The 71,642-nt window shown below is 45.6% G+C and overlaps 1 protein-coding gene across 2 annotated transcripts; it reads right to left on the reverse strand.

Moving 5' to 3' along the window:
- Window positions 1-10,543: 10,543 nt before the first annotated feature.
- PITX2 (paired like homeodomain 2) lies at window positions 10,544-29,782 on the reverse strand. Of its 2 annotated transcripts, XM_070408718.1 has the most exons (4): window positions 29,740-29,782; window positions 25,915-25,970; window positions 14,294-14,499; window positions 10,544-11,829 (listed from the first exon to the last, which is right to left on the reverse strand). In XM_070408718.1, exons 2-4 carry the CDS (start codon window positions 25,958-25,960, stop codon window positions 11,266-11,268), a joined length of 816 nt encoding a protein of 271 aa, XP_070264819.1. In that variant the 5' UTR covers window positions 25,961-25,970; window positions 29,740-29,782; the 3' UTR covers window positions 10,544-11,265. The 2 variants fall into 2 exon arrangements, with proteins under 2 accessions (XP_070264819.1, XP_070264814.1); XM_070408713.1 differs by lacking the exons at window positions 25,915-25,970; window positions 29,740-29,782 and adding an exon at window positions 15,356-15,816.
- Between the last annotated feature and the right edge of the window lie 41,860 nt (window positions 29,783-71,642).

Raw genomic sequence — 71,642 nt, forward strand, 5'->3', positions numbered from 1 at the left:
AACTTTGCCCATAGTATATTGTGATGTACTATATTTTACTGTATATTGTGAATCGTAACATTTTTCAAAGTGTAAAAGATTTGTGAGGATCTTTAACTAGTAAAATGATTCTTGGTTCTGGTCATTGTAAGCTGGAAACTTCTGTCTTACATGTGGCTCTCCCTGCCTCTGCCCCCTTACACACACACATAGCTCCTTTCTCTGTCTCCCTCACCACACACAGTCCCCAGGCTATAGTCAAGGCCAGGCAAAAGTAGGTTTACAGCTGTTAGTACTTGAAACACAGTTTATTCCTGTATTCTTATTTCTTTATTACTGTACTATTTTCCATGGGAACAACTGTAAACCTACATTTGCCCCACCTGTACTTTTTAAATCTTAATTTTAATATGTATATTAAGAAACGTTAAAATTTGTCCAGTATCTTATGAACCCTGATCATCATCTTAGAAATTATAAGTGAGTACAATTCATCACCCTAAAAGTACTCTGACATAGTAAAGATGATGGTAGTTATAATAAATGGTTAAGATAAAATTTCTGCCACAGAATTCTTTTGCATGTTTGATTTGTTGGGGAAAACATTGAAAATTAATTAGAATTAATCTGAGATTTAATTCATGCCAATTCATTTCAGTATCTTTGAAATTTGATTTTTCTCTGTGAAGGTTTTTACTGTTTTTATTGATTTTTAGAGAGCAAGGAAGGGAGAGGATAGAAACATTAATGAGAGAGAAACATCATCGGTCAGCTGCTTCCTGCGCACCTCCTACTGCAACCAGGGCATTTGCCCTGACCAGGAATCAAACCAGTGACCTTTTGGTTCATGGATCAATGCTCAACCATTGAGCCACATCAACCAGGTATGAGCAAAGTTTTCAATTATACTGTTTGATCAATAGGCATGTATTAAACATCTACTATTTCCTAGCTATTGTGCCAGGCTCCTACAAAATCTTAAAAGAAAATGACCTCTAAAACCTTAACTCATATTAAAACACCCACATGATAGTTGACAAAGGAGTAGTATGGACAAAGGTAGTTTTCAGGAATGAGAACAATGAGTGCCCAGAAATGAAAATTTAAACCCAAAAAAGGGAGAGAGTTGTGAGATTTAGAATTACCTCTAAAAAGAGACATTGAAAGAAGTTAGAAAGGAAAAAGGATCCAAAGAGGGTGGGAATCGGGCAGCTCTTCTGTGGAAGAAGACATCTTTCTCCCGTGTTCTAATTTGAAAGAGTTGCAGGATGACAATGATGGTGTTTTCCAACTGTAAGAGGAGGAAAAATCACCATAAAATCCTGTTGAGCCAATCACAACTGGGTAGAGTCCAAGGTCGCGACCCCTGAAAATATATCCTACATATCAGATATTTACATTACGATTCATAACAGTAGCAAAATTACAGTTATGAAGTAGCAACAAAAATAATTTTATGGTTGGGGGTCACCACAACATGAGGAACTGTATTAAAGCGTCGCAGCATTAGGAAGGTTGAGAACCACTGCTTTACACGGAAGATGTGGCATATTATCTCTACAGAGCTCTGTATCTGTGTTCTCTTGGGACACAACGTTTTGACAATGTGTATAAGTCCACAGATGGTAGTTTCATGTGGAAGAAGAGCTTCCAAATTGAGAATAGTAAACTGAACTGAGATTACTACTTTGGTGGTCATAACACTAGGGGTAGTGCTGCCTTACCCATGGAAGGAGTGTGTTCACTGACACGTCCAGAATGCCCACTGTGCAGTGGAACTTTATCAAAGAATTGCACAGTCTCTCTGTTGCTATGAAAAGACGGGCTCCAATATTGCATGTTTTACTTATTGGCCTTATCACCGTTATGATTCATTCAATACTCCATATTTATTAATACAGGTAGTTTACAGGTAGACCCTTGATTGGATAAAAGAGCATTTCATATCTCGAAACACTAAAAATAACCTGAAACCTTAATTCAAAGTGGAGACAGCCCTAGCTGGTTTGGCTCAGTGGATAGAGCCTCGATCTGCAGACTGAAGGATCCCAGGTTCAACTCCAGTCAAGGGCACGTGCCAGGTTGTGGGCTCAGTCCCCAGTAGGGGGCATGCAGGAGGCAGCCAATCAAAGATTCTCTCTCATTATTGATGTTTCTATCTCTCTCTCCCTCTCTAAAATAAAAAATAAAAATAAATTTTTTTTTAAAGAAGAGGAAACAAGCAGAGAATAATCCAGGAGCAGGCAGAATTTGGGGGAGAGCCTACTGAGGTGGCAGAAGGATAAAAAGAAAAAAAGGAAATAAAAGAGGCAGGAAATAAAGGAAGAGAAAGAAAAGGGATGTGGGGAGAGGTAATCTCTCCTAGCTGTGTTGACAGCTCTTCCCAGTCCCCTGCTCTCTGACAAGGCATTGCTTGTGGATGAGTGGATGGGGGTCCAGCAGAAACTGGGGATTGCCAGGTTGCTCCAGCCACTGTGGCCTCATCCACCTCCATGGTGGCACCCCACCCAGATTCCTTTCTTGTCAAACTTGTTTGCAGTCACCCAAGCCCTCTAATCCATGACCTCTTGGTCAAACTGTCTGTAAACCAGGACACAAATAGATTGAGGGTGTCAGGTAACATGGTAATTTGGTGGAGAGAAGACAGAATGAGTACTGCAATCCCCTTTATAATACCCCCTTCCCCACCCCCCAACACCTTTACAAGTAACTGCCCTTTCCCCACCAATGTTTCTCTGTGTCTCTAAGTCACTGGAGGGCAACTGAGTGTGATTCATAGATTTGCATTTATTTAGTTGCTTTGATATATTGATTTCTCTCAGGAGGGAAATGGTAGACCATTTAAGTCAATTCTGTTTTCTTTCTTGGGGAAGGGGGTTAACACAAAGATGTGTGATGACAAATGGGCTGTATTGGTTTATGGGAATAACACTGAGTATTGTGTGTGCATTGAAGTTAGAGCAGTAACACTACATGAAGAGATGAACGTGCTGTAACCACATCTTAAATTCAAAGCCATTTCTACTGGAACTGATTAATGTCCCACTAATACACATGCATGGTACTCACCACATGCTTGATGCCTGCTGAGTCTCTGAAGAACCTGGTTGTCCACATGTTTCTGAGGACACCCTCCAACCCCTGCCAGAAATTCTCACCATCACCATATAGGCTGTGAAGGACAAGCTGTGGGCTTTGGAGAAGCCAAGACATGACAGAGTAATGGAATGATTCAGAGTTCATACTAGATGTGTACACTACTACAGCCACCCACTCACACCCCTAAGTGCAAAGATTTGGGTGAATCCTTTCAGTAAAAATTATGCTGCTTTAATGAACAGGTCAGAGGTAGGGCCCAAGGGGGCGTCTAGGGGGGAGGAGCTCTTCAAGAATATTTCCTGAGAAGTTATTATGGGCAGGCAATGCATGTTGAGGAAAGCAGCTATTTTGCATAGACTAAACCAATCTTCTCAAGAAGTACAATTGTTCTCTACGTTGGTTGGAAATTCCTGATGTAACAGCACATCTTTCTCTGGCTTAAATGCACTTTATCTCTCTCTCTCTCTCTCTCTCTCTCTCTCTCTTGATTGGGGGAGAGGGGAACGAGGTTGGTCAGACAGAGAGAGAAAGACAGAGAAACAGAAGCAGAATCACCTTTCTATTCAGGGATTTGCTGAGCACCCCGAGTTGCTGTTTCCAGGTAAAGAGCACAAGAATCAGGGGGTGCACTGCCTTGAATTCTTTCTCCAGCTCTGTAATTTTTTTGCAAGTTCTGTATATTTGACACTGGGCACGTGGGTCTAGCACTTAAGTCAGTGCTGAGGTATCATTGTTACTCTGTTACATAAGTTTAAAGAAACAAATAGGCCGGTGTCGGAAAGAAGCAGGGCCCAGGCGAGTGGGGGGTGGGGTGCGAGCGGAGACAGGGCTGGCTCGAAACCTCCGCGTCTCCAAGACAGGCCCAGGGGCATTGCGCCGCCCACCGCGTGCCTCCCTCCGGCCCCGCTCCCTCCCCTCTGCCCCCAGTCCTGCCTGCCAGTGTCCATCCAGAGCTCGAGCCACGGGGCTGATGGCCCATCCCTGGAGTCCTAAGCGTCAGCCCTGCTGGCAGCCTCTCTTAGACCTTCGGCTGCTAACCTTTGTGAGAGACGAAAGCTGTTGCAGACCTTTCTGGGTGCCTCAAGTGTGAAAGAAAAGGAACCCCGCTTGTACTAGAAGGCCTTAACCTCAGGCTGCTCCAAGAGGAAGGCTGGATGGATGACCCATCGCTCCCGCCCCATCCGACCTCAGCGGCCCCGGCCCACGGTCCATGGGAAGCGGCCACCAGAAGGGTCGGGGACGTGGCCGGGGCCGCTCTGGGCGCAGAGCTCGCTATAGGGCCGCTCTCCCAGGAGCGGATAGATGATTCATTTTTATATGTAACGTTTTACCCCTCTCTATAGCTCCGGCTGGTTAATGTTCAACCCCAGGGCTTCGAGAGGCAGTTCGGTGGAAGCCAGGCAGGGGTGACCCATTCAAGGTATATGGCCGCCGCGGAGTGAAGGCGCAGAAGGTAGAGGGTGCGGAGGGACGGGAGGGAGACTCCTGCGCCGCGGCCAGGGCCCAGCACGCGTCCGGGCAGGCTCAGCCCCGAGGCCGCGCCCCGTGGGGCCCGACCACCCACGACGAAGCCGCCCGGGCGAGGAGCGGCGCGTGCGGAGGCCGCGGGAGGGCGCGGAGGCGGCGCTTCGCCCCAGCCGGACCCAGGGCCCTAGGGGCGCTCGGGCCCAGGGGCTTCCAGCCGCTGGAATGCGGGGGGTGGGGGTGGGGGGAGGGGATCTGGGGTTGGGAGCACCCGCCCTGCCGATTAGATCCCGGTTTTGTTGTCCGGAGCGACGTGTCCACACCAGTGCCCGAGCCCAGGAGGTCTCCGGAGGTGCGCGGGTGGCCCTGTGCAAACAGGCCGGGGCGGTGCAAGGTGGCAGATCTCGCCACCACCCTCATCCCAGGCCGCCGGCCAAAACGTGCGCGTTATCCTAAAGCAGTGGTTCTGGTTCACAGCCCGCAGCTGGATCCGCTGTGCCCCGGCCACGGGTGAGGCCGCCCGCGAGGCCCTGGGCGAGAGCGCCCTCGGGGCGCGTTCGGGGGGAGCGGCGGCCCCTGGGTCCTCCGAAGAGCGGGGCCACGTGGCCCTGCGGACCCACAGGGCCTGGCCGGCCTGCCGACGGCTACGCCCCGGGACTGGGCGGTTGCGGGCCGCCGGCTGCGCCTGGACAGGAGACTCCGAGCTGGGCAGGGGAGCTTCGCGCCAGGAGCGGTAGCCCAGCATTTGCAGGCGGGGTGTTTTGTGTTTCTTTTCTTTCCTTTTCTTTTCCTTCTCCCCGCCTTCTTTCTTTCTTTCTTTCTTTCTTTCTTTCTTTCTTTCTTTCTTTCTTTCTTTCTTTCTTTCTTTCTTTCTTTCTTTCTTTCTTTCTTTCTTTCTTTCTTTCTTTCTTTCTTTCCTTCCTTCCTTCCTTCCTTCCTTCCTTCCTTCCTTCCTTCCTTCCTTCCTTCTTTCTTTCTTTCTTTCTTTCTTTCTTTCTTTCTTTCTTTCTTTCTTTCTTTCTTTCTTTCTTTCTCTCTTTCTCTCTTTCTCTCTTTCTCTCTTTCTCTCTTTCTCTCTTTCTTTCTTTCTCTTTTTTCTTTCGGAAACAAGACCCTGCCTCATCAGATAAGAGTGGCTCCTACCATTTCCCAGGTTTTAAGAGGGGGCTGAAGGCGCTGAGGTCAGTAAGTATCTCCCTCTCCTGAGGCCTGGAACCCGCAGCCTTATTTTACTTCCTATTGTTTGATGTCATATTATTTTCTAAGAACATGCCTTGGGCTCTGACAAGCCAAGCCCCCTCCTTGGCACTGGGGAATGAATACCTGCCAGGTCTCCACCTCTGTGCAGAGCAGCGGGCACGCGCGAATGGACACACACACACACACACACACACACACACACGCACGCGCGCGCACACTCGCGCACGCACACCCTACAGGACCCACCGCCTGCAAGAAGCCTTGTGAAGTGGCACGAAAAGTCCCGGAAGGACCGAGAAGATGCCATCAGATTTCAACTGGGGGCAGCAACCCCACTCACTCTCCACGCAGAGAAGCAGTGTTGGGGCTGCTGACACAAGCAGAACAGCGCCCAAGAACTGGGCTGCCACTAGTCTGGGTTCCAAGTCTCATTCACATGCTGCCCCACCCCCTTTTCAGGGACAGCAGAGATGGCTCAAGGTCTCATCTTCCTGGAGCAACATGGATAAAGTTTCCTGCCCAGGACTGCGTGCCAGGGGGTCCCGCGAAGCTTCAAACTGTCAGGCGGAGGCAGAAAGGCGTTGCTAATTGTGGACGGGAAAAGCCTTGGTAGAGGGCGTTTGGGGCTGTAAGGGGCCACCCAAAGCCGTAGTAGGGGTACCTCAGGTTCCAGCAGCAGCGGGCTGGGCCATTTGCGCCGTCAGTAGAATTGGGGTAGGGAGAAGGGGTGGACAACTTTGGTGTGAATAAAGAAAATGGAACAGGGAGAAGATAGAGGAAGAGTCAGGGGAGAAGGGGGGAGAATCAGAGAACTAAATCTGAAAGATCCATCAAAGTCAGGGAGTGTAGACACGCCCTGCTCAGGGAAGGCCCGGTGAGTCTGAACTTCTCTTAGCCCTTCTGAGAGAATAAAAACATTGCAATTTCCTCACGCACCACCTCCCCAAAAGCAAACACCTTTACTATATATTCATTAAAAATTTTGTTGTTTTTTTTTAAAAAAGGAATTTAGATGTTTCTTTTAGCCATTCTTTGGCTGAGTAACTTAAGCCTCAGATTCTGTTTTCCCCAGCCGGCACTGAACTGTTATCACATTCTTTTTACAAGAATAGCCATAATTTTCTTTTTAAAAAAGTGATTAACTAGAATTAAATATATCTTCAATAGGATATTTTGTTTCTTGCAGGCCTTCTGTAACCCACAAACAAAATCTAAAATCAACAGTTACATAAAATACTTAGCACAGAAGCGCATGGAGTTATGCACCCCCAAATAAGTGCTGGTTTCTGTCTCTTCAGATGGAAAGGCAAGGATGAGAAGGGGGTGGGCGGGACAAGTGTGATAAACTGTGAAGATTAGAGTAAAATTTCTCTGGTTTTCTCTGCTAAAACCAGAGAGGGTAAATTAGTTGTGTGTTTACAATCAGATTTCTACTTAACCCATTGGTTTTATTGTTTTATTTATTTATTTATTTATTTATTTATTTATTTATTTATTTATGTGTTTTTACTTTAAATCTCCAATTATTGTTTTCTCAGGTTCAGTTAAAATGCAATCCTCAGCTGAGGAGGGCTGCGGAGAGAGAATAGTTTTTCAAACAATTCTTTCTGGAAAATCTGCAACAAGAAGTCTTTCCTGTTTACTTGGAGACGGGTCTCTGCTTCCCTGTGTGCTCAGATCCACCGCAGCCGGCGGGGTTTGGTGTCAATCAGGAGGGACTCTATATTCATAAAGACCTCTGATCTGATTACGCCCTCCCTCCCCCAAATCTGGGGACTCCCTGGGCTGTCTGCGTACACTGTGGGCCACCAGAGGCGGAGGGGCCCGCGACAGCGACGAGGGCACCGTGGATTAGGATGTGGATTGCAGGACAGACCTTTGTTTGGGCGCATTCGCCGCGCCGGCGAGGGTTTGGAGGGGGTGGGGGAGGGTGTCCTCCTCCCAGATCGCTCCAGGTTTTTATAGACTCGCCTTCGAAGAGCGCGCCCTCTTTACAGGGTTAATTTATGGGGCTTTCGAGGAGTATTGGGACTTTTAAGACGCACTTTATTTCTCCCCATTAATTTTGTGATTGTTGTTACACTCCTACAGGGACTCCCGGGTTTCAGCACCTCTCAGGAAGGGGGGTGGTGACCGGGGAGGTGGGGGGGGGGGGAGAGGACGACAGAAATGCAGGGCAGGGAGGCAAAGGGGAGGACTTGCCTCCTGATCAAGCCAGCCGCTCAGCTCAGGCTGCCCCATTTTTTGAATTAAATTTCTAACCAAGTGTGGACAGTAAGCTCAAATTTAGGAATTGGGAGGCAATCGAGACAGATGTGAGCTCTAGACAGCTTTCCCCGGGTCTCCACCGATGTAAATTAGTGGAAGGAAGCGTGTGGGGCCTTAGACGTGTTTAAAAGCTTAAAACACCAAGGCCCGGCCGGAGACAGGGTGAGAGAGTCACAGGTGGTGGGGAGACAGGAGCCCCTAGGCCTCGGTCGAGACTTGCCTGGCGGCTCCTGCCCCAGCCCCGGGCTCCGGGCGCTCGGAGGCGGCCGCGGGGGGCGGGGGCCAGCGGTGCCCGGGCTCCCCTTCGGCCTCAGGCTCGCCCCCTTCGATCTCCAGCGCAGGAGGTCGGTGTTCATACTATAGATTACCTAAAGATTCCTTTAAGCGCTTTAATACACAACTAGCTCAGAAATCATTAAGAGACCTAGAGAAGGAGAAAAATTACCCTCACACTCACCGGTAATAAGTGTTGACATGCAGCAAAAATCGATTGAGTGGAACCGAGCTGGTGGCAGTGGCGCTGGCTGGAGGGGGGACGTGGTGGGCGCGGGAGGAGCGAGGGGACCCGCTCCGCTGGCCGGGGAGCCAGGCTGTCCTCCCTGCGAGGGGAGAGGGGCGAAGGGGGGCGGGCGGGCGGCGGGGATGGGTGAGGAGGGCCATGCCTGCTGCTGGAAGTCCAGGGGAAGGAGCTGAGGTGGGAGAAAGGGCTTCCCGGCGGGGCCGAGTCTCCGCCCCCAGCCCGCACCCCTCCAGCCGGGCAAGTGACAACTCTTCCCAGACCTCGACTTCCATTTGTTGTTGTTGTTGTTTGTTTGTTTGTTTCCCGCAGATGGATGGATTCCCTCGAAATAAAGTTCTACTTCGGCAAGCAAACTAGGCCGAGACCCACCTCCTGTGCTCAGCGCTCCCGAGTCACTCTAGCACCAGCAGGAGACGCCAATCCGTCCCGCGGGTCTCGTTAGCGCCTCCAGCCCCCGACCCCCAATCGCCGCCCCGGGCCCCCGCCGCCCCTCCCCCGCCGCCCCTCCCCCACACCAGGCCGAGCCCCGGCGGCCCGGACCCGGGCCCCCGCCGCTCCAGAAGCCAAAGTCCGCCGGTGGGGACCGCTTTCCTCTCCAGTGCTCGCCAGTGCACAACAAGGACGGAGGTGGCCCTCGTTCAAAGGGCTTTTATCTGCCCCCCACCACCGCGTGATGCCTCCACAGGTCGCAGGCAGAGCTTAAAAGGGAAAGAAAGTTAATGTGCATTGAGCACTGATCTTACATCGGGGACATTACCTGCGGTCTCTTGAAATGGCAGCAGGAGTTCCTCGCAGAACAAAGACTCAGTGTCTGCGCTTCAAACGCTTGTAGGTAAAGCTTCAGATAAAAGAAACCTAAGCGCAAAAAAACACAGGTTTTCTCTGCTCCTCAAAACTGGCAGCTTCTTTTCGCTCCAGGTTCCCCTGATGGTGTCTGTCCTCGCCCACTTGGGGTTCGGGGCGGCTCTGACCACACTCTTTTCTCCCCCTCGCAGCGCCGCGGTGATGAGTTCTTCCGAACTCAGTGGTAGTTGCTACTATTCGCTACTAAATCAAATTCCACATTAAAAAAAAAAAAAAGGCCGAAAACCACCGACAAAGGAAGAGGGGGTGTTTCAAGTTCTTTCAAACACTCACACAGACCCTCATTCCCCCTTTAGAAGTCAGAGGATGGGAGGGAGGGCAAGGGCTGTAATTCATCTTGATTTGAATCATTGTCCTGCAGTTTGCAAACTATAATCCTGTATAATTTCAGGAACAAGCAGGTTTAGAATTAATGGGTCAATATTATTTAAAACAAAACACGGGGATCACGACCTTTGTCTCAACTACATATTGCTCGACAAGACTCAGGAAACTCCACTCTAACCTCTCACCCCCTGGGCTCTTTGAGAAACGAAGGGGCTGTAGTTATTAGAACCTGTCTTTGTTTCTTTTAATGTCTCTAAAGGATTTGGAAATAGTAATGCAATATAACATGAAGAATCTCTCTACTTAAGCCTGAAAGATAAACGTGGAGGCCTAAATATTTTGAACTGGAGGTGTTTCCTTATAACTTATAGACATATTCCTCTTGAGAGGAATGTATATAAACTGTACAGGTATACGTACACATGTACTTCGCCAGAACAATTTCCTGGAGGCACAGGTTCCCCACCCCTCTCCTCCAGGAGTCAATGAGAAATTCCAAGCTGGTGTACTTTCTACATTTCTTTCTCCTCTCTCTCTCTTAGATTATTTTTTTGTCTAGCAATAATGGAATCCTCGGGGTTTAAGCCAAATACAAATCTGGGAGACAAGATCAGACTTTGCAGATCTTTTTCTTTTTTTCTTTTCTGGGAGTGCTTTTTTGTTGTTGTTTCTGATGGATGATTATAATTTATTTCTACCAGATTTAAATAAGTACTCCCGCCTTGTGTCTTTGACTACGCAGGCAGAGGGAACTGGTTTAGTAGGTCGTGACTGAGAAACCCTGGCCAGGCGACAGAGCAGGGCAGAAAGAATCCAGACCAATTTGTATGCAGTATATTTTACTCCCATGAAATAAAACACTTTTTTTCATATTTGCTGAAAAGTAAAACAATAATATTGTACGAAATGTTATACACAGGGTAGGTTGTACATAGCAGTTTCAGAAACATCATTGCATCCACCAGAGAAACTATTCTAAAACTGATATTCACACATTTTTTAATAATAATAATATGTTAGAAACATACAGTGTGGTATTTAATATATACATTCCTTTGCTCGAAAGCGAAAAATCCTAGTCGCTTCTGCAGAACATGCTTTATTTTAAAGCCTAACCTTTAAAAACACTGTTGTGATATTACTAACAACTGCTTTTTATAAAATTAATTTGACATTTCGATATATATACATCCTTTCAGTAATTTTAATGTTAACAATGCTAAACTTAAAAAATAACAAGCTTATAGTAATGTTAAAATGTCCTATCCAGTCAAACATTTGTGTGTGTGTGTGTGTGTGTGTGTGTGTGTGTGTCCTTGCAACTTTTGGAAATACTTTTAGTGAAAGATGTCAGGCATTGAGGCAATTCCTTTGAAATCAAGGGAGCTCCCTCTCTTTAATTCAGTGGTTTCCTTTTCTCTGTCTTCTCTTTCTGTCCCTTTCTTTAGTGCCCACGACCTTCTAGCGTCATCCCCAGTCTTTCCAGGGCAGAGCTGCCCCGTCCGCCCGGCACGGTGCTAGGATCCCGGCGCTGTGGGCGCGGCTCACACCGGCCGGTCCACGGCGTACTGGCAAGCGCTCAGGTTGGACGCCGGGTTCTGCACGCTGGCGTAGCCGAAGCTGGAGTGCTGCTTCGCTTTCAGTCTCAGGCTGGCCAGGCTCGAGTTACACGTGTCCCTGTAAACGTACGGGGGAGTCGGCGGCGCGTAAGGGCAGGCGGGCGTCGGCACGGCGGAATTCAGCGACGGGCTGCTCAGGTTGTTCAAGTTATTCAGGCTGTTGAGGCTGGAGCCCGGGACGCCGGTCACCGCGGAGGGCACCATGCTGGACGACATGCTCATGGAGGAGATGGAGTTGGGCGGGGAGAACATGCTCTGCGACGACAGGGGGTTGACGTTCATCGAGTTGAAGAAAGGGAAGCTCTTGGTGGACAGGGAGGCCGACGTGAGGCCCTTGGCGGCCCAGTTGTTGTACGAATAGCCCGGGTACATGTCGTCGTAGGGCTGCATGAGCCCGTTAAACTGCGGGCCGAAGCCGTTCTTGCACAGCTCGGCCTGCTGGTTGCGCTCCCGCTTTCTCCATTTGGCCCGGCGATTCTTGAACCAAACCTGGGGTGGGGGGCAGGGAGCAAATAGACGCCACAGATCGGATAAGTCAAACCTGGATCCCGCAGAGCACCAGAGGCCGCCTCTTCTCTGACACACAAGCCCTCGTTTTCCCCTCCCCCCGCGCGCCCCGCGCCCCCTGGTCCGGAGCCCAGACCAAACGAGGAAGGAAGCCCTGGCGGCTCGGGCCTGCGAGGCAGGACTCTGAGCTTCGCCACAAACCCCAGCCGAATGCTTGGTGGCCTGTGGCAGCTCCTTCTCTAACCCAGGCCCTGCTCAGGATCCAAAAACACTCACTGCGAAAACAAACGCGGGTCAGCAGGCTCCACCGCGCCCCCCCCTCCCCGCCCCCCATTCTTCCCTGGCCACCTTGCAGACTTGCTTCCATTCCAAAGCCACACACTCCATGAAGAGTACCCGGGACGGAGAGGGCACCAGCCCCGCTCTCCCACACAGCTCCTCCCTGCCCTCTGGGGTCGCCACTGTCGCCTTCCACCCAGGGGAAGCTGCACCTTCCCCTCAACAATGCCGAGCCGCAACCCCTTCCTCGCCTAGCAAAACCACCAAGTAAAAAGCCAAAGGCCCCTCCCCGACTGCTCAGTAAACTCCTCGAACTCAGCGCGTAAACTCCCGACCCCAGAAAGGGTCGCTCTGCAGCCCCCGCTCGCTCCGCGCTCTCTCTTACTCCGCCAATCTCAGGCCAGGCCTGCGCCCCCATGCTCTCCCCCTGGGCCCAGTCGGGTCTGGGCTTTGCAGGCGGCCCCGCAGCCCAGCCGACCCCCACCCGCGGCCGGTGGCCCCGCCACAACCCCGCTCTCAATCCACATTGGGCCCGCCAGTGGCCCCAGACGGCGGCTTTTGTGTATTGGAGAGAGGCCTGGTCGGAGATTTCGGAGTTGACACCAGTGATGTTTCACATTACACGTCTCAGCCGGGCCCAGACGACTAATCCGCCTTTTCCCCCCTTTCCCCCTTTCCTTCTTGATTTCCTTTGTATCCCCCTTCCTCTTCTGCACCCGACTGCTATAAAAAGCACGCCTCACTCCCACTTGGCTGGACCAGCCTTGGGCTTGGACGGAGGGAGCCGGAGGGAGCGAGAGCCCGGCCTGGCGGCAGCAGGGCACTTGGGAGGGACTGCAGAGTAGCCAGAGGACGGGGGGAGGGCTTTTCTGAAGGATTCCGCAGTATCCACAGATTGCGCTTTTATTTTAACTACTTGCCATTTCTACCCTACGCCGTCTAAACTTTGCCCAGGCAAGAAGAGTACGTGAGAGGCCCGTTCCCCTGCTGCTCAGGAGAGCTAATGAAAGACTGACCTTTCGCAAAACCAGGCAGGCCTGCCGAGCGCTAGCTCCATGCAGTTAAACTAAAACCATTTCCAACTTCATTCCGGCTCTTCTACCACCAGCCTCACCTCATGTCTTACACAATGCCACCCAGACAGTGTCTTCTTCCTTCCCTCTGCTCTGGCAGTGCATTTTGGCCTTAAATCTTTTCATCATTATTGTTACATGCTTTCTTCTTTCTGCTTTCTCTGTTCTAGCTGGGGGCTCTGTTTTTCTATCCAGGGCATTTTTTTTTTTTTTTTTTTTTTTTTTTTTTTACAGTAAAGCCTCTGGATCCTTTGTGTATTTTCTGTTTCCAGAATCCTAACAATTTTGGAGTTTTGCACCGACGAGCATAAACCAGGATGCTGCTACTGGGTAACTGATTTAAAGTTCATTTTTTTGCCAATCCATAAAGCACAGCCTTGCTACAAAGGTAAGCCCTTTCTTTGATAAAACTATTATAACTGGGAGGAAGGGTGCAACAATCTCCTGAGAAAAGATAAATAAACCAAACTGAAAAGTCTTTTTCTTTTTCTTTCTAAGAGGACTAGCAGGATAGTAGCTTGTGTATTAAAATGGCTTCCGGAGATCACAAAACCAGGGAGTAGGGTGTGAGAGAGACCCGAATGGCCAAAAAAATAAAAAAATAAAAAAAATAACCCGCAGAGACCTTGCATGGAGGACGAGAGGAGTAGAGAAAGGGCTGGGCCAGGCCCGGCGCGAAAGTTTCCCTTGCGTGTTTCTGGCCGGTTTTCCTTGTTAAAGGCGCACAGGTTGGAGCCTGTTTTCAGCTCCTGGCCTGGGAGGGATTTTATTAGCGCTCGCCTGGCGACTGCAAGCCAGGAACACAATACTCTGTGCAAGGGAATGAATGCCATGTGGCCCAGTTTGGGAGGGCGCCGGGTGGCGTAGCAGTGAGCCGTGCCATTCCGGGCCCCAATGGGGGCCGCGGCAGCCTCGGATGGGGGAGCTGTAACCTCGCGACTGGGCCGGCCGAGCGACCTTTTGCTTTCGCAAAGGCACCCCACAGCGCAGCCTCCGGGGCGGCGCCGCCTTCCGCACTCCCTCCCGGTCTACACGGCCTGCACCTCCATCGCGCTCTCCCGCCCAGCCCTCTCGGGCTCCGCGCGGGCTCCTACCCGGACTCGAGCTTCCGTGAGGTTGGTCCACACGGCGATTTCCTCGCGCGTGGACATGTCCGGGTAGCGGTTTCTCTGGAAAGTGGCCTCCAGTTCCTGCAGCTGCTGGCTGGTGAAGTGAGTCCGCTGCCGCCGCTGCCGCTTCTTCTTGGACGGGTCTTCGGCGCCCACGTCCTCATTCTTTCCCTGCTGGCTCTTGTCTTTCTCTGAAAACGAAACACACAAAGGTTCCCATCAGCATGCCCACCTGCAACCCGAGAACTCCCGCTGCAGAGGGAGGCACTGGCCGGGAAGCGCTGGGGGGCCGGCGGGGAGGAGTGTGTGACCGAGCGCTCGCGTGGCGCGGAGCACTGCGTCTGGGGGGTGCAGGCGCGAGTGTGGGTGTGCGCGCCCCATCTCCTCCCCTCCCCCCCCTCCCCCGGCGGCGCCGTACGTTTTATTTACATGTTTATCTGCCTGCGACCGCGACACATTCCTTTTTATTGCCTGTACTTTCGAGCACATGTATTCGCCTCTGCGCAGACACACCAAATCTCTGGGGAGACGCGCCCGCGCGCGCTGCACAGACACCCCGGCTTTCGAAGCGGTTTCGGGAGGCTAGATAAGTGGACTTTGGGATTCGGTCTGGCACTCACGATTTTTGTTTTTGTTTTTTTTTTAAACACCTCTTCTTCTGAGACATAGTTTCAGAGATACTTTGCTAACAAGTGGAGCTTCTTGGGAACTGAAAGCCGAGAGGAGAACATGGCCCGGGGGGTAGATGCGGAGCGGCCTCCGAACCGCCTCGGATGTAGATGCTGGGATTTTTGTGACCCAAGAAACAGAAGGGAGGCCAGGGTAGGAATAGGGAGGGAGGGCGGCAAAAAAGACCCGCGCCGTCCGCGCCACCCCAGCCCGGCGGTGGAGGTAGAGCGAAAGCCACGGGAGGTTCTGCGGACAGCAGGCCGAACGACCACTCCCACCACCTTTCCCGCTGCAGGGGCCGACTTCCTCGCCGGCCAGAGGGGTCGAGCGACGCGGGGCGGCCGCGCGGGGGTACCGCGGGGCCGCGCGGCTCCTTACCTGCGGCCTCGGGGCTGGAGGTGTCAGAGATGGTGTGCACCTCCAATCTGTGCTTGGCAGAGTCCAGGGCGCGGGTCTGGCCGGGAGCTAGGACCGAAGCCATAGCCTGTGGCTGGGGATGGTGACAGGCGGAGGACGCGGAGGCAGCCAACCGCTTGGTCCCTGCTGCTCGGTGCTCCAAGTGCAGCGGGCCTTTCATGCAGTTCATGGACGGAGCAGCGCGCCGCCCTGCCAGTCCCGGGCTGCGCTGCGCTCTGGGCGCGGAGCTTCCCCGCGGTGTCTGCCGCGGGCAGAGCCGGCGAACACAACCCCCGCGGAGCGCTCCAGCCTCGCCGCCCCGTCTCCTTCGGCAGGCTTAAGCGAAAGATTCCGGCGGCCGAATGTCAGCGGGCCAACGGAGCCATGCGAACGAGGTCGGGAGGGTACAGCTCCGAGCGTCTTTGGGGAGCCGGCTTGCAAGTTCCAAAGCGAAACGAGAGTGGGCAAAGACCCCTTTCTTCACCCCCTCCCTCTCCAGAGGACCCCTCCAATAAGGAAAGCTAACGCGGAGCGCGCTCTGCCCGCCCCCCGCGCGCAGCCCTGACAGCGAAGTGTCAAGAGTGACAGGGACAGGTAGCTGATATTGGATCCCGGCGGCGGCGGCGCGAGCCTCCGGTCGCACCCTCCGCGTCGGGCACACGCACGGCCCCACGGATCGTCGAGCTGGAGCCCGGCCTCGCCGCAGCTCAGCTCCCGGCACCTGGGCCAGCGAAGGACCAGCACTGCGGCTCCTCGCTTCCCTGTTGGCCTAACATCTTAAAACCAGAGGCGGGCTTCCTGGTGCCGAGACGTCATTTGGCCACAGCCCTCCCCAACCCTCCCGCCTCCGCCTCCGCCTCCTCCCAGACCCTTCTTGCGGCCGGAGTGACGTGACTCTGACCCAATCAGGAGGCCGCGAGCTGCGGCGGAGGGACAGTGCTGCTTGCACCTATCAGCTAAGTGGGCTGGGCCAATACCTCACTGCGCCCGCAGAGTCTACACCCGCCGGCTCCAACCCGACTAAACACGATCGGCTTTTTGTTCGGGCGGAGAGGTGGAAGGATGAGGTGGGAGTAAAAAGCTCGGGGAGAAAGGAGCTGGAAGGTACACGGATCAACAAGGCACCCCCACCCTGCCGCCCTTCTTTTTGTGTCTCACTACATCCATTTTCACTCCCGAGGTGTTTTTCTCCTGTATGGGAAGGAGACATGCTACTTAAAACCAGAAATATTTAAAAAACACCAACTGATCACCTCTCCGATCTTAGATTTCCCAAACAGCCTGTCAGGTGAATGCTGCGCCAATCTGAAGAAGCTTTATTTTAATTGCAAAAAAAAAAAGATATATCCCTTAGAAGACAGGCTAATAAATTAGAAATCGAGAAGCAAATGGACCCGTCAAAAGAAAATTACCTTGACTTTCAACGAACAACTGTTTGGTGGTTCACTCTGGATTTATACAAGAATAAAAAGTCGCCTCAGATCACGTTCTCTGTAATGCTTATTAGTCCCCAGACAGAAAACACACAATAGAATAGAAACCCTAACCCAGCATTTTCAAAATGCTGAAAGCTTATCCATTCTACTTAACGTTGATTAAGACACATATCCTAGATCTTTCAAATTCCTCGTACACTGTATTAAGCTCGTCCTAACCAGAGAGAGAGCCGAGCTTTAAATTCGACTCTCGTGTTTACTTTATTATCAATCAGATTGAAATCCATAAAGCTGGTAGAATCAACAGCCTTGAGCTAATTATATATAAACTATGCTTTAATGAGTTTCCATACAATTAAGAATGTTGCCAAATAACCAATTTCAAGGATAATTTTTGTCCCCCCCTAGGAAGCTCTAGGCTGTCTTGAATTGTTAAAGTCCAGGCAGGCAGAGGCAGTAGGGTGTGAGCGAAGGGCACAAGCTTAGGAGAACACTGGGCCAGGGAAGGCAAAACCAACCGTATTCATTTATATAAACAAAGGAAATAGAACACCTTTGGGGACATCCAACTCTTTGTAGCACTATTTCCACATAAATTTAATTTCCACAGAGGTTAAAGAAAGGAATCCAGACATATTATTTAAAATAATTTTTGAAAGTCCCTTTGTCCTCTGGCTTGGGTCAGCTGGGGAGCACAAACTAATCTCCCCTGGGCTCTGCATTGGCCGATTGCTTTATTGTGGAGTTAGTGTTATCATCCCTGACTGTGTATTTGTTTGACGTTACAGTCAATGATTTGCAACACCAGTATGGGGTATCTTCAGAGAATTCCCTCCTTGTCCTTGTTCACAAGATTGGGAAACTTATTCAGTCTGCGGCAGAGTAGATGAAACGGACTACAAACATGTTTGTAACCTATGTGTCTCTCCTTTGCCCTGCTCCCACCCCAAATCCTCTCTGCAGCTCCTCCCCCATTTTAAACATGCTTGAGAGCAGTCAGAGGAACCAAATGAGAATTGTTCTTCAGTCTCTCCACGCAAGTATCATCCTACTTTAAGAAGAATTCAGCTCCAAGGGGGCCTTTCTTCTTAGTAAGCTTTAAATCAGCATTTCTGATTTTAACCTTTTGTTCCAGTTCACCCCCATTCCAAGCGTACACACACCTACTCAGCAGAATACACCCCCCTCTGACAGGTCTGCATGGGCTGAGGCCCATGCCTCCAGCTACATTGGGTCCTGCAATCTTATCACTAAGTTATACATATTACACCAGCAGCCTGTTGGTAAAGAAGGTTAAATTAATTTACATTCTGTTCATTATCTGGTGCTTAAATGACGCATTTTATCCCTGAGATTTGGAGGAGAATCTCCTCAGACCCCACAGCGTTTCACTGAAGACAATGCTCTTACATTTGTAGTGGGTTTTAATCTGATAAGACTTTAATTTGCTTAAGTCTTTTAAATAAGGGTTTTAGATGTTTCTAGCCATTTTCTTATTGAATTTCCTCTAATTCCCCCAAGATCATAAAATATATGTGTAAAGTAAATATTTCCTCCCATTGCACTGCCAGCCGATGACCTGTAACTAAGTCAACATGAATGCAGCTCTTTTCTACCCAATGTGTTTACTAATCATATTCCAGTTTCTTCTTTGAAACCTTAGCAGAGCTGCGATCCCCACACTACCGTGCCCCTACAGCCTCATTTCATGAAGAAACTCCATTACGTCAAAGAATGAAAGATTCTCCATCACAGTGAGCATTCAATTTTTGGTGTGAGCTCAGGGTGTTTTTCAAAACTCCTTGCTTGGGAGAGCTGAGAAGCTCCCCAGAGCCATACAGATTTCTAAACGCATCTCTCATTAAACCCGCAGAATTCTGATTTAAGCTCAGGTGGCTCTGCTTGACTAATAGAACTTTCATCCGGACAAATACACACCATGAAGGACCTAAACCAGCCTCCAAGGGGGTGAAAAACCCAAGGGCAAGGGACGGCATCTTATAGTGCCAAAGGGTGGGAGATGGTGGAAGCGCTGGTGACCTTCAGGCAGCCTAAAAGCCTAAAGAGACAAGGAATCTTAAATTGTGTCAATCCATTGCAAAGCCCAGTAGAACATAAAGACAGTTATCTGGAGCTCTCTGGTTAGAGAAAAAACACAGCCGTACACACATATACCTATAAATCTATAGAATATGTATATGTGTGTATATGTATATATACTGTATGTATATATATCACACAGCCCCTCAACCCCAGCTTTCGAAACAACTGAACCAGTGAGGTGTTTCTTCACATTTTTTTTCCCAGCCAGAGTTTCAACTCCCTCCTAATCAATTAATCACTTCACAAACTCTTGAGTCTGAGTGACACACTTCCCAAGCCCAAGATTTCACTCCATGGGTGGTAGGAGTATAACAACATGGAAAGCCTAGATGGGGAAAAACAAGTGTGTAGTGGGGAATCTGGGAATACTTTTCAGTAAAAATTGTGGTGGTTGTGGGTAATTTTGGAGATTTAATTTACCAGAACTGTGTGGGTGGGTACACAGGTACAGGCAATACTGATAAGGAAGAAGTTGAAAGCAAAGAAATCGAATGTATTTTGATTCAGCACTACGCCCCCAAAACCCCTTCTTTGACTGGTTCTAGAAATTAACATTTCAGCTTTCCTCACAGACGTTAGAAAAACTCAGCGTGGTCAGGTTCAGGGAAGCCCGAGGTGCAGGCTTCCCAGGATCAGGACAGGAAGCTCCGTAAGCGTTTAAGTTTTTGTGTCCGAAGACATCAGGTATCATCTCAATAGGCGTTTTCTTGCTTATTTTTTCAAATAATGACCCTTGAGGAGGGAAATGTGTGACACCTGGTCCGGAGGGTTTTGAGCTGGTATTTGCCACTGATTCCCAGTCTTAAGGTCTTATTTAATTTCACACTCTTTAGTGTTAGTTGCGCAAAACCCTTCTGGCCACCACGGCGACATTGGCTGGGTTGTGCCATCCATTTCTTAGTTGCAATGGTCCGGGTATGGATTGGGACACAGACAAGGGGCCAACAACGTTTGGAAAAAATGTGTCCTGAGAACTCAGCTGGAAAATGACTCAATTACATGTCCCCCTGCGCTGTCAGGCCTTAGAGAGGTGGGAGTCTTGCTCGGTCAAGGCCAGCTCAAGGACGAGGCCCGCCTGGGATTCTGCTCAGAGACACGTGAGGGGCGTGGGTGCGCCAGCAGTGGCGTAAGGCGCAGAGGTCAGAAGGAGACCTTGCACCCTGCTCAAGAAGAGGCCCTTCCTCCTCTCCTTCCTCTGCCTGGCTTTCCTCCACACAAAAAATCAAGCTCGAAAGTGCTCCCTTTCTACCCGCGTCCCCTCAGCCATAACCAGAAATTAAAGGCTTTACTGTAACTAATCCCCCCCCCCACTACTGCCTAAATGGAATAAAAAAAAACCTGTTAGTTTATTTTGTAAAAAAAAGGGGATGCATTTTTTTTGAATCAGAATTCTGTAGATGTGCTAAACAACACCCACCCTCTCTAGGTCCGTGCAGTTGGTCCCCCTATTTCTGTCCCCACACAATCTACCACTGGAGGTCTGGCACGACTGGATGAGAAAGTTCAGGTGTCAGGTGTAGGGGCCCCTACACTGGCCAGTGAAGAGAAGATCGAGGGATTAGAGGAGGCATTGGAGCAGGGGCTAGTGAAATCACTAAGCCCATGTGCTGTAATGCCTTTTCACGTTAGCGTGCTAGCCTTACAGGTTTATTAGGCCCTCATTTAATCTCGCAACGCAACTAGTCATGGAAGAGAATGCATACGTGTTAGGGTAGGAGAGAGAGAGAGAAGCGGGAATAAGATAAACATCAATATTCAGGTCCAGAGAGAGAAGTGACAAGGGACTAACTAAAGTCACTTAAAAAACACAACAAAAATTGGATTACAATGCTCCTTTCTCTTTCTATTTTCTCCCTCTCCAGCTCATGTTCGTCTCTTTTCTATTTCTCTTGCTCTCCCTTCTTCCTGTCTTCCCTCTCCCAGACATGCTAGTAGCTAACGTTCAGCATTAGTTGTCATGGTGACCATAAATCACATAAATCCAAAAATACCCACCTATAATCTGAGATGAAGCTTTTATTTCCCTAGCGAAATAATATTTTAAAAGCTGTCAGCTGACAAAAAAGGAACCCAGCTCATTGTAGTAACCCAAGTAATATATTACTTCTAAAGATTTAAATTAAAATGTCAGCCTATTAAAAACACGCCGGGAGAATCTTGGGCACTCCTCAGGTCAGATCCTCACAATGAGGTTGACTCCATCACGCCTGATCACTCTTTAACACAGATACACCATTCTGCGTGCTCTCTCTCCTGTTAATTTATTCCCTTCTGTCCCAACTACCGCAGTCCTCACCAACTCTGGGCCTTCGGTTGTAAAAGAAAGGAGACTCCACCTGGATCAGAAGGGAACCGGCTCCTTTCCTGAACCTTCTGAGGGCCTTGTGTGTTGGTCCTCTGATATCAATCATTTTCCCAAATGGAAGAGAAGGATTTGGGGGGGGGGGGGAGGGATGTGCTGTTGAGAGCTATAATGAGGGCGACTTCTTAGAAAAGCTGAGAAGAAAGAAACGAAGAGAGAAGGACGGGTGAGGGAAAGGCCAAGTAGTGGAGGACGGAGCTGGGAGGCCAGGTTCTGTGGGGAAGTCTAACCCAGGAAAGGTAGGTAAACTCTACCATCCAGGGGGAAACGCGCCCATTGGAAGCCCCGGTGGTAGCGGTGGGGGGGGGGGGGGCAGTGGCGGGGGAGGGGGGCAGCCGCTGTTGGGCCTTTTGTCTTCTACGTTGGGCTTGTTGTCTTTTGCCTATCTTTGGATTACAGGGTATTCGCCTAGATGAAGAGCCATTAATTACCCATTCAGTCAATATTAGGAAGACCACAAAGCTTTTTACATAGGATTAAGAAGACATCAGATTGCTCCTTTAGTATATTCCTGCTCACGAATAAGCTTTCGTTATACATTTCCTTTTCCCCGGAGCCTCGCTAGCAACCGCTGCATATATTAGCGGCGGGCGGTGCGGAGAAACAGCCGCGCCAGCCCGGCCGAACTTGGAGCGCACACCCCGCCGGAGCGAGGAGCGCAACCTGGTCCACCTCTGCGGGCGGGCGGGGGTCCGCAGGGACTGACCACCTTGGGACAACTGTTCAAATCCTCCCCCCACGTGGGCGTGGGGAAGCGCACGCACACACGCACACACACACACACACACACACACACACACTGATTTTTTTTGCGGGGGGGAGTCCAAAAGAAAATGGACATCTCTCCCGCCCAGCTCCCCTCTCTCTTTGCTTCTTGCTCAGAAGTTAACGCGCCTTGGCAGGCCCCTGTTCTTGTCCCCGCGCCGCACCGGGGAGCCCTCTACCCTTCTAAACACCCCTCCCTTTTCTGTCAACGCGGAGGCCCCCGGGGCGGAGCAGCACCCCGCGCCCCATTCTGCGTGTCGCGGCGGAGGGCCTGGGCGCTGTCGCTGGGGTCCCTGTTAGCATTACAGTCGCTTCCCAACGGGAAGCAGGATTGTTTGCTTTCAGCGGGTACCCTGGAACCCACGTTAGTATGTGCTCGGCAAACATTTGCTGATCCAGTGATTGGGGTGTGTGTGTGGGGGGGGGGGGGGAGCGGTCTGTGGCCGCGGAGGCGGTTGTCCTGGGTCTTCCTAAGAAGTTGGGGTCCGGAAGGAGCTGCGGCCCGTGAGAGGGTGTGTGTCGGGCTGGAACTCCGCGCCGGGCCTGGGGCCCCTCCAATGGAAGGAAGCTTCCCACACTAGAGACCAAGGCCAAGCACCTTCACACCAGCCACTGTGGCCAAGCTGTTTCACAATCCACGGCGCCGCTGGGGGGTGGGGGGGGGGGGCGGACAAAGGTTCCCCACCCCAGGTCGGGTCGCTAAGCCAGGTGCCGGGCCGCGGGGAGGCAGCTTGGACTGATTCAGCTGGGAATCCAGGGCCACCGCCCCGAAACTTCAGGGTTACTGACAGGGAAGGCACTCGGCCCAGTCCCTTCCTGAAGGTCACGACCACTTTTTGAATTCCGCAAGGGGGTCCCTTTCAGGACACCCCAAACCAGGAAAAACGATGAATCTCGGTTCTAGGGGTGCGTTCTCTGGGGTCTCTATCTCTTACTTCTGGGGGGTGGCTGGTGGGGGGTATTGCTTAACTCACCACCTCTTCCTGGCTCCACTTTCCATGCCCAAGCCATTCCTCTCTCCCCCTCTCTCAAAGCCCTGGCCTGAGAGGCCTGGCTGACCTCAGCTCCATCTCTTTTTGGGGGTTGAGCCAGGCTGTGGGTCAGCTTGTTAGATGTCAAGGGGACTGGGCCTTGCAGAAGCCCTCCCTGCCTCCTCAGAGAGTGTTTTCAGTCTTCAGTGAGGACATGGTGGGTGAGGAGAAGGAATGCCAGTAATAGAATATACTGGCTCTTCTTGAAAATTGCATGTCATTGTAAACATGTTTCCTTTTTAAAAGCAAATAAAAACTATTAAAAAAACAAAGGAGAAAAATCTCTTTCTTTTAAAAGCAGGCTCTGGCCAGGAGTTTGCTTATTACGTAAGTTAAATATGCTTATATTCAGGAAAGGGGACGCTGGCAACCTTCCTTCAAGGGTACTACAGTTTTTGGTTTACCAGATTCCTAAAAGCCAATAGGCTCAGATGTTCAGCATTTCTTACTATCACATGCCTCTTCTTCATTAACATGCGAGGGTAGCAATTTTCTTTTTTGGTCTGAAAAGTAGAAAAGAGACTATTGGCATTGTAGGGAAAGAGCCCTTCACCTGCATTAAAATAATCTGGGCTTGAAACTAGTCTTGGTTATTTCTAGTTCTTTGTTTATTTGCTAATTATCAAAAGCGAACCGCCAGGGTTGTCTGCCAGGCCTGTGACGGTACTCCCCAGCTAACCCGCTTCTTTCCCACCCACGAACCCCCCACCCCATCCCAGGTTTCTCCCTCCCTCCCTAGCTCACTCGGAGGCCACCTGTACTCAGAAACCATTCCCGGGGTCCAAGAGCCTGGTGTGGGGGCAGGGGTAGGAGGAGACAGTTTGCGTCTCTGCAGCTCCCAGCGAAGCGAGAAGTGAGTCCGCCCCGTGCGAAGTCAGAGTGGGGAGCTCCTCTAGTCTGGCCGGAGCCAGGGCTGAACCCGCACAAAGTGTTTCCCCCGGGAGTCAGAGCTGCTCTTGATTTTTAACCATATCCCAAACATACTTCGGTCTAATAATTTATTTTTACGACCGATTATCAAACAGAAGAAGAATTTAACACAATCTTAATGACAGAAATCACCCGCCGTTATCTCTGCATGGCCCCATTTAACCCCATGGGGTTAATCCCGGACAAGTGAGCATTTAACTGGCCCAGCGGGAGGACTCGCGATATTGTGCGGGCGTCCAGGCCGGTCTGCTCCGGACCACTTTAGACGTTTAATTTCAAACAAATGATGTTTTTCTCTCAGATTCACTGGGAAGCCCGAATGCAGGGCCTTTGTTTTCTTCTTAGGAATATGGTTTGTTTACTTGGCCAGGGTCCCAATTCCCCCCCCTCGGGCACCCATTACATTTGTATCCTTACTCTTTAATCCGGAAAGAGGGGGTTAGAGGCTGAGGGCTGGGGGTGGGGGGAGTCGCTCTATCTGCTCACACTATCAAAGGTCAACAACCTCCTAAGGCTAGGCACTTATTTATTAAGGAGCCTGGAAAACCCAAAGAATAGAGGAACAGTCGGTTTGAGTTTTTCCTGTATTCCAAGGAAAGCTTGTCCTAACACACACACACACACACACACACACACACACACACGACCAAAGGACACATTTCAATGTATCAGAGGCCTGCGCAATGGGTTGGAGACGTTTTCAGTTTTGCATAAGCCTGCAGGCTTTGAGCAGCAATATCCCTTGACTCGTGCAGAATGAAACTAGCCAATCGAGCAACGACACCACCAAAACTCGAGGCCCTGCAACCGGCACAACACGCAGGTTCGCGTCGACAGGGGCACACACTCCACTCCACCCCGGGCTGGTGCGCATACTCGCTGCCCTCTGGCTAAGCGGGCTGTTGTCAGCTCCTCCACCTCCGCGGCCAGGCACATCTCCTCCAACGCCGGCCTCCCGCGCTCGCCTGCAGCGGTAAACTCCGCACCCACAAGCCTGGGCGGGGCTCGGCGGAGAGCCGCCAGGACTGGGTGGGCCCCTAGCGGCGCTGCCCGCAGTGGGGCGCGGCGAGCGACAGAGGTCGCTGTTGGACCACTTTTCCACTCCCCTTGGAGGCACCGAGGTAGGTTGGGGTGTGCGTAGATCAGGCCACGGGGAAACAGAGAGAAAGCGAGAGGGAGAGTTGTTGGGTCTCAGGAGTGCAGTAAGATTTGGAGAAAGGCATGAAGGTTCCCTGGGACGGCTGCTTCCCGTCCCGCCCAGAGGCCAAGCGTCTAAGTGCAAGGAGCAGGAGCGCTGGTCTGGAGGGCTCGCCTGCCTACGCCTCACCCGAGGCCCCGAGGCCCGGAGGCGGGTTCCCAGCTCGCAGCCTGCGCTTCGCTCCCGGCCTTACCATTGGCGCCAGGATGCTGCCGCGGGAAGAGCTTGCTGTTGGCCACCTCTTTCCGATTCTCGGGAGAGTCCGTGAACTCGACCTTTTTGATCTCGGAGTCTTTGGAGAAGAGGCATTCAACGGCCGCCGGCTGCACGCCTGGGCCATGCGCGCCCGCCCCACGTGCGCGGAAAGAGACGCCCCGGGCCGCCGCGGGAAAAGGAGCGGGGTTAGGGGCGTGGGGGAAGCGGGACCGTGGAGAAAGAGGGGACAAAGAGCAAAGACCCAGTTAGAAAGAAGAGCGGAGGGCACTCCGGTCTCGGGGACCCTCTGGGCCACGCGGCGCAGGGGGCGTCTCTCTCTCTGCGCCTCCCAGGTTGCCAGCAGCCCCGTTCGAATGGGATTAGGGTTTAGGAACGCAGCAAGCGGCTCCCCCTGTTTCGGGTTCTGATTTCCTTCCTTCCTTCCCTGGCCGGCCCCTCTGCGAAGTGCCCCACGCCGCGGCCTCACCGTCGGGGGACAGGGCAGGAGAAGCGGGTCTTACCTAATTGCACACACGCCGACACTAGTTTGCGGCAGTTGGTCTCCATTCCCCGTTATCTGCAAAACAGAAGAAGGCAGGCTGTGTGGAGCTGCGGTCCACGCGAGCGCAGGGCTCCAAGGAGGCTCCTGGGGGGGGGGGGGGGGCGGGGGCGGGCGACCTCCACACCCACAAGCGGGCGCCTACTCTGTGCCAGGTTCTCGCACCTCCCAGCCGCTGTCTCCCAGATCCAGCCCAGCCCAGCCCGGGGAGTGAGGGGGAGATTTCCCTCCACAGCCCCAGCGAATGGGCCCACGGGCTCTTGGCCTATAAAGCGACCGTGTTCTGGGGTCCTAGGCTGCGGATCTACTCTCCAGGGCTCTGTCAGGGGTTAAGAGCCCCTCTGAACACCATGGTAACCTTGGCAGATGCAAACTTTGGGGGGCGGGTGGAGAGGCCTTTTATCTTGGGGAGTTGTATGCGAAGGCCACACCATTCAGCACAGCGCTGCTCTATTAGTTGGAACTCAGTAAACATTTGGAGAATGTCAGAGTCCACTCGCTCCTGTCCTAGACAGCAGCGGCCCTCGATTTTCTGCAGCTCTACAGCGAACAGGACTTCAAGGCTCTCGGCCTAGGGGTCTCCTGGAACAAGCCTTCTTTGAGCCTCTCATCCATCAGGAGCTAGTTTTCCATATTTAGCCACACTTCTCCCTGGAGATACTCACGCGGCCATTTATTTACCCTAAAGTATGATTTAGGATCACAGAGGAGAGAAGCGGTGTGGCCAGGGTGAGACTGAGGAGAGCGGGGCAAACGTCCCCAGAGGGTTTCCTGCCCCCCAAGGATGGAGAAATAGCTCCGAGACCGGCTTCCCCAGTTCTTACCCTTCTCCTCCGAGGCAAACCAATTTTTTTTTTTTTCAAATTTCCAACCACAACGCAGCGAGCCTCACGTTTAGCGCGCTCCCCCTTCTCCGCCACTGGCAAACCGGGAGAAGTGGGTGGTGAGGGGCTCTGTGGGGTGGAGTAGAAGAGCTGCGGCTGCTTTTAAAGACAGAAGAAATGAAAGAAGGCCCCGGGCTCGCAGGACCGTGGGATCGCTGCGCCTGCCTCCTTCCACGCTCACCAGGGTACGCGGCGGCGGGAGGGCCCGCTGCCCTGGGGTAAGGGCTGAGGGTGGGCCAGGGCATTGCGGGGTTAGCGGAGGGGCAGAGGCGGGCGGGTCGCCGCGGGTCTGCCTCTGGCCTGAGTCGCATTTCTCTGCTCCTTGGCCTCTCCTGGGAGGAGCGGGAGGGACCCAGGGCCTCTGGCCAAAGTCGCTGCCCAGACGAGGGGCAGCAGCATGGGGACCCGAGGGTCGAGACCGCCCAATGGTTTTCCCACCCGCCAGCGAGATCAGGGGCTCCGCGGCTCTTGGCGGGGCCCCGGGTCCCAGAAGTAGCAGTTTGGCGGTTCCAGATTTAGTGATTCTGCAGTAAAATCACAGGATTAGTCCCTGATTGAGATGTCTGTTCGTGAGATATTACAAAATTCATTATCACAGCTTTCTACTAACTCGATATGAAGTAACACAGATGGGATTTTATTAGTCCAGACTTCAAATGTTTACTTATGATAATTTCAAGGGAAATTTGCATGTCATCATCATTTCGATAATCTTTTTTTTTTCCCCCCTTAACGTCTGAACTGGCTGCATTATTAGCCGGTGGCCCTGGCATTGCAGATGGTAACTGCAAATAGTTTTTATTTTCTGAAAGGATGAAATGTACAAAAGAAAAAGATCCAGGCCACTCCATATAAAGTCAGTCGATTATCGCACGCATTCTCCCCCACTCCCGAGCTTCGGTTCTGTGCACCAAACAAAGTAACACAAAACAAATCTTCAAGAACTCTCCTCTAAAGATTGAAAAGAAGGTCAAGGCATGTTCCTTAGCTCACTCCCGGTGTCCTTGGGGATTGACTTGGTGGTCAAAATGAGCCCTGAAACCTGCATTTATTTATTTGTATTTTATTTTATTGTTTTGCTTCATAGAATGACCAGGCCTCCTAGATGAATTAAGTCTAAATAACTAGGGAAGATAATTAAAATTAAAAAAAGAAAATTTCCAATTCCTGCCTGCGGATCCTTACATGTGCCCCTGTCAAGACAAGTCTTACAAGACAAATTTGGCTGCGGGATTTAAGGTCTAGCTTCCCTGGCTAATTTCACAAATTAAGATGTGCAACTTTTACTGATAGAAAGTGTTTACCCGGAAAGTTCATGTCCTGGTTGGAGAGTATATGCCAGGGGACCTTGCTCTGTCCAACTTGAGTTTTCTATTGTGAGCATGCTAAAAGCACTAGACAGCTAATAAAGCACACTGAATCACAGGAGCCAAGACAGGCAGGCGAGCACTAAGAAATAAAACAATTTGCTTAAAATGAATTTCTAATGATTGCCATAAGAAAAAATTGCTGGAAAAAGATAGCACTCATAATTCCAAATCCTTTCACACTCCCTCCCCTTTCCTTTCATTTTGATACCCTATAATAAAATCATCAATGGAAAATTTAAAAATAAACAGCACAAGAACATATGTTTTAAATGAACTAAATTGGGGAGATTAGCCAGTAAATTAATTCTCAGTAGGTAATTATTTAAGGACATTAAAATACTGCACAACACAGTTCTGTAGTTTACCAGTTTAAGCCTTCTTTTAAACCAATTAATACTGATGCTTTAGGAACACTTGAGGAACAATGCACCTGAATGATTTAAGTATGGTTTTGCTGAGATAAAGTAAAACATTCCATAAATGAAGTAGCTATTTAATTTTTAGGGAAAGTTTGATTATTGAATTATTGCATGGTTATTTTATGTTGTATGAACAGAAATCTCCAAGCTATTTTGCTTAATTGCTTTGTTTCCTTGGAATAATTGGTATTACAGTTTTAGATGAATTTTCTCCAAAGGATATTAAAACTGTCTTTAATTCTTATTAGTGGCCTACAAAGAATTCAAGGACATCTCTCTAAATTAGGTTAATTTTTCATTAAAATGTTTTTGAATGTATGAATTCCTATTATTTTAATTTATCGTAGCAAAATATTTTTCCATTTAGTTTACTTTAGTAAGACATAATACGTGCACACACAAAAAAAGAGTAAAAATCAGACCACCCTATGATGGGTTGGTTTCTGAATTGCTTAGGAAAAGTAAAGCCATTACATTGGAATAAAAGAGGAACATATTTCTCAGATTTAGAATCATTTTTTTTTTCTTACTTGACGTTTGGAAGAGTCTTTTTCCGTGCACCCATTTAAAATGTATCTCTTGAAGGGTAAGACTGGAGTTGACTGGTGATCAATTTAAAGGATTTATAAGCCGAAGTAATTGTGTGAGCTTGGCATCCAGTCCTGGCTCCCAGGTAATTCGTTTGGGCCTGGGAGGCCACTCGCTGCCAGTTGAGATGGAATCTTTCTTCCAGTTGGTAACAATGGGGAGGGGGCTGATCTCCCAGTAGCTCAAACTTTGTACCCAGCCCTGGATCTAAGCCCCAGCCCGAGGATCTGTCCCTGCCGCGCTGGCACCGAAATTTCGGGGAAGAGACCTCGTTTTCAATGCCAGCCCCGGTCTCGCTTCCCACTCGACCCCAGCGCCCCATAGACTGTTCGTGTCTGCGACTGGGGACGCAGGGAACGGGGCTTTGCAAGTTCTGTTTGCCAACCGCGTTACCTCGGGGGTGGGGGGTGGGGGGAAGGCATCCCCAAGAACTACAAATCACCGACAGCGAAGATTCTCCAAAGTGGAACCAATTCTTAAACTCGCATGATCTCACACCCTCGCGGGGCGGACGGCCTCCACTTACCCGCTACCGGCAGGAAGCTGCTGCCTCCGTGTCCCGCCGCTTCCCGGGGAGATTTCCAGCGAGCCAGGCGCGGGCTGCACCGCCAGCGCCCGCCAGCCGGGCCGAGGGGACGCCGGGGCTCCCGAGGGCGCCAAGGTCCCGGGGCGTCCGCGGGGGCGCGGGGGCCTCCGGAGTCTAACCGTCGCTGGCCGTTTCTTTCCGCGGCGCTCCCGCTTCCTCGCTCGGTCTCCCACTCTCTCTCTCCTCCCTCGCTCTCATCCCTCTCTGTTCCCTGCGCTCCGACTCCGGGTGGGGGGTGCCGTGACGTCAGCAGAGATTCCACCAAACTCCGCTGCACAGTGGCGGGCGGGCGGCGGCCGAGCCGGGCTGCGCGGGCGAGCGGGAGCCAGCTCAGCGCCGGGCCGGCGCGGGGGGAGCGCGCAGGGGCTCCGGGCGGCGCGGCGGGGGAGGGAGGTAGAGGCCTGCGGGCCGAGGAGCCGGGAGCCGAAGAAGGAGCTCGGGAGAGCGGAGGAGGGAGAGGGAGCCGGGCCGGGCGCGTAGACAGCAGCCGCTCGCACTCCCGCGGTGGAGAGGAGGATGCGGAGGGAGGATGGGGAGGAGGAGGAGAAAAAGGAATCCGCGCCAAACCGGGAGCTCGCAGGAGTCAGAGAGGGAGGGCCAGGGCGTCGGGGAGACAGCAAGGTACCCCTGGGGAGCCCCCCGGGCCGGATAGGGCGGAACGGGCCGGGAACGTGCCCCCAGGAATGGAACAAAGGACAGTGTGCGAGGGCTTGTTTGGGGCGAGGCCTGTGGGGTGTGAATCTGAGTGTGCGGGTGTGTGACCTTCTCGCAGGTCTGCAGGGCAGAGGGAAGAGGTCATGGAGACTAGGTAGGGGTTGATGAGGTTGGGGGTGGGGGGAGTGAGGGAAGGGCAGGAGGATGGAGTTAAGGTAGACAGGGTCGGACTGAGAGAAGATGACCCAGGAGAAATCTGGAGAAGTGGGGTGAGTGGGGGGCAGTCAGGAGAGAGCGATCGAGGCCAGTCAACCCGGGAAGGCCGGGCCGCTCGGCCCCGCACCCAGGCTCCCAAGGTCAATGCGAGGGGAACAGGTACGCGGCACCCAGTGTCCACGCACAATTGTCCGCGAGGAGATTGCGCTGGACAAGGCGCAGGCCCTCGTAGAGTCTAGAATTTCCTCTGCTCTACCTACACTCAGCGAGTTCACTCCGGGTCACGGCTATCTCATTTTTTAAAATGACGAGGTTAAGGTTCTTGTTGAGCATGGTATTAAATTGCACGGGATGTTGGTGGGGGTGGGAAGGGAAGCTCCCCTCAAATCCACGTTTTCTCCTAAAAATCGGAGAACAAGTGAAGTTCGAGAGGTCATTTTCACCCGAAAAGTGTGTCCTAGTTCTAAACCCTGATGTTTCGATTTCTTGACTGGAGCAAGGCAGGGAGCAGGATACTTAACGCTCAGTCTTGCCCTTGGATGAAAGGGCAATAAATATGATTCGCCTGGAAGCCCAGGTGTGAAGGCTTCTGCCAGGCACATTGGACAAAGCTCTTCCAGTCTCAAGGGCATCCTGCGAATGCATGTTTTTGGAAAGTGTTGGAAAACAGCCATAGCTCTCGGTTGGGTTTTCCCACCAATATTAGTTCCTGCATAGGAGCAAAACGCAGCCAGGGCCGCCATCAAAGAGCCCTCTCCTTTGGCCCCCAATAGAAAGTAAAGTTCTCTCTAAAAGTTGCATTGCCCTTCCTACATCAACGTACCAATTCTCGACATGTTAGGAAAATAGAACGACTTGTGAAATATGTGCATTAAAAAGGCCTGTCGTGAAAATAATCCCGGTCACCACATAGGTTTGGGGCTTTTCCTGCATTTGGGGGCTGTCTGGAACATGTTATGTGTTCTGTTGAATTACTCCGTGTTTTGAATTCATTTGAGTTAGCAGTAAAAACAGGCAAACAAACTTGCTCAATTTGTTTTGAATGCTAAATCCCTTCACTTTGAAATAGCTAACAGTCGACAGATGGACTCATTTTATGGAAAGGGTTAGCTTCTTGAGCCACGAAGAAAACTGAAGAGAGATCTACATTTTAAAGCCATTACTGAACTTCACATAACATCCGTGAAAACTCAAACCTTCTCCCTTTACCAGGTGAAAACTCAAGACAGTTTTACTTAAGGGAAGAGACATGAGGGGGACATGCCCACGTGCTGTTTTTTTTTTAATTTTAATTTTTATTTCCCCCCCGTCCCTGGGTTTCTGGAATCTTGCTGAGGCAAGAAAATAAAATTTAATGAACAAGTCTGACAACTGAAATCTAAAGTCACAACGTACCGGCAGATGTTTTCCGAGCGAGACATTTTCGTATCTGCTTATCAAACATTTCTCCTACCCCCACCCCCGAATACTGGGTTAATGTCCCCCCCTCCCTTTTTCTTTTCATTTTATAGAGATTAAGAGACGCTCAAGCAGAAGGGCCTCGCCTTCGTCTGGTGGCAGGGATGGGAAATCTCAAGGAAAAGTGGTAAAAGAGTGAGAACATCAGAGACAGGACGATTGAGAGACCCGGAGACCAGGGAGAGAGAACCGGGCTGCAGCTGGGGAGCCGCGCAGATCTGCGCGTGCAGCCCCCTCCTCTCTGGATTCGGAGGGTTGCTAACCAGGACTGGGATGAAGGGGCTTGGGGAAGCTCACGACCCCTCGCCCCCTTCTGTCTGGAGTCTCGCCTGCCAGGGGCTGGTGAACCCTAGTCCGGCGGGCGGGCCGTCGCAGACACCGCTCTGAGCTTTTGGGTCCTCGCCTCGCCCAGCGCCAGTGCAGCTGAAGTGAGCAGCTGGTGGGAAATGCAAATGGCTCCTGGAGAAATAGAAGATACAGAATGATTCTCATTCCCCCCTCGAGTGTGTGGAAGGAGCTGGACATACGTTTCACGCTCCTAATCCTTCTTTTACATTTTTAGTCATACTCCTATTAAACAACTAATTAATGCCCAGAACCACGGGGGAATACATTAGGCATGCAGCGGGGAGGCAGGGTGCTGGGGGGCTACAAACCGCCGAGCTGCTGTAAGATGTGGATTTCAGGTTTTCCCCGTCAGAGCAGAAATGGAATAGTGGGCCCTGGCGACGGGCCGCGGCCATGGGATTTAGATTCCGATTGCTCCAAATTAGGAAGGGGTGGAGGGAGCGTCCCAGCAAAGCGAGCACTCTGCCCTGCAGTTGTAAACAAGGTTGCAGCTTCTAAGGTACCACCAGCTCCTTAAGGGCCAAGTCGCCGGGTGGGGAGGCGCTGACCTCGCGTATCTGTGAATTTCCAGGATGTTACAATGTGACATAAACAACGCGGGTCGGCTCTCCTGGTATTCCTTGATGAGACTCGGTGCTCTAGAATATCTTTAAGTTTTTTCCCCCTCTGGTGTGTACATCATTTTTTACTTTTCCAAAAATTTTGAAACAAGTCTGAAGAGGATAGCCTTCCACTGCACTATTTCCCCTAGCTCTTCTTTCTGTCTTTTCTACCCTGGGGTTTTATGTGCGGGGGACACCGGGAAATAAACATCCCCTCCCCTCCAACCAGACCAGGGAGAGCGCTCCTTGACGGAACAGGGTCAGAGAACTTTTAGTGAGATTCTGAATGATATCCCTTCTTTTCATATTTGAAGCAAGTGACAGAACTGCTAAGAGCCAGAATCAAATGGTGAGACTCCGGGAGGACATAACATTTTCTGATCAAAGAGGGGCAAGACCGGGGACAAATGTGGGGTGACCTCCGCCAGCCCTCGCTCCCCCAAAGAGTGAGGATTTGGGGGAGGTACAGTATTATTTTACAGCCCGCGGGACGGGCTTCGTGCTGCCATTGACTTTCTCACTCTGGATTATGATCTCAACCCTGGCAGGCAATTTCCCAGCTCCTTATCTGACAACAAGCGAGTATGTAAATACCGATGGCTAGAGATGTTTAACTGCCTCAAACATTATTGATTTGTTGGCGGTTCTAAATTTTCTCGCCAGTCTTAGGTCTTGTTTCCGAATGATCTCTTCAGGCGGTTTGATCAGAATGTCCGATGCTACAATACAATAATTGTTTTTTTTTTTTTTAAAAAGGCATTTAAGATGAACCAGATGATTTGCATATAAATTAAAATTACTCTGCGTTGCCTATTCCGGTGTCGTATAATCATTTTGAAATTAGTACTTAACCACTAGAGCTAAAAGAATAGATAAATGTCTGTATTGACTGACTAATGAATTACCTAATTAAAACGTCCCGGGGATGCGGGGCTCCGGAAAGATGGTTAAATCAAGACATTTTAGGGAGGGATGAGGGTAGGATGGGTAACAGGCCGCCGTCTGGAACTCGGGACGGAGATCCGGTGATGCCGAGCGTAATTTGGGAACCCTGATCCTTCTCTGTTGTGACTGATTTCGTGCTTGTTGGTAAATAAACGAAGGGGAAGGAGCGCTTCGTCGGCCGCGGTCTAACCCAGAAGTGCTAACTCCCGGAGCCGCCGGGCCAGCCGGGAGGTGTGTGGCCGGCGGTCTGGCCGGCCTTCCCCTCGCCCTGCCTCGCGGGCCGTCTGGGCGAGCGGCGGCCGCGAGAGCTGGAACTCGCGCCTACAGTAATAGATATGCTAACTGAGCACTTACCTGCGTCCTGAGAATAGGAATAAAAGGTAGCTCTTCTGAAGAGAGGCGGTGCAAAGGCACGCCAGGAGTTCAGAAAAGGCTGGCGGCGGGGAAATCTGTAGCCCGGGGGCTCGCCAACATCCCCTTTCATTTCAAGCACTTATTGATTTGCTGTTGTCATCGTTGGCGACGCAGAAGGACACTTGAAAGAATTTCTGATGGGGCTCTGATCTCAGAAAGGAGGTGACCTGCCTAGGCTCTCACCAAATTCTTAATTACCACATCAACTGCTTTTTCATCCCCCCACTCCCCCTCCTTCCCCCGTGGCAACCAAGTTTGCTTATTCTTAACTTTTTCATTATTCAGAAACTTCTTTACCGCCATTGGCTTCCCTTTTGCAGGGGATTTCTCCTGGAGTCTTCTCCCTCCCTTCCCCACGGGAGGGTCTGGATGTTGACCCCTCTGACCTTTGGCACACCTGGGCCTTTCAAAATCTCTCGATCTTTTTATCTCCGAGGAGGGAAGGCCCACCCTCTCCACTATGTGCACCTACGTGGAGAGGTGAAGACTTAGACTGCCCTCGAACCTAGGGGATCTCACAGGTAGTATTCCCTTTTCAGTTGCCTTTTTTTTTTTTTTTAAAAGAAATATATTTTATTGATTCTTTACAGAGAGGAATAAAGAGTTAGAAACATCCTGCACACACCCTACTGGGGATGTGCCGGCAACCAAGGTACATTCCCTTGATCGGAATCAAACCTGGGACCTTTCAGTCCGCAGGCCGATGCTCTATCCACTGAGCCAAACCAGTTAGGGCTTCAGCTGCCCCTTGAAATCAGGAATGCCTGGCTGCTTTTCCTTTGATAGTACTCTCCCCTGCCCATTCCTTTCTTAAAGCAGTAGGAACATGGGTGCAAATGTGCCCATGACATCTCCACCAACATTCTTTACCAAACTGTAGGCAAAGAAGAATGAAGGTGGGGGTGTCAGGAATCAGAATTCCCCATCAAGGATCCCTCAGTCAACGTGGGCCAGCATCTACAATGGGTCATGCAAGCAGGAGGCCCCCAGGAACCTGCACCATGGGGCAGCCGGTAAAGCCACAGTAAAAAGCAGAATAATTTCAGGATTATTTCATTAGAATGAAAATTATGTTTCTGAGTTTTGTTTGTAACTATCTAGTTTTTTTTTAAAAAAAGTATATTTCTTTATTGATTTCAGAGAGGAAGGGAGAGGAAGAGAGAGCTAGAAACATCAATGATGAGAGAGGATCATTAATCGGCTGCCTCCTGCACGTGCCCTACAGGGGATCAAGCCCACAACTTGGGCATGTGCCCTTGGCCAGAATTGAACCTGGGACCCTTCAGTCCACAGGCCGATGATCTATCCACTGAGCCAAACAGGCCAGGGCGTAACTATCTAGTTTTAGTACATGTAGTATTGACAGGAAAAAATGTGTCGCCATGGTTATTGGGATCAGAGAGGAGCAATACCTTAGGCTCATCAGTGAAAAGAAGACCCCGCCCCCTGCCCCCATGTACATAGTTCTGTGGTTTAACTTCATCTATAATAGTGGGAATAGACAGGACACAGCTGCTTTAAATATTTTATGTATTTTGACCAATCTTAGCTCCCATTAAAATGAGCTAAACAGAATTTCTTTTAACTCAAGATGCTTCTGTCTGTGGGCTGATGCTCTAACCACTGAGCAAAATGTCTAGGGTTACTGTGCTGGTTTTAAAATGACTTTTTTTTTAATCAGCATAATCTTCAAATTAAAAAAAACACCTAGTTTTCAAATAAAAAAAACTAGTATAATAAACAAAGCTCCTAGCTTTCAATCCCTCAGAATTTCCATTTTAGTTATTGCAAGAAATAATAATAATTTGTATTACTACATGCATTCCTTTTACTTTGGGGGGTGGGGTGGGTTGGGTCACACCATCAGCCCTACCACAAACAAAATCTAAAAGCTAAATTCTTTCTTGTATAATGATTGATACTTGGAATGCTTCTGACATACTTCACATCATCCCAAATTGTACTTGTGAACTTTCTTGGAATTTCAAGCAAAAGTTTGTAGCAACTAGAACAACTTGTCTCTGGGAAGATAAGCTCTTGAATGCGCTCTCATTGTCTGGAGGAATGGACTTTGGAGCAATGAAGGAGGCTGGGGACATTGGAGGTTGTCAGCCACTTCAGAGAAAACCAGCAGAAGTTCAGCGAAGTGACCAAGGCAATGGTCAGATTCCCATCCTGGGTTTCTTCTAAATTGAAGCATTGATTTCCCCACGGTGGGATCTTGAGGCACCTGGCATGTATGTTGATCACTCCTCTTGGTCTTCCCCATGTGGTTTCATAGAAGATCTCTGGTTCAATGATGTCTGCCGTTGTAACTCTCAGAGTTATTATAATAACCTTAATGTTCAAGTTTTGATGCATTTAGGTGACAGCTGCTCTGTCAGAAAGCCGTAAAAACAGAAGAGAGGGGACAAGTAAAGACTCACCGTAACTCAAATTCAGACATGTTTAAGTGACTTAGACTGTGGCAAAAGTCTGGCAGTGCTTCTGGCTCCCTGGGCTTTCTTCTCTCAACTTCATGTGGACCATGGGAGAAAGCCTCGGGCTAATGAGGTGTAATGAAATCTGGGTTTTAAGAAATACTAGTAATAGCATTTGCACTGAGAACAAAGTGAAGTCAAAGTCTGGTATATACAAAATGAGTCTGGTAATTTGAGTTAGTAGTGATAACTAATATTTACAGAGTGCTTCGTTTATTTAGCCATTGTGCTAAACATGTTTGTACTGATCATCACCGTTAGTCCTTATATCAGCATTATAAGGTGGGTACCATCATTTACAACGGAAGACACTGAGGTGTGGCATTATTATGTCACTGGCCCAAGGTCATCCAACTGGTGAGAACACACGCTTCTAACCAAAGTGAGTAGGAAATTACTTCCAATCACATAGGTGGCAAGTAGCACAGTGGGAATTTGAATCTACGTTTGTCTAACTCTGAAACTCCAAATGTTAACTAGTACACTGAACTGGTGGTGAACATAACTGAAGAGTCAGAATCCTCTGGGGGAAAGAAATATAGAAACGCCATGCAGAGACAAGAAAAGAAAATACGTTAATTGGGAGATGGCTAAAGTCAAAAATGTTTTAAGTGCTAGAGAGAAGGAATGGAGAAATGATTGAATTAAAGAGAACAGGAGAACAAATCTCTAGTATTTGCACTTGGCAGGTCATTCCAGGAGAGAGAAAGATATATTCAGGCACATATTTTAGTAGTAGGAAAATTAATGTGCAAATTGTTAGGTTGGCTTGACCCTAATATAAGATCTCAGGATTCTAGTTTATAAGCGCTCTCTCCTAAAGTTTCCGAGGGAGAATAAAATGTCTAAATTGTGGTTTGAGTAGTTTTACCCCAGAATCAAAGGGAAATGTAAGTATGAGGACAGCCATGTTGCAGGAACATGCAAGTTGAGTGGGGGAATGAGACCTAGTGCGCCAAACTCAAAGAAGTGAGACTTCACCCATCATTTCGTACCTCAGTCTAGTTTACACTCCCATCTCTGTCTCTATTACTAAGTGAAGTCATTTTAAATCATAAGTGAGATGACCTCCGTGCTGAAGGAGAAACCTTGGGTGGAGGGGTGTCAAGAGACAAATGCAGGGGAAAGATAGCAATCCCAAGGACACAGTCTGTGGGGGAGCAACTCTGAATCAATATATTAGCTGTCGGTAGGAGAACATGAGCCAGAAGAGAATGTCAGTGAGCCTTCTAAGAGGTCCATTTCATCATGATCCTGAAGGTTATTTAAATTCAAGTTTGTCTCCGTTGTAGGAAAGGATCTAAAATTGGTTCCATCTTAGCCTTTTCCAGGAGGTATAATATGTGCATGCATGGTTTCCCAGTTTTATGAAGCACAGGAGGAGAAATGAAAGTCTCAATCCCGTTTCCTGCCCCCCATCCCGAATCTCTTATTTCTTTGTGCTGTGTGTAGAGTAAGGTAACATGAGGAGGGGGTTCACATAAAGAAAAATAGTACATGGGTTCATTTCAAGGAGATGTCAATCTGTGCTGTCACAGGAATCCAGGCTGTCCCCAAATGCTACGGGACTTTTGAAAGTAAAGTTTGAGAGCGCACAGAATCTTATTTTCCATCTCTATTCTGTGGGTCTGAGAATAGAGATTCTCTAAATGGAAAAGAGAAATTAGGATTCATAGAAGATAAGAACCGGAAAGGATCTAGAAAATTCCCCCACCCCCCCAGTCTACATTTAAATTATCCCAGAAAGATAGCCAGTTACCCCTTTCAGCAAAGCGTCTCCTCTCCTAAGGTCCCTTGGTAATGCACTGGGATGCTCATAATTTCACAGATACACTGTGTAACTGTGTACTGACTGAACTCCAGTGAGTGAAAAAAAATGATGTCATGTCAAATTGTTCTAATTAGTAGAAGGATTTCTTCCAGAGTCGTCCAAATATTTCATGTCTTTTATCCTCCAAAATTATATGAAAATATTATGGGGTTCATTTAACACATGGAAACCATGGAGACTTTCAAGGGTTGTCCTAACTATACGTAGCATGGCACTAGAAGAACTAAATTAAAAACGAAGTCAGAAAATTCTCTGTTCAAGGCTTTCCTAGCAGTCCTGTCACTTCTTGGGGCTAGTTATTATCTTTCTGTCTGAGAAAAGTACATGTTTCATTGTAACTCTGTCTGTCTGTTTGTCTGCCTATGGGTACTTTATCTTTTAATCCATCAATTTATCTCCTTGCTAGTTTTCTAATACACCATAAGTTAACCAATGTTGATAAAATTTCACTCTTACCACGAGTGCTACTTGAGCAGACTGAGATGGTTGTCATATTTTTCAGCTATCACATGTAACTAACAGTGCTGCTACTGTTTAAGTGCCATAATTTGGTTCTTATCTGGAAATTGCACACATACCACACTTTATCTCATGGGGGACGCCTCCATTTATTTGCACTTTTGATATTTATGCAGTCTGCTGGGAGGATGTTGATCATTTTGTTCACGTCACTTTTGAGGTTGTAACAACTGCCCTTTGTTGACGTGTGTGTGTGTATGTGTGTGTGTGTGTGTGTGTGTGTGTGTGTTTCCTTACAGGTATATTTAGTTTTTTTTCCCAAGCCTGACTTTAAGAAACTGAAGTCATTGGTGAATTGTAAAATGTTTGAATTTTCTGAAACAAAATGTAATCCTAGAACAATATACATTGTTCTTTTCTGATATAAATGTTCTTTCTTCTTTCAAATTAACATATTCCACATTTTTTGAGAAGTCCCTTTTACTGAATGTGATTTATGAATCAAAAGCAATAGGATTGCTACTGTTTTCTTTTTTGATATTTACTCTCCTTATTCTCCCCTGAAGTGTCTCCTCTTTTTACCTCAGAGATGCATTCACTGAGAGTATTTTGTATCATATCCTATAGGAAAAGCTGCAAATTGTACAGGTTAAAGCTGCATCCTCATTGTTCTCTATTCCGCCCCCCCCAACACCCCCATAGTCTACAACTCATCCTTTCCCAAAGCATTGCCATTTTACTGGTTTTTGTTTTGCAAAAATAAAGTAGGATCTAGAAAAGTCAATAAAAATAATGTTTTTCATCTTGAAATATTTATTTATTGTTTTCTTATAGTTTAGAATAGAAAGGATACATAAAGAATACGCCCTCTCCTCATCCTCCACCTTCCTCAAACCCAAAAGATATGTTAAATAGAGAGAAAAATTAAGAAAGGAAAAGGAATAATTGAACTAAAATGAGAAAAAAGAGCAGAGGCAGGGTCTAGAATAGTGGTTTAATAAGATGATTCAGTTAATTTGGTAGATTCTTTTTGTGGAAATTTGTTAAACTGAGTTCTGGGTGTTGGGTATGATAGATCTAGATCTTTACAGGGTATAAGCTGAGTTAAAAAAGAAAGACTAACTGAATCTTTTAATTATATACAAATGATCACAGAAAAAGGAAAGGAAACAAAGATGGTTCAACTGATGTGACGGGTGCAGGGTTAGGGGAAGATGAGAGAATTACAGAGAGTAGAATGGTCTGCAGATTGGCTTGAGGAGAATGTTTTTTGAGCCTTTTGTTTCCCATGTTGAACTTAAATAGTATTACATTTTTAAATCGAAAATATCATGTCTAATTACAGGTGAAGTTAACTTCCCAGTCCCTCCTGATTTAGTTTAAATGTTGCTATCTTAGTGTTTTCCTTTAAGCATATTGTTTGAAGGTTTGAAAACATTGGAAAAGTCCATTATTTCCAGGCCCTTTTAAGAATTATTTCACTGAAAAGCTATAACCCAATCAGTGAGTTAGTCCCAACCGCAGAGAGCTCCCAGGAGGAAGGAAGGCAAACACTAAGGAAGGAAGGAAAGCAAAATGAGAAATTGGACCAGGTTCAAGGTTGCTCTCACGTTGTTTTACTTCCAGACTCACAAACCTGAGTCTTCCACAGATAAATATATTTATGAGAGTTCCTCAAAAGAGCATATGTCCCAGAAGTTCCAAGTTTGGTGGTCACATAGCACTGGTGGAATGAGGAGTTTGCTAGACAGAAAGTTTGAGCCAGACACTAGGGTAGAAGCCTTCAAGGTTTCTCTCTGTGACCATGTACAAGAGTCCTTGCAGCCTCCTAGGAGCCTTCTTCTGTATTAGATTTATTAATGGTCATTGGCCTAAGCTGGTCTGACTATGGCCTATAGACACTGAAAGACAAAGGCATATATGTAGATTTGAAGAGTAGGGAGAAAATATTAAAAATCAACATTTCTTTGTGAAATTAAAAAAATAATTTTCTTTAAAATAGGATGAATACCTCATGATCCCTTGATCTATGCTTATATGTGGAACCTAAAAAAACCAATCCCCTGTAGCTCCTCCAAAGAAGCCAAGCTCACAGGTCCAGAGAACAAATTGGTGGCTGCCAGAGATGGGAAGGAGTGGGAGGGTGAGAGAAATGAGTGAACTGTTGTTGTTTTCTAGTTTAAATAAGTATCTTTAAGACATATGTTCACCTACTAAGCCTTTTAGATATGATTATGGGTTTGGATGTAACATAGATAAATCATAAAAAGATCTGCCAGCAAGGGGCTTCTATGAGAGTTAAAAAAAGAGAGTGAAATATTATGTCAGTGTAGCTTGGAATCTACTCCGCTGCTTCAAAGGTATTAACATACACTGATGTCTTGCCATATCATGATCTACAATTGCATCCAATGTGATATGAAGCACATCTACACTAGATTGATCGCCTTAGGACAGTGGTCCTCAACCTTCCTAATGCCGCGACCCTTTAATACAGTTCCTCATGTTGTGGTGACCCCCAATTTCATTGTTACAAATTGAACATAATTAAAGCATAGTGATTAATCACAAAAACATATGTAATTATATATGTGTTTTCCGATGGTCTTAGGCGACCCCTGTGAAAGGGTCGTTCGACCCCCAAAGGGGTCGCGACCCACAGGTTGAGAACCGCTGCCTTAGGAGAATTTAAAGCCCCCAATGTGACTTTTGCCTACCTTTTCAGCCATATGTTCCATCTTTTTATTTTCAGATCAAAAAAGTATGATCCAAAACTGTACCCAAACATATTTTCTAAAAATTAACATTGAAAATAATTCTATAATTAACAGTTTTATCATAGTTAGAAAATAAGTGTTTGATTACTAAATTTTAAATTAAACTTTGCAAGTTAAACATAACATATAATTAAAAGGCAAAGGAACTCCAGAAAAATATGTGACACTAAAATGGAGCTAAAGGACTAATAATATCCATGTATAAAAAGCTTATATAAATTGACAGAAAAACAAAACACACACCCCATGAACACCCTAATAAAATAATTCCCAAAGACATGGATAGACAATCTACAAAAGAAGAAATGAAATGTTTACTAGAAATGAAAAAATATTCTGTTTCATTAGTGATTAAAAAAAAACAATAATGGGACCCATTTGTCAAAAGGTTCTTTTGCTGAGTACAGTTTTCATGGTTGGTTGCTAAATATTGTAATTTTAGAATGAAACCTTGCCAACTACTAGAAATCTTGAATCTGGTAACCAATCCAAACTTCTAGTGTCACCATCACATTTTAAAATTATATTGCTGGGCAAACATAATTTCCTACCACTAGTTTAAAGAAAGCATAATAAACTTGCACACACACAAAAAATTCTTCTTCCACCTTCAGGGAGATAGTAAATAGCATAAAATATCTGGGGAAAAACACTGTGATATCAGACTTTATTTCTGAAAACTTTAACAATTTTGAAATGGTTCTGCAAAATAGAGGGTCAATTGAAAAACTAAATTTTCTCATGGGAAGAAGGGTAGTTCATTTTATGAAAGAAAAAACAAAAATGAATCTGGACAACATTCTGTGAAATTGATGTAAATCTAAACCTTCAACACAACTGATAACTAAAGGGACTGTGATATAAAAGCCACATATTCTTTACTACTGTTATGTTTTATTTGATAAACATTACTGTTGAGCTGAAAACTATCTCACCGTTTTGGAAGTCATTGACTGTGGTTTTCATTCTTTTGAACAATGGATTTTTTGGAGGTTTTATTCTTACCCATTTTTTTCTTTATATTTGACTTCCTACCTTTAAAAAGTACAAATAATCTGTCATAAAACATTTAAGAGAGTAAAGTAAGATCTCTCTCCTACTTAGAAGTAAAATATTAAACTTTATGGTAGTGTTTTGTTTCAGTTAACTTTTAGTTAAAAAGAGTCAAGTAATTATGAATATTTACTTTCAGTACATACTTTTAATTCTATGCATAGAGAAATGAATATATGTTTAAATATTCCCAATAGGAGGTCTATGTAAAGCATTTGGATTTTAAATAGGCCACCCTGTATAATCATGTATATAAATATTTATGCACATATATACATACACCATATATCAACATTTCCTGTAAATCCTATCTGCTTATAATTTTCACAACAAAAACAAGTAAAGAATAGAGTAAATAATAATCAAAATAAGAAAACAATTCAACTCATTTAGAGAACTCAAATATAAATTCTTTAAACAATTCTGTAATTAAAAAAAACACTGCCAATTTATTTATCAAAGATGTCGTCTCATTCCCTAGTGAGCTCATGTAGACCTTGTTTAAGATCTAGCACAAAATTTGACTGCACATTTTAGTGTGGAATGATGCTTAAAATGTAAAATAATGTTTTATTTTTTTTTACAAAGCTTTTTCTGAAGTGTTAATTGTAAGAGAGCAAGCAATCCAGTTCAGACTTTCTTGCCTCTCCTAAATTCTTGCCTCCCCTAAATTCTTCATGCATAAAGGTGATTTTCCTATAGTAGTAATAGCCAGTTAGAATATATTTAATAAAGGATTGACTTTTGCCCTAACCAGTTTGGCTCAGTGGATAGATGGTCAGCCTGCGGACTTGAGGGTCTCAGGTTCGATTCCGGTCAAGGGCATGTGCTCAGGTTGTGGGCTTGATCCCCATTGGGGGGCATGCAGGAGGCAGCCAATCAGTGATTCTCTCTCATCATTGATGTTTCTATCTCTCTCCCTCTCCCTTACTCTCTGAAAGCAATAAAAGTATTAAAAAATAATAAATAAATAACCTTTAAACAAAATAAGTGACAGTCTTAGTAGTATAAAATGATAGGTTGAAATATTTTTTGATGGTATACCATGGGGTCAGCTCCAATTCCTAGATTGTTTTGGCTCTGGGAAGGTAAAAATAATCCCTTTTTATTCATTCCAATTCTCTATGTCAAAAGGGCTGGCTAATTATGCTATTGTATTAAAACTGTATTGAAAATATATCAGATTTATAATTTATAAAGATTTTTATTTTATTCTCTGGATATGATATGTTCCATATGAACATTAACTGTTCTGAATTATATTTAGCATCTTTTGTTACTTGCTTTTTAAATGTACTCATATGAAAGAAACTAGAACTCTGATTTGTTGTACTTTGTCATAATGAAGAGAATACTCTTAAGTGATATGCCTACAGCTTATTAAGCAGGTTATCTTCTTCAAAAGAAAACAAAGGCAGATTTTTTCTTTCTTTCAAGTTTTCATATATTAACCTGTGTCAGGCTTCTAAATGCTGCCTACCTGGGCTAGTTGTGCTGCTCCAGCTTAATTTTTACAATAGAGAAGAAATAAATATGTAGATAAGCAGATAGAGACAAATAAATGAATACAATGTTCACTTAAATTAGTCAAAATTTCTAAGTAATTCAATGTCAAAATAAAAACCATCGAAATAAACCATGTGCTTTCATTTGCTGTTTAGCCAAAGATTTAAAGATCTTATTTAATAAGTTCTTTAATTTCATCATTAATCTTGTGAAATAAGGAATGAATGTAATTTTTCATTATAAAGATGAGAGACATGGAATTAGCGAAATTTCTAAATGATTATCTAGGCTATGCACATGATTGCTATTGTGTAGGACATATATGTATGCTTTTGGAGTTGATGGTGTAAATATTCATCTGTGTGATCCTATCAAAATTCCTTGATATCAATAATTGCTATTTGGCCGAAACCGGTTTGGCTCAGTGGATAGAGCGTCGGCCTGAGGACTGAAAGGTCCCAGGTTCGATTCCGGTCAAGGGCATGTACCTGGGTTGCGGGCACATCCCCAGTGGGAGATGTGCAGGAGGCAGCTAATCGATGTTTCTCTCTCATCGATGTTTCTAACTCTCTCCCTTCCTCTCTGTAAAAAATCAATAAAATATATTTAAAAAAAAATAATTGCTATTTGTTGAATAAAAGAATAAATGGACCAAACTGACAAACTGTCCTTGTGATGAAAATAATCAGAACTAAAAATGCTATTTTGATAATAATTTTTAAAAATTTATTTATTTATTAAAATTATTTATTGTTTAAAGTATCATTTTGATTTATTAGACTGACCTGTGAGCAGCCTGGTTATTTATTTTTTTTTTTTAGCCTGGTTCTTTTTGTATGCTTTGCTCAAGCATACAAAAGTCAGATTGCCCACCATGGGTCTATTATATGGGCCCACAGTTCATCTTATCTGTTGGTTAATGGGACAACCAAATTCTTTACCAGGCAATAGTTTGGGACTCTCTTATGTTCTTTTCTTTAAAATTATTTTGCAGTTTACTATTCCATTAATTCAGACTAATGCTTCTCCCATTCTCCAGGCTGAAGTGTAAGGTTTTGTTTTCGTATGTATATATTTTGGATGATGATCCTAGCTCATATGTAATGAGTATACATTGGTACTATTGTCCCCATTTTGCAGATGCAAAAACTAAGACTTAAAGAGGAGAATTACTTCCCCAAGTTATCACAAAAACAGAGTGAGCAAATAGTCACGAGCTGGGATGCAATCCAGGCCGGCCTGACTGAAGTCCATATGCTCATACTCACTTTCAACCGCCTGTATTAGAGAGGAGGATAATTCTAGCCCATGTACTTTTTGGGAACTTCATAATTATACAGGAGAATTTTTTTTGGATAAAGCTATGGGGAAATTTTGGGCATGAAAAAATAATCAATTATTAACAAAATACAACTATTTCAGAAAACATTCATTATACATCTTGAATTTTTGGGGGCAAAGAAAGTGGTCTCAATAAGTAAATTTGGGGAAGGTGCATGTGACAATGGAATAGACTTATTCTTAAGGATATGCACTGTCTTTTTTTCTTCTTCTTCATATATGAGTGTTTATTCCAATACTGCAGGCAGCATGGGAGAGCAGCAGGTCATTCACAAAAATCTGCTTTGCAACCCCCGCATAAGCCAGCTGCTTATATAGGGTAGGACAAAGATTACATGGGGAAGTAGAGATTACAGGCGTGGGGAAACAGGAGGCTGGGGTGGGACTCCATTGTTTGGGCAACAAGGTTGTTAATCTTTCCACGGTAATAGTAAGTTCTTAAATGAGAATGGTTCCAAGGTTGATTCCCAAGTCCAAGGTTGATTTCCAGGTCCTGGGGGCGTACAACTCCCAGCCAGGTCAGAATGTCCTTTTTTTTAACCAACACAAGGCAAGCATGTTTAACAAAGCATGGTTAATATTTCCCATAACCATAACTAGTCCCCAATATTCTATCTTTGCCCTTAACATTTCTCCACTGCTATTTTTATCATCTCATAGCTATGAGATTAGTTTTAGATGAAAAGTCTCATCCTGCTGGAACTGCATCTGCTTCTGCCTTGAAAGCAGTTCCCAGGGATGGAATACACCAAATGCAGGATCTTGAATATGCTTTCTATCAACTGAGAATTGTCAGAAAGATTAAAACAGCACATTCCTTTAAATTCCTTACAACCATGGTTATGCTGCAACAGCAAATAATCTGTTGCTGTCTAATTTTCTAGAACTGCCTCCCTGAGCTGGCTCAGCTCTTGATTTATCCCCTCTATAGTCCTCGAAGTGGCATTCAAGGCTTTTACCATGCTAAAAACCAGCCAGGTCATTTCTACATTAAGGGAGCCTACCATTACCAGCATAACAAAAATGGTCAAAGTAATATAGACAGCAGGCTCCACAGGTGGAGATCGTCATTGCAGCCCGGTGCCATGGCCTTGAGAAAGTCTCTTTTGGTTCAGACCCTGAACCAAATCAGAACCCTGATGTTTCTGAGGCATAAAGACAGTCAGTCATCCTAAGGAACAGGGCCCCTGGTGCTGTTAGCAGGGATAAATAGTTAGCCCACATACCAGAAACCAAACAGCCAGCAGCTTAGTAAGTCCATTACTGTAAGGGAAGGTGAAATTATCAGAACTATTCATATTGTAGTTATTAGATACTGACAGACAATATCTAGGACATTTAGTAACAGTCAGCCATTTGCCACAGGGAACGACTGCAGTAACCTTTAGAGGAAACATCCCTGCATCCTTTTCCCAGACAGTGGGTCCCACCATATAAAGGTCTCCATCTATGACTTTCTTCCAAAAATGAATGGACTAATTCTATATATTAGCAATAGGTGTCCCAACTCCTACTAGGCAAGATGTAAAGGTCTGCTCTACATGGTTCCTCCACTGACAGCTTTAGAGCAGTTGGGAGTGGTGAGAAGCATGCCTCAGGGTCTCATCCATTTCTCCTCCAGTTGGCCCATCATCCTTGCTCTGCTTATGTCTGTCTAACTATCTACCACATCCCCTTTAGGACCTTGGCTCTGAATTCTTTCAGAGAAAAGGGGTGCAGGATCTCTTCTGTAACTGCTTCATGCTGAGGAGGGATGACTGTTTTCCTTCAGAGCCAAGAGATCCTTGCTGTCTGTCAGAGGGACGATAAGGCCTGGTCATGGAAGGAGGTGGCAATGGTGTCTAGAGTTGGTATTTCCTGAGTGTGAGTAGGGCTTGTTACCTGGTGGAGACAAACTGTGTTATAAAATTTAGTATTGCCAAAACCGGTTTGGCTCAGTGGATAGAGCGTCGGCCTGCGGACTGAAAGGTCCCAGGTTCGATTCCGGTCAAGGGCATGTGCCTGAGTTGCGGGCACATCCCCAGTGGGAGATGTGCAGGGGGCAGCTGATCGATGTTTCTAACTCTCTATCTCTCTCCCTTCCTCTCTGTAAGAAATCAATAAAATATATATATATATATAAATTTAGTATTATTGGACAAAAGTTAGAACAGCAAGAATTATGACAAATGGTCTGGTGGAAGGAAAAAAAACACATTTCATTTCTCATAATTTACTATTGGAACACGATTTTTCTCCCTACAATCACCCTCATTTTTATTAAAGACAATTTGACTTAATTCTTTGCATGAACACAGTAAGAATAGCAGTTGATCACTTAGGCTATTTTAAAAATATATATGCTTTGCTGGAATCTCATGATCAAGCTTTAATTAGTCCTGCAAGGCAAAGAGGCTGAGCCACCTAGCTGCCATCAGGTTTGCCTGTAATACCCAGAGACAGTGAATTCCTCAAGATGAGGTCCCCAATGATGTTGATTTCTGGAAGGGTGAGCCGAGATATTTTCCCAGGGTTGTGTCTCAAGATGCCGAAGAATGAACTTCACGGACCAGAAGATTCAAGCAAAAGTGTGGAAAATTTATTACAAGCAGATTCAGATTCTCCAACGTGGAGGGGGCCCAAAGAATCTGATTAAGGTCAGATCTCTTTACTTTCTCCTGGGCAGAGCAAACAGAAGAAACAATACATGCGGGGCCGCTGCTGCTAACTGCCTACCATACCTGCTCCAGTTGGGCCCTCACCACTTCCCTGTGGCATATGCACTCTTATGGTTTTTCCATTTTCTACATGAGCAAACAAGTCCTCGAAGGTTAAGTGACTTGTTCAAGATCTCGTGGAGTTAGGATTAATCTCAGAACTTTCTTGTTCAGTACAATGTCCCCCCAGCACAGTACAAAATCAGGTGTCCACAGAGCCACTGGGCAGCTCTGCTTCAGACTGGTCGTGTTAGGATCCTTTCTTCTTTCCCTCCTCCTCCTTTTTCTTCTGTTTGATAGGATAGACTTTGTATAAAACAGTTTAGTTTTGTGGGGCTTGTTGATTTAGCATCACTGAGAGATTCTGGGGATTTAGTTGTGGTTAATGCAATGGCTTGTTTGTCGATTTCCTGAGGCCTCTGCCTGTTCCTGGCAAAAAGAAGGCATTCACAGTGTTTGCTGAGTGCAAGACTAGCTGTGATAACGTTACTTTTGTCTGTTTTCTCGCTGTGTGCATGCTGGGCTTTGAAACATGCCTGGAATTTTCTGCAGAATCATAAGATGTTGAGGTTGGGAGAGTTCTGAAAGAACATCTGAGCAACCCCTCATTTATAGATAAGAAAACTGAGGCCCTGAAAGGATCAATACATCACCCAAATCACATTGATGCTTTATCAACATCGTTGGGACAGGTACCCAGTATTATTTTTTTCTCTTTTTCTTTTCTGGCATGCTCTTCAGAGCATCACTGTACAACCTCTCATTTTAGCATTTTTTGTTTATGGGGTGAGGTAGGTTGGGGTTCTAAAACAGTGTACTACTCCATTAATTTCATTTTTTTCTCACTTGTTTTTCTGATGGAGTATAGTAGATTGAATGGCGGTTCTCCACACTATATATTCACAGCCTAGTCCTTGGAACCTGTGAATGTCAATTTATTTGGAAAAGGGTCTTTGCAGATGTAATGAAGTTAAAGATCTTGAGCTGATGAGGTCATCCTGGACTATCAGGGAAGGTAGATCCTAAACCCAATGGCAAGTGCCTTTTATAACAGCAAGGCAGAGGGGTATTTGAGACTGAATGAAGAAGAGAGGTCATAGAGGAGGAGGCGACGTGTCGATGGAGACAGACTGGAGTGGTGTGGCCACAAGCCAAGGAAGTCAGGGAATGCAGGCAACCACCAGAAGCTGGAGGAGGCAGGGAAGCATTCTCCCCTAGAGCCTCTGGAGGAAGTGTGGCCCTGCCAACACCTTCATTTCTGACTTCTGGCCTCCAAAACTGTGAGAATAAATGTCTGTCTTAAGGCTCACAGTCTGTGACAATGTGTTACAGCAGCCACAGGAAACTAATCCCTGGTGAAAGAACTGATATTATCGAACTCATGTTACATATGTAATGTCATAGAACTGATGTTCCTTCTACCACCCATGACTCTGAGGGAGAGTGGGTATCTGCCGGTGGGAGTGGACAGTTGGGCTTCAGGGACAGATGAGTGGTTTCATTGCAATATGGACAGGCAATAAGGACCTTTTGGCAAATGACAGGGGTTTGATAAGAAACCATCCCAAAGAAAGAGTTGGGAACATTAGATCAAATAAAGTGAAGGACAGAGAGAGGGACAGGACATTCATTTCCTGTTTTGCATTCACACTTTTAGTCCTTGGTGGTGCCTCACACTGCTTCCTGAATAACTGTGAGCCTTCCTTACCCAGCCTCTCTCCCTGAGGACTCCCCTCTGCTCATTTTTCTCCAATCTGTCTCATTTCCTCAGAGCTCTCTCTCTCTTTTTTTTTTTTAGTGCTAACTCCCACCCCCAAATTAGTATGTTATAAGGAAATACAAGCGGATTAGACAACTCATTGTTACCTTGTTTTAATCACACATTGTTTACAATTGATTTGGGGTAATTTTAATGTGAGGACAGATGCCAGGAGGGACTTCAAGCAGGTTCCACAGCAGCTTAAGGGGAGACACATCGGAGAGAGGGGAACATTTCTCCTGTCCTTCCTGTCACACCCTGTCAAGGCCAGCCCAGTTCACAAGCAGCAGAGGTATTTTTCTATCGCCCAAGATGTACTGGGAGAAGAAACCCTAAATAGAGAAGAGAGGAAACTCTTTTATCTAGGCTGGACTTTCTCATTAATTTCTCTAATTGATAGAATGTTGTTTTGCCTCCTGGTGAGCCTTTTACTTGGACAAGATTTTCTTTTCTCTCATCCAATGTGCCTCAGTTTCCTCCTCTGTAAAATGGAGATAGTAATGAAATGAGTTAATCCAGGTAGAGCTCTCAGCAGTGCCTGACACAGTGAGAACTCAATACATGTTCACTACTATTATTTACTAGAGAGAAACACCTCCTCTGATTCTTGGTTTCTGTGAGGAGAGGTCACCCCATGTGTCCTCCCAAACTTTTGACCAATTCCTCACTCCTCCTGGTGCTGTGTTTTTGCCTAATGACAGCCATTATCCCGATGTCCTTGATTGTGGGGAGTTATTCAATTCAAGTCCTGAACATGAGCGGGTTTTGTGTCTTTCTTTCACACTCTCCATTCGGAAAAGAGAAGACAGTGACCTGCGTAAATGTGTCTTCCTCATGGTCTCAAACTTTCCTTTGTGAGGGCTGGGCTGAGGGCTGGGTTCTCACAGAAAGCTAAGTCCTCCAAAGTCTGTCAATAATAAAGTTGATTTTTTTGCTCATTAGCTGACTCCTTTGTTTTGCTTCTTATCGGTTCAGTGCTCACATTGAGGTCCTCCAAAAACACCAATATGATTATTATTGTCAGGGAAAACTTAAGCCAGGGTGTAAGGAGTCTTGTTTGAGGGGAAATGAATCTGTGTCCAAGAAGATGTTTCGATGTTCCCACTGTTTAGAAGTAGAGGCAAGGCTGAGGACCCATGCTCCTCTCCCTGTCAGTTCACCCATTGAACTAACTTGTTTCCTTCCTTCCTTCCTTCCTTCCTTCCTTCCTTCCTTCCTTCCTTCCTTCCTTCCTTTCTTCCTTCCTTCCTTCCTTCCTTCCTTTCTTCCTTCCTTGTTTCCTCTCTTCCTTCCTTCCTCTCTTTCTTTTAAAATATATTTTTTATTAATTTCAGAGAGGAAGGGATTTATAGCAATGATGAGAGAGAATCATTGATTAGCTGCGTCCTGCATGCTCCGCACTGTGGATCGAGCCCACAACCTGGGCATGTGCCCTGACTGGGAATCAAACCGTGACCTCCTGGTTCATAGGTAGATGCTCAACCACTGAGCCACACCTGCCAAGCTTGTCCTCGTCTTTCTAAAACTTTTAAAGCCAACCAGCAATGAAAGAACAGCTGCAATAGCTAAGATTTGGAAGCAGCCTAAACGCCCATCAGCAGATGAGTGGATTAGAAAACGGTGGTGCATCTACACAATGGAATACTACGCTGCTATAAAAAAGAAGGAATTCTTACCGTTTGCAGCAGCATGGATGGAACTGGAGAGCATTATGTTAAGTGAAATAAGTCAGTCAGTGAAAGAAAAATACCACATGATCTTACTCATTTATGGATAATAAAGAACATTATAAACTGATGAACAAAAATAGATACAGAGACAGAGAAGCATCAAACAGATTATCAAACTACAGCAGGAAGGCTGGGGAGAGTGGGGGGGGGGAGGTAAGAGATCAACCGAAGGACTTAAATGCATGCATGTAAGCATAACCAATGGATGAAAGTCACTGGTGGTGGTGATGGTGCGGGGGGGGGGGGGGGGGGTGGATGTGAGGACATGTGCTGGGGGGTAGGGGAGGCCGGGGGAAGGTCAATGGGAAAATATTACTACTATTTGTAATATTTTAAACAATAAAATAAAATTTTAAAAAAGGAAGTAAAAAAAAAAAGAACAGCTGAAGTCACTCCTTCTTCACACACGTATGCTCTCCTGAAAGAAGCTTTTAAAGAAACACCAACAATTCTATGCTGCGGAATGAGAAAAATTGTGCAGTGGAGAGATCATAAACAAGATTTTTATCCCTGAGCAAGCAAAATGAAAATTCAGCAAACAAATGGAAGAATCAAGATAAAGACCTAGAAGATGAAATGGGAAAACAATCTATACAACAATGAACATAAAACAAAATCCTTTCAACACTCTGGCAATTCCTCTGGTCCTGTGGTGAGTCAGAGTGAGCAAAATGCTCCTGGAGGGGAGCGCTCATGCTTGTAGAAGTACGAGCGTCGCGCATCAGCGTATTGCTTTGTACCGCACAGAGTGCCCTCACATCTGTTTCCTTAGGCTTTTTACATGAACTCTATGATGTTTGTAGGGGATTATAGTAGATGTGAAAAACAAAAGGGTATTTTGGGAGGTAAAAAGTCATCTGAGCCCCAGCTGGGTTTGCTCAGTGGTTAGAATGTTGGCCCATGGACTGAAGGGTTGTGGGTTTGATTCCACTAAGGGCATGTACCTGGGTTGCAGGCTCCATCCTTGGCCCCAGTGGGGGCACGTGTGGGAGGCAACCAATCAATGTGTCTCTCTCACATCCATGTTTCTCTCTCTGTGTCTCTTCCCCTCTGTCCCACTCTCTCTAAAAATCAATGAAAAAATTATTCTTAGTTCAGGATTAACAAACAAACAAAAAAGTCCTCTGACCTGTAGCTAGCTGGTCAGATGATGAATGCCTGAACTGATAATAAATAAAAACTCTCTATCTTTTATCCCACAAGCATTTTTACCACTTTTGGTAATGGTTGGAATGATATTTAAGCTACAACACTGAAACAAATCTTTCATTGCCTACCATTTTGAAAACACATGAATTCTTCCACCAGCACTTGAATCCAGAGGACTTCCCTTCACAGGTTTATTACTGGGAGGTTTTTGGATTTGCTCATTTAAGTAGTGATTCAGAATAACAGGATTGTCTGTCTAATTGAACATAACAGTGCAATAAACAATGGTTTCCTTGATGAGGGTAAAAGATGTACGAATAGGAACAGAAAAACTAAAGGCCTAAAATGAGCTTGCGGTGGCTTTTATCACAAACACAATCTTGTTTTTAGGATTTGCATGAGAGCCCTCAGATATGGGTCAATAAAGAAATGAACATCATATTAAAAGTTCAAATCTGCACATATTTTAGAAAGTAGTGGTCAGTTCTTACCGTGGTGGGACTTGTCCTCACTGTTGGAAAATGGATGTTACCACAAGGTTGTGCTGGCACTTCACCTATCCAGTTATTAAGACATGCTTTTCCCATGACCAGTTGGCAAATAGCCTCTGTTTGCTTGCTCTTTGGGACAAAGTTCCAGAGGATACCATCTTTGTGGCCGGCTGTATCCGAAAAAGGTTTTCTGAAGCTACCCTTGGAAGAGCCTACTGATAGTCTACCTCCCTAGTGCCCAGGTCTCTTTTCATGTCTGGATTTCTTTGTCTTAGCTCTCTGCTCACTAGTAGGGAGTTAGGGCAACCCATTACTCCACCTGGATAATTGGGACATGTTTCCTATAAGCTTTATTTCCTAGAGCTGATTTCCCCCCCAGCCTCCTCTATAGTATAGTAAGCCAACTCCCTTAGTCAATGTTATGGTCTGCAGTTGTCTCTGAATAATACTATTATAGGAATCCCTGAAGCATTTCTTTCTTCTGTCAGCTCAGATGAGATGTCCTCTGCTGGGGACCGATGCTGGCCTTTAGTGTTTGTTGTTGGTGAATACCTGTTCTTTTGTCACAGTCAGAGGTGAAATTTTCTGCTGAAGTGGGAGCTGCTGTTTCTTCCCCGTTTTTCTTTTTTTCCAAGTCTGTTTCCTTCTTCCGAATGTAATCCCTGATTACTCAAAACATGCTCTTTTCCTTGTGTGGCATCTTTCATTCATGTCACTTTTTATAGCAACCCCAATTAGGTATCACCTTAATTATTAGCGATCTGCCCTGACCGGTTTGGCTCAGTGGATAGAGCGTCGGCCTGCGGACTGAAGGGTCCCAGGTTCGATTCCGGTCAAGGGCATGTACCTGGGTTGCGGGCACATCCCCAGTAGGGGGCGTGCAGGAAACAGCTGATCGATATTTCTCTCTCATCGATGTTTCTAACTCTCTATCCCTCTCCCTTCCTCTCTGTAAAAAATCAATAAAATATATTTAAAAAAATAATTAGCGATCAAGGGGCTTGACAAGACTTGCAATAGTCAGTAAATGTAATAACTTTTTAACTGGTGCATGTGGAGACCAAATCAATAAATAGTGCTAAGAAAAAAAGGAGGGGGGACTATCGTAAAAAGTGTTTATTTCAAAGACTAGTCAGGTTCTATGCAGGCATTGGTTCTTTATGGAACATAGCAATTCAGGATATTCAGTTCTTCAAAACCAATCCTGGGAGGTAATTTTGCTATCGGGGCAGAGATGTTTAGGTGGCTTTCAATATTATAGAATAGAATTATTGAATTTTAGCTGGGCAAATGGTTGCCCAAAATAAAAACTAATTCCCATCTTCTCTTACAGCTAGGTTTGCCATATGACTAATTCTTGCTAATGATATATAACTGGTAATAATGTGAAAAATTTCTAGTTTTGTTAAAAGAAGAGGGTGTATTCTTCTCCTTGTCTTTTTACCTTCCTGGTGACTGGGATGCAGAAGAGACAGCTGGAGATAGAGCAGTTATCTTGGTCCATGAGGTAAACTTAGGGATAGAGGCCATCTTCTTATACAGAAGATAGAAGCAGTTTGCATCCTTGACAACCTGGGGAGCTATCTCAACATTGTCCTCACTACTTGAGCTTTACCTTGAGCGAAAAAGAAATGTTTCTTGTTTAAATCACTATTATTTTGAGATTTCTCTTTTGCAGCTGATCATTATCTGTACTAATAAAAAGGTAATATGCTAATTAGATCAGATAAACCGGACATCTTCCAGACATCCTTCCAGACATCCTTCCAGACAAAGCTGCAGTGGCTGTGAGGGCTGAGGAGGGTAGGCAGCTGCGGTGGCTGGCAGTGGCAGCAGCAGTGGGGTGATGGGGGCAACTCCTTCTCCTGATCGGCCCGGTCGCCTCCTGCAGAGGGAGGCCAGACTGTGAAGTGGGCCTAAGCCGTCAGTAAGACATCCCCTGAGAGCTCCCGGACTGTGAGAGCGGGCAAGCCAGGCTAAGGGACCCACCACAGTGCACAAATTTTCATGCACTGGGCCTCTAGTATTAATTATAAAGCTTTATAAAGGCATAGTGAGTTGAATTGTGTTCCCCAAAAAGATATATCTAAGTTTTACCCCACTACCTGTGCATGTGATCTTATTAAAAAAGGTTTTTGTAGATATAATTAAAGATCTTCAGATGAGATCATTTTGGATTTAGGTTGAGTCCTAAATCCAGTGGTGTGTCCTTATAAGAAGAAAGAGATGGAGGCTTTAGACATAGAAAGACACAGGAAAGCGGCCTGGTAAAGACAGAGGCAGAGACTGGAGCTATGCTGCCACAGGAGAAGGGAATCTGGGAGCCAGTGGAGGCTGGAAGAGGCGAGGATGGAGTCTCCCCCAGAGTCTGCTGACTCGGTGAGAGAACACATTCCTGTCGCTTTAAGCTGCCAAGTTTGTAGTATTTGTTATGACAACCCTGGGAAATTAACACAAAGGATAATAACACTTTTTTTTTTTAATGAACAAATAGGAGATCCATCTAAGTCATACAATGATAATGGAGGCACAGACCGGGTGATTGTTTTCTTGGGCACCATGTTTATGCCAGGATTGGAAGAAGTCATTAAAACCATTAATCTATCATTTAGTAAAACGTCACTTTTCTCCCAGAGCATATTTATCTTGCTGGGATTCTCCATAGAACCACCCTATTATCATATAAGAAATCTAGTGTGCTTATACGTAGGTATAAGTTTCTCTTTGAAGGTTAATCAACTGGCTAATGTTTATCGATGGAAATCAAATGAATAGCTTTTGCTTAAAATGACACTGCCTTTCTTGGGCAAATGCATTAAGTGTTTTATTCTCTTCAGAAGGAACTCAGGTTCTGTGGCAACAACAACAACAAAACACAGCCATTAGGTTTGGCAATAAAAGAGAATAATTACAAACACTATTTATTAATTTTTCAGAATGACAAACACTACATTGAAAATCAGTTAATAAAAGAAACAGTACAGCTGAATATTGACAACCAATATAAGGTTGAATTGATTTACTACAAGTGTGGGTGAATCTTATGATATGTTTTTCATTGATTGTAGACAGAGAGGAAGGGTGGGGGGGGGGAGGAGGGAGAAAGAGAGAGAGAGAGATAGTGAGAGAGAGAGAGAGAGAGAGAGAGAGAGGAAAAAGAGAGAGAGAGGAATCGAATTGTGACCCTTCGGTGCACGGGATGATGCTCTAACCAACTGAGCCACACCAGCCAGGGTCTAAGAAGCTTTTATAAAATGATGATGTCCAGACCCCACTCCAGAAGTTCTGATTTATTTGGTCTGAGATGTGACCTGAACATCAGTATTTTTATAAATTCTGATTCTGATATGTAGCCAGGATGGAAAACCACCAGTGCAGATTCCGGATGATAACTAATAAGAGGATATAATCTTCTTTTCCCCTCATATCATCTTTCATTTTATTGCTATTCATAATTTCATTCTGACTAAGTCTTATGGACAAAGATGGCAATGATTAAAAGGAAAGAATAGAAAAACAAATTATAATATTTTGTAAGTTATCTTGACATAAATATCTGCAGCATATATTGCATAGTGAAATATAAAATGCTTTGCTATAAATTGAAATTATATTGAGTAAACAATTATACTTTGGAATTAAAAAATAATAACCTTTGCCCTGGCGGGTTTGGCTCAGTACATAGAGCAACAGCCTGCGGACTGAAGGGTCCCAGGTTCGATTCCAGTCAAGGGCACATGCCTGGGTTTTGGCTCGATCCTCAGTTGGGGGCATGCAGGAGGCAGCCAATCAATGATTCTCTCTCATCATTGATGTTTCTATCTCTCTCTCCCTCTCCCTTCCTCTCGGAAATCAATTAAAATATATTTAAAAAAAGAATAACCTTTGTGACTATTCATACAAGCAGTGATATACACATAACTTCTGGGAAAACAAAGTACTGGTATGTCAGAAAGGCCTACATTATCTTTGGTTTCTTCTACAAGACACTGATCTCAATAGGAGGAATGTCCACATTTCTATCTTCCCAGAAATAAGGCCTAAGGGATTCCTCCGCAGTCAGATGTTCCTGCCCTGGAATTTCTTAGTTCTGTCTACACAAATGTCCTTGAGAAACAAACACCACGCTTAGGTAGGAGACATGCTGTGCTGAGTAAGGGGCAGCTTGCCACGGTGGAGAAATGTGAGAAATGAGTACCGTTCCGCTGCGTTTAGGGATTCCAATTTTCTGCTCTGCAAAACCTTTAACACTTTATCTTATTTTGTAAATATCTTTCCCTATCAGGTCACTGGAGGTTCTGCAAGCATTTCATAAGGGAAGTACAATCCTGATGTTTATATTGAACTGTAACTGTAAATTGAAATAATTGACAAATAAAGAAAATAAGACTTTTGGGTGATGTTGGAAATCTAATGCTGTATTATCCTTGTAATTTTAGTAGAGGTAAGACGTAGGATAGTGGCCTGAGATAATGATTTTATAGGTGATTTCTTGAGAGTGGTAGTTTTGATGAATTTATAGCCAGATCTGTTAGCAGAATCATAACAGGGAATGTGGTAAGACAGTAACACTAAGAGGAAGGGAAAAAAATATTTGTGGCAAAGCACAAATTGATAACCAATGCTTTTAAGACTGCATGCTCCTGCTGCTAAGCTAGATCTAATTTAGTGTTTCTTTCTCAACATCAGGGATTTATATAAAGAAGGTACTGGAAATACTAAGATCTGAGGACATTTGATTGAAGACAAAGTTGTCTACTTCTGGGAAAAAAATGAATGCTAGTGCAAGGGTGCTAATGAACTAAAAACTGGAACTTACATAAGTCTACAGCATATGGAAGAAAATCGAGGCATTTAAGTGCCAGGTGGATCTTTGACCTATATTGCTGGTCACACACCAGTTTGTAAAAAAAACCCCACCTACAGCCAACTTGCCACGTGTTACTGAAAAACAAGTTCGGTACTAGAGTGTTACATCTTGTATACCAAAGGATAAAGATAATACTTATTTACTGACATTTATGGATAATATAATCCTCAGAGTGCTTAAATTAAATGCTAACGTTAATCCTCTTTACATAGTAAACCTCATCAGAATTTGGATGAAGGAGTCAAGGCTATAGCAAAGTCTTGGGCACTAAATTAATATTTTCTAGAATTTCTTAAAAATGAATAACCTGAAAAAGGGAAACAACTTTGGACACAACACATGCCTTCGGGGCTTATTTTAAATAGAACTTCTTTATTAGCAGCTTCGTAAGAAAGGGGTATGTAAAGTGGGTGTTTTGCATGTTGAAAACTATAGATACATTTATTCGAATCTTTCTCTCTTCCTGCATAGATCTTAAAATGTCTTCTCTTTTATGTTTATTATGTCTCACCACTAGTGCCATTAACAATTTAAGCCCTGGTGAGGCCAGGATTCCAGAGGTCTGAGAAGGTAACTTGTAAGAGCTGGTGCTTAGCCATATCTGCTGACTAAACGGCAGTGCCAGTGGGGGAGGGAGTGATCGGAAGCCAGCAACCCCTTGTGAAAATGTCCCAGTGCTGAGGACAGAGGCCAACCCTTCTCTTCCCTGCTGGGCAAGCAGTGGTCTGGGGTTCTGCTCAGGCCGGGCTTCCAGGAACTGGGCCAGGGTGTGTGAGAGGGACTGTCCTGAGGTTACAAGGCATGACCCTGGGACACTGGGGTCAAGAGTGGACCAGGAAGTGAAGCCTCCAGCGAAGGAAGCTGGCAGAGAATGAAAACGGAGAGCTGGAGAGGATCGATGGGTGTGGATCAGGCAACAGACTAAACTGAATGAGCAGGTTTGGGAGGTGGGAGCTTGAAAACTTGTGTTAGAGGCTGTGTGACTGTGGCTGAGTCAGGTCTTGTCAAGCTGTAGTTTATACTCTGTGCTGGACTGCCCGGGCCCATATGCTTCCTCATGCTTTCCTCTCTCTCAGTTAGCCAAAAAGGCTTAAAGAGAAGTGTGAGGATGGTCAGTCAAGAGAACACTCCTGGCTTAAGAATCTGCAGCATGGCTCATGGACAGCCCATTGGGACACTTGCATTGGGAAACCCTTCCTTTCAATGTAGCAGAAACAAATATTTTGAAGTTTTTTTAAAGTGAAAAAAAAAAGTTTTTACATTCAAACTCTAAAGTTTGAGATTTTTATGTCTTTTTTTTTTTTTTTTTCCCCAAGCCACTGTGTGCTCCTTTAAATGCTTGCCCTGAGAGATGAACAACCGGCAGTTTGGTGGTCCATGGCACTGTCCGGTTAGGTGTGTGCAATGAGAGAAGCAAAGTGGGCGGAATGCCAGTACAATTGTGAGCGTGACTGCCACCACAATGAGCACTGTGGGCGCTGCTGATGACAATGGTGCTATTAGGAACAGGGCCTTGTCTGCTGGAATATACTGCCACAGCTAAAAATACAGGTATGGGGGAAGGCCTGGGGTGGGGGTGGGGGTGGGATGGGAGAGGTCAATGGGGGAAAAAGGGGGCATATGTAATACTTTCAACAATAAAGATTGAAAAAAAAGAAAGTTATTACTGATGAGATAAATCAGTGGTTAAGCAACATAAAATAATAAATTATATGTATGTTTAAGGGAATTTCATTTCAAAACAGAAATATATAGTGCGAAGCTAAGAGGTTAAATATTTTAGTAATTTGTTACATCACGTGACATTATTTCATTTATTTTTTATTCCTTTTAAGGCCTAGATGGATACTGGGGTGATCTTCAAATCATTCAACAGACTCCATGGCAGCTCCACCTGGCATTGGCTCTGCAGCTGCAGGGTGGGGGTGAGGAGAGCAGGGGGTGTGGGGTGTGGGGTGTGTGGGGAGGTGTGGGGGGAGCATCAGGGTGGCAAAATGACATTATAGGTGTTCAGAGCACCAAGTAGTTACCAATGAATATAGAAGTTTTTACATTTTGTACCTACAGGCTGGGCCCAGGAGCTGAGTATTAGTCCTGCCCATGGAAATGGCTTGCTTGTGCTCAGCCTGTCACTTTAATGATATCCCTTAGCTCCTCGGATTTGCACTTCTCTGGATTGTCTCTGTCCCCCGTTCTCCAGCATGCGCTGTTTTTCTTGGCTTCTGAAGGATAAGACCCCCCTCCCCCCCTTCCCCCCCCCCCCCCCCGTCCTCCTCCCCTCCCCACTCCCACCCAAGCATTCATATTAAGACGTTCACTCAGAGCGTGGCCCGCAGAGCTCTACATTTCTTACTTTTACTCTATGGTTTTGGATCAGTCACATTAACTCCTTGTACTTACACAGAATTGAAACTCTAACATCTCCAAAATCTTTCGAGGTGTTCAGATGGCTGTTAGGAACCAAATATAAAAAAGGGACTTTTAAATTTAAATTCTTCTAACAGAGTCTAACTCCCCACAGAGTGGCTTGTGTGAGGAGCGGAGAGGCCTAACTGGCAACATGTGTTTTTGTTGAAATGTATTTGCTAATGTAAACAACTTATGCCTGCCTGTGGCACCCAAGACTGTCACGTGAGGCTTGCATGATACTTGGAGAATGCTGCTCTCACAGGGATTAATACATGTAAATCTGTAACTCATATTTCTGTGCTCACATGTGTCTCATGCAATTAAAGAGAAGGGGAACTCATTTCCATCAGGCCAAAGCTCCGAAAATGCCAGCATTTGCTCACTAGAAACAGAAGGGAAAAAAAAAATAAATGAAAAATAGAGGGAAAACTCAGAAAAATAAATTAAATAATAATCCCCCCCCCCCATCATTTAATTTGAATTTATTTACTGTGGTTCTTATTTTTCCAAATGCCAAGTATTTTTCAAGTGGCTTATTCTTTCTCATGTTAAGAAATAAAATGGCCTAGGAGCTGTTTTGGATGTTTAACTAGATAGATTATAGCTTTTTAAATTTTTATTTTTTGATCACAGTTTACATTGAGTATTATTCTATCTTAGTTTCAGGTCTATAGGAAAGTGTTAGAATCACATACTTCATGGAGTTGGTCCCCTGGTGCTCCAAGCACCCATCCGGCCCCATACATAGTTCTCGTGATACTGTTGACTGTATTCCCCATGCTGTAACCTACATCTCTGTGTCTATTCTGTAGCAAACCATTTGTACTTCCCAACCCCTTCATCTTTTTCATCCATCTCCACACCCCCCTCCCCTCTGACAGCTGTCTGTTCTCAGTATCTATGAGTCCGTTTCTGTTTTGTTCCTTTGTTTGACTAACAAAATATTTGAGGGCATTGGTTCTCAAACTTGAGCATGTGCCAGAGGAACCTGGGGAGCTTCTTAAAACACAGCTCGCTGGGCCTCACCTCCACGGTTTTGCTGTCAGTGATCTGGGGTGGGGCCTGATAATTTGCATCTCCAACATGTTCCCAGATAATTCGGCTGCTGGTCGCCAGGACCACACTTCAGGAGAATGGAAAGGCTGAGGTTTCCACGGGTTTCCACGGCAGAATCACCAGCAGAGCTTGGAAGGGAACCTCAGCTGGGGTTCCATCTCCAGTTTCTGATTTAATTAGTTGATGGAGGGTTGGGGACTTGGTAACGTTTAAAAGCTCTCCAGGCGAATCTGTGCTCAGCTGGTGCTGAGAAGCGCAGCCTAAAGATGAATCACGAGTGTGGACTTTATCATAGAACGATTTGGGCAGAATATGAAATGATTTTGAATCTAGGAGTAACTTCTGCATTCTCCATGTAAACAGCTAAACGTTCTTTGAGCAACTGTAAAATTTGGTGGAAGCCAAACTTATTTGAAAAGTAAGTGTTAACACATTAAGATCACAACTTGCAGCTGCTTTAAAATAATGACAATTTTCCCTTTATTCGGGTAGGGGGAGAAGAGAAGCGTTAGAACTGGAATCTTACCCCCCTTTTTACATCACTGCCTTGCATCTCAGCCTCTTCTCCGGTTTCTGAGCCTTCTTTCCTTTGCCCAACATTTTGTTCAAAGGTCAGTCAGCTGACTGCTGGAGCTGTCCTCCGGATGAAGGTGTTTTAAACAGAAAAAGCCCTAAGAATGGCCACAAGAGGGCTCAAGGGCACCCCCTGGAGGTAGAGTGGTTAATTTTACAAGAGGCTGGTGCAGGAGTCAAATGACCAGGGTTCATTACTACCTTCTCAGTTTGAGGGCTCCAGGATCTTCAGAAAATCACTTAATCCTGTTAAACCCCACATTTATTAACCATAAAATTAGGATAACAGCCACCTTTTCTGAGTTTGTTTCAACGATTGAGAAAAAGGAGACAGTGGGGATGGAACTTTGATTTTGTAGTTGACCAGAGCTCTTAGGACAACATCAGCACAAAGAAGGCATTTGATGAGTTTTGGTAAAATTAAAACTAATTTTGTAAACTGTGAAGTACTCAATAAAGAGAAGAATCACCCTGAAAGAACATGGTTTCTAGCCTCAAGCTGTCCCTGCACTTGCTGTGCACTTTGGCCTATATATTCAGTTTTATAGGCATCATAGTCAGATGGTGAAAGCAAACGTTGATATGAAACCTTTCTTTCTTGTAGCAGTAAACATCTGATTGTTGTCATGTTTTATTTCTAAAACATTCTTTCAATAAAGAATCCAAACTATAGCCTTGCTGACACGATTCCTTCTCTAGAACTCCAGCAGTAATTCTTCTGGTTGAGAAAGAGTTAGCTGACGTTAGAGATTGAAGTCCTGGGTTCTATTTATTCCTAACAGTACTGTGGTACCTCATGCTTTATAAATAACCTTTATTGACTTAACTTTGGCACGCCTCAAGTTACTGATTATAGTTATGCCAAAATAACATCTTTATTTTCACGATAATTTCTCTGTTTTGTTATAAACTTGAACTGATATGGTAGAATCCATGTGATTGAATGAATTGGGGTGGGAGCAGGGATGTCTCATTTGTGAAATTATATGATGGTAAGAATAGAACTAAGCCAGATTTGGCCGAGAGAGCAATAGCCTTCACATGCTTGGCAAAGGACATCATTGAATATTTTGGTTGAACCAGTTTTACCATGACATATAAAGTTTCTTGGTTAATGAATGCTTGTGTAATATCATCAGAGCCGAAGATGGATAAAGGCAAACCTGTGAAATATAGGAACGTTTTCACTTATAAACTGTATTTTCTGAGGTAGGTTATATGTCGATGCCTTTGCACAAAGCTGCCATGTTGACCCAACCTCTTTATTTTTGCTGACTAGTCAATATCAAATGAGAAATAATGACATCATAGCTACTTAACTTTTTCACACAGAAAAGATAGAGCATTTCTATTATTATATAGACATTGCTAGTACGCTATTTTCCTGTGTTGCTACAAACAAACCCTCCAAAAATTACCTTGAAGGGAAAAGCAAGATTAACAAAAATGATTAGAAAGTTCTAGCTTTTCCAAAGCAGGAATTCTCTGAGAAAGCTTTCTTTTGCCCTCTGCCTCTGGCCTGGATTTTACAGGCACCAGCATTTTTGCAGCTGTAAAGTGAGTCTTCAAATACATACCGAGGTTCTGGGCTCCATTACCGTTGCTGGCCAGAAAACTAGAGTCAGTGTTATCTCTAAGTTTGTGAAATTCAGAAAAAAAACAGCTCTGTGGTGGCAGGGCTAGCATTTTATAGCCTGGGTAAGGAATGCCATTGAAGTTGTCAGACTCATAAACTTAAAATGTTTAGATCTTTTGGAGGGAGGGACATGGTGTGATGGTACAAGCAAAGAACTCCCAAGTCTTCAGCACAATGTTTTATTCTTAAGACTCTCATACATTTTTACAACTTCAGATGAGTATCATTCAGCCTCGGTTTCTCCACCCACATAATGGATAATTGTGAGAAGTAACATATCTTTGCTTAAGGTCTTACCTTAAATGCCACTTTCTCGTGGGAAGCCTTCTTTGAACCTCTCATTTTTGGTTCGGTGCCTAATTTTTGGACCCCCCCCCCCCCCCGCCCCAGACCAGCCCCACCTGACAATTTATGCTTACCACATGGTTTTATATTTACCTACTTATTTACTTCTCTTTCTACTTTACCTCTTCTGTCCCCCAAGATGATAAACTCTGGTTTAAAACTGGATTCTCACTGTTACAATTGCAGTGCCTAGCCCTGTGGCTAAGCAGTGGGACGCTCAGTGAGTGTTTATTGACAGAGTAAGGGAAAGAAGGCACAGATATTATTCTTAGTGCCCAAGGACAAGTCTACATGATATAATTGTTGCAAGATTAATTTTTTTTGCATGTGTATGTGAGCGTGAGTGGCAAGTGATACAGCCTTATTAACATGGCTCAAGAAGAAAAGAGAAGGTCATGTTGGTGAATGATTCTTAACAGCCAAAATGATTCATGAAGGTATGTACGCTTGGCACACAATTGCTGCTGGAGTGATGGGCAGGGCACAGCTGCTGTGGGAAGCTTGCTCCCTGCTGGACTCACTGCCTACCCCCACCGAAGGAGGGAAGCTCCCTCTGTTCTACATTCAGATAGGGACACACCATATGACTGTGAAATGACTGGGCAACCCAGACTCCGTTAAGTGAGTTGTGCCAAGTCAGTCATGCTAGCAGAGATGGAACACTTCATACGTGCAGACATTTTCCCAAGTACTTATATGATGGATTCAATTAATCCTCGGAGTAGAGATTATTATAATTTGCATCTCAGAGATTTATTTTAAGGCACAAAGAAGTGAGTGATATCACCTAACTTCACATAATCAGAAAACAGGGGAGGCAGGCTTCTAACCCAGGCTCCAGAGGCATGGAAACGTCCTGCAGTCCTGCCTCCGGGGACCAGGACTCCTGTACTCTCGGCTAAGCCGCTCTGAGGGAAGGGCCAGTTGTTATGTCAGTCAGTCAAACAAGCAATCCGTCAATACTGCTTGTGCTGTGGGAGTCATCAAAACAGTGGATGTCAAGGCCCTGCCCTGAGAGCCTTGCAGTCAGTCAGGCAAGTCAGGCGCATTCTTAGAAAACATTTCAAGACAGGGTATAATTACGTGCTGATTTGCATGGTGCAATGAGTACCATTCATGCCCAGATACTGAGAATACTTCCTGCCTTCCTGGGGCCGAGTGCTGAGGAAAAAGGCATTCTGTGACCTGCATGTATTACTCACCTGAAACGATCCCACCTTAAGCATCACTTCTGCCCCTGTGAGGACAAAGGCAGGGCTGGCTTGATCGCTCCCGAGACAGAGAAAAAAAAAATTTGTGTCACTGAGTAAAGGATCAAAATGAGAATAATGCTCTTCTCTGAATAACAACAAAATGAGAGTTTACATTTATTGAATACTTATGTGCAATATACTGTTCTAATACATATCTACAAATTTGTTCTCTACACATGCTTATTCATCTCCTCCTTATAATAACCCTACAAGATAGGCACTGTTTTTATATATATTTTGCAAATGGTACAGAGAGATAAAGCAACTTTGCAAAAGGCAAAGTCTGGATTTTTCTTTATTTTGCCTTAACAGTCATATAGTTCTTACTGTGTACCAAAATGTTTCACATGCTTTACATATACTAACACATTAAATCCTTGTGACACAGCCATTTCACATATGGGGAAACTGAAGTAGAGGGTGGTTAAGTAATTTGTTGAGGGCATACAATTAATAGTTGTAATGAGTGGCCTGTTTGATGTGAAAGCCTGATTTTGTAACCATTCTGACTTTCTCTCATGACTTACTTAAGACTGCCTTAATTGAAAAGTGGCATCCATAATACGAATATCTACCTCCTAGGATCAAATGTGATGGTTTATGTGAAGCATTGGCACAGGGAGCAGCACACTGTAAAGGATCAATATATGTTAATTTAGAATGTTAGCAGAATTTAAACATTTTTATTTACTTTGGAATTAGAATTAGGTTCAAACATTTATTTTTCACTTATTAGTTGGGTAACTTGGGCAATGTACTCACCTGTTCTGTAACTCATGTCCTTCCCTGGAGAGAATATTAGCATATCTACCTCAGAGTATTGTGGTGAAATGAGACAGTCTATTTAAAGAGCAGAGCTCCGTGGCAAGTGCTCAATTAATGTTCACATCTATTATTAGGAGAAGTAAGGGTGTGGAGTTGGGAGGGACACAAAAAATGTTTACTGTGGAGACTTCATGGTGAAATTACATGTGGATGACTCAAAGGCATGCCCAAGAGTGGGGGCAAGAGAGCAATTTGCCAGACTGACCTGGGTTCTAGTCTATACTGGGCATGGCTCAGGCAAATTACTTAATCATCCTAAGCCTCCGATTCCTCATCTGTGCAATGGGGATAATACCACTGCCCTCACGGGGTTGTCAGGAGGATTAACTGAGATATTGTGTGTAATTCACTTGGCACAGTGCCTGGCAAATAATACACTCCCAGTAAAAGGTGACTATCAGTGTCACTGAAAGTTGTCAAGAAGGGTGGAGAACACAGCCTGATGAATTACACAATTCTACAACCATTTTTGACAGGAACTAGTCCCATGTTTCTAAGGGTTTTTATTGTGAGTTTATGCCATTTGTATGGACATACAAAGCTTGGCCTTATAGTCACAGGGTCAGGGGAACTTTAGAACTGGGGAAATAATTGGCAGGGTAGAACAAGATTATAGATTGTTTGATTTTTACATTTGATTTAATAAATAAGAAAAATGAAATAAAAAACAAGTAAGGGACTTACTCAAGATCTGTTGAGTTCTGGACTATAAGGTCTTCTGGTTCCCATACTTAAAATCCTCATTGATGCTAACAAGCAGATTTCCAAGGCATTTCAGTTTGATATCGCTGTGGTGAAATCACTTAAAAGGGTTACTATGCTAACAGGCATTGGGGAGAATCAGATTTAATGAGCTCTTATTTATGGACTAGCGGGTGTGTGTGTGTGTGTGTGTGTGGCGGGGGGGGGGGGGCGGGGGGGGGGAGGGTGTAGAAGGACCGTAGGAGATTGGCTGGCCATGGGAGGTTGGCTGTGGGAGTGCACTGACCACCAGGGGACAGCTCCTGCATTGAGCATCTGCCCACTGGTGGTCAGTGCATCATCATAGCAACTGGTCTACCAGTTGTTCAGTGGACCGGTAGTAATGGTCACTTAGACTTTTATATATATAGATGATGCCCCAAAAAGCAAGTTTTATGTGAGGACGGGCTCCCTACACAATATAGTTAGAATCCATGCAGATACCTTACTTAAAATATGTAAAAGACTATAAATTTGCAAAGACAAAAAGAAAAAGCAAAAATATATAAATAAAAGTAAAACTCAACAAGAAATTATTTCAAAGTAGTATGAGATTCTCTTAGATTTGAATACTATGCTTACCAATCTCAAGAAAAAAGTTAGGCATTATCAAATAAAATATGTTACATGAAATTACTAAATGTTTCTCATGGGAAATCTGTATCTTTCTATGTTTTCTTTTAACTCATAGAAGATTTTATCAATTAGGTAAGTGATTCATCTAATTTTTAAAATCATAACTCAACAATGGAGAATTGAGCCAATGATATATTAAATTAAATGGATTAAAGAGGTGTCGACTACCAGATAATTGCTAAGTCTAGAATTTGTTTCACAATTTAAATAAATCTCAGTTTTTACACCAATATTATTAATATTTGGGCCACAGAGAAATTAAGTGGTATATTGCAAGTAGAAGGACAAATAATATGAGAAAAGATAAGGAAAAGTTCCATTTTAAAAGCTAACTCAAAATTATAGTCACAATTTCCAATGTCTTGTTAGAGTAATCCTTTATAGTATAAATACCATACTTGTTTAATTGACTAATAAATATTTCATAGTCATAAACTAAAATGTTCTTGTGTTTAAAGGTACAATCTGATAACTTGTACCATTTAGGATCATGTTTGACTGAAAAGAAAAAAAATACTGTAAAATAAAAATGGCTTAACAACATAAAATGAATTTTTCTCTCAAATAAAAAAAATGTAGTATAGAGCACAGCCCCCACAATGTCATCAGGGCCCAGACTCCTATCATCTGCCTTACCATCTGTCCAGAGACTGGCATCTGTTTACTAAAATCTGTTTCTCGTCTTCTTCCATAGCAATGGAACCCAGGTTCCCTTGTAGTTGCATGGGGCCATGTGATGAAGCTCTTGCTAACGGAATGTGTGGAGAAATGATGTTGGCAGCTCCTTCCTCACTCGCCCAGGAGGAGAACTCTGACCCTGGTCTTCCACTCCATTTCCTTCTATGTCTTGGAACCCTCTCATTGGCCCAGGGCACAAGAGAGAAGTACTCTGTTTTCTAAGCCACCAAGTCTCTTTTCTTTGCTACAGTAGCTTAGCTTACCTTAGCGAAGATATCTCAGCATGACTTACATTCTCAAAGCCACCACAGGGTTCGAGAAGGCCACCTGGGCCATCTGTTTGGGACAACCCCAGTCATCATGCCTCTGTTGCAAATCAAGAGGAGGGAAGGCCAAGGGACAAAGAGCTCTTCCATCCGAGTCAGGTCCTTTAAACAAGCTTGCTGGAAGTCACCCACTTAACCAGCTTCTTGGGCAGAACTTGGTCACATGGTCACATCTAGTTGAAAGGAGGCTGGGAAACAGTCTTTTATTTTGAGGGCAATGAGGCCCACATGAAAATTGGAGTTCTGCTCCCAAGAAGGACATTGCGGGTAAGCAGCTTCAGGCTCTGCTGTAGGTGCCTTTTTCATTTTCCCATGGAAAAGCAAAAGATGAAGGTCTAACCACCCCAGAGAGTAGACAGCCTTAATTATTTGACTCTGAAAAGTCCCAATGAGCGATATGATTATTCTTGTTAGAAATTATACTCTTTTTTAAAAAAAAAAATAGATTTTTTATTGATTTCAGAGAGGAAGGGAGAGGGAGAGAGAGACAGAAACATTAATGATGAGAGAGAATCATTGGTCAGCTGCCTCCTCCATGCCTTCCACTTGGGATCAAGCCCGCAACCGGGGCATGTGCCCTGCCCGGGAATCGAACCTTGACCTCCTGGTTCATAGGTTGATGCTCAACCACTGAGCCATGCCAGCTGGGCAGAAATTATACTCTTTAAGGTGATTTCCGTGTGTGTGTGTGTGTGTGTGTGTGTGTGTGTGTGTGTGTGTGAGACAGTGTACCATTTGGGGGAAGGGAGACCGTGGGGTTTGGCAGTGGTAATAAAGCTGACAAGGCCTGCGCTCTAGGATGATGCTTTTTGTTCTAAGGGGAAAATACGGTTCCTCCAGGATTGAGAGAATGTCATCTTTCTCCCAGAGCTGGAGATGTTACAGATGTTGTGGCTTACCCTGGGGAGATGGCCTGCCAAGGGGATCTTACTCAGCTGATGAAATATGTTTCTGGATGGCTGTTTGTAGTGTTCCATCAGAGAGGAGTTTCTTTAGGAGAGTCTCTCTTTTACTGCAATTCATATTGTTAAGCCCTCAAATAAACTCAGTTTAGGGATTTTCTAACTGGCTTCCAGACCCACATTTAACGTCGCCGTACGCAAGACGTTTGACAGTGCCCTTGCAACGAGCAGAACTGCTGGATGGTATGCATACGAGCTCTGGACATGTGAGAACCTCAAGCTTCCTGTCCCATGGGGTGTCTTTTTTGGTATCTTTGCCGTGAGTAATGTTAATCCAAATAAATTCCATGCATACATTCAACACAATTTTCATTGGAACTGGTTGTGATTCATTTTAGCCTCAGATTTAATGTTTTTTCTCTTCACTCATGTAGTGACTGCTTATGATAGGTGAATGAAGAGAGAACTGAGAAATGTGCTCTTCACCATCACTTTAAAGTTATCCTTAAAATGGACAGTAACACTCCCATACATCTCAAGTATTAACATGATACAATCTTCTTAAATGCCCAAAGGTACAGGATTTCTCGAATAGGACAGAGATAGCACTTATTCCTCTAATAAATAGGTAATATTTTAGTTATAAATTAATTCTTACGTATTTCTTAAAGCCAGTGCTGAAAAAATCAGTAACATGTTCATGAGGCTAACCACTCGGGAGCAGTCTTTGTAAGCAATTTTTGAGCCCGTGGCTCCCACTCTTAGGAGTGGCTCGCGACAGTGCCTCCAAAAGGGGTTGCAGTGCAGGCGGAACAGGAGGCTCACACAGCAAAGTCTCAGCGAAGTGTAGTCACTCTCCTTCGAAGGCCAACTTCTGTTCACTTTGGAGAACGGTGTCCGTGTTGGCCTCCCCTTCCTTTCGTCATCCTTACTTTCTGTTTCCTCTTTCACAGCCCTTGTACCTGGTGTTGCCATGATGGGTTCACGCGGAAGAGCAGTAGTTGTCACCTTTGTCCCCCAGGGACTCAGTGCCAAACTAGGGATGCAGTAGTTTCTCATTACCTACACGTTGAATGAGTGAATGAATGTTAAATTGCTTATCTGGGACGGGCAGTACATCGGAGATGAAATACAGCTGAGTGTTGGGGTTGACCGGTGATTCAATGGCCCTGAGTCAGTCCCGCCCACATCACTGAAATGGAGACCCCAGACGTATAGCTTGATAGGACAGACATGTGAGGTAGAGAAAAGAGTGAATGAAAGAAGTTGCTGACCTGGGAGCAGGAAATACAGCCTGGAAAACAGAGGTAAGCGCCTGTGGAAGAGCCGTCGGGAGCCTGGAACGGGCCTGCTGCTGTGTCAGGCTGCTGCAGCTCTGGGAAATATCTTCTTCAGAACCATACACTTCAGGGCTCTGTAAATAAATCACCCGGAATTATTTATTCCTGCTGTGTCTTCAGGCTTTTTTTTTTTTTTTTTTTTTGCCACCATATAGGAAGAACGGACTCCTTTAGAGTAAGACATTCATATCTTTCTCAAATGTTTTCACAAGTGATCATCTCAGAAGCATTACATTTATTTTAACCAGACAAAACTTAGGATGCCTTATACATCATAAATCGCGATTGGGATGAAAATGTTGCTCTGTAATTTCCGTTATTTGATGACTCTTCCCAGTAAGTAC

This window comes from Myotis yumanensis, unplaced genomic scaffold, assembly GCF_028538775.1.
Source record: "Myotis yumanensis isolate MYYU_CA2020_CCGP unplaced genomic scaffold, mMyoYum1.0.hap1 SCAF_1, whole genome shotgun sequence".
Lineage (NCBI taxonomy): Eukaryota > Metazoa > Chordata > Mammalia > Chiroptera > Vespertilionidae > Myotis > Myotis yumanensis.

Excerpts from the sequence above, each read along its gene's own strand:
- PITX2 (XM_070408713.1), bottom strand. The coding sequence starts at position 15,563 with ATGAACTGCATGAAAGGCCCGCTGCACTTGGAGCACCGAGCAGCAGGG. Across the intron at positions 14,500-15,355 it reads CTCCAGCCCCGAGGCCGCAG|AGAAAGACAAGAGCCAGCAG; the intron begins GTAAGGAGCCGC and ends TTTCGTTTTCAG. Across the intron at positions 11,830-14,293 it reads TCACGGAAGCTCGAGTCCGG|GTTTGGTTCAAGAATCGCCG; the intron begins GTAGGAGCCCGC and ends CCCCCACCCCAG.